The following is a 72,089-nucleotide window of genomic DNA, read 5'->3' as shown; positions in this document are numbered from 1 at the left end:
CATGCACCTGCAAATGCAAGTGTATTGAGGAGAACCCTTGCTGGTTAAAGCCAGGTCAGCTACACATTGATATTTTAGGCTGTCTCAGTTGAAAGGAAAAAAGGTTTACACCTATGAATACAAAAATTATTCTGCCCATGAATATAAGAAAGCCCAATTTTCTACATTTAAAAACATTTAAAATGCACACTCCTTGCACACAAAGAGTGGGATGATTGTATGGTTTATGTTTCTGCAGGTAATGCACAATGTGAAGGACCAGTAAATCTCACATCATACACACACACACACCTACTCAAAATGCCAGAGAATGATGGAGAGTTATCTGTTCACCTGTGTTTCCTGGTCAGAGCGAGAGGATCAAACATACCCTGGAGGGTGGTAGACACTATGTGAGTTTAATGTTTCACATCACACAAATGAATCGCGAGTTGCCAGATGTCCAACAGACACAAGGGACTGAGGGGCAATGGATCAGAGACATTACTCCACGCTCGGCTAGGGAAGGAAAGACACAATCAACCACAAAACCCTCTCTAAGATCCTTCATTAGTGGGTAACTGCTTCCCCACTCAACCCTAAAAGTATTACTAAAGAGTACTTGGGTCTGTGTTGCAGCTGAAAAACTCCATCAACCCTGGGTTTCACTTCTGTCTAGGGCTAGGCCTACTGTACTAGAAAAACTGTCATCATTCTTTGTCTACATGGGTCAACTTGCTGCTAAATGATAAAAGGCTAGTCAGATAGGCCCCAGTAGTTTTTGAGCATCTTTTGATTTAGCCGTGAAAACAAATACGCGAGTGCATGTACAAAATGTACTTGGGGATTTGATTTTGTTATTTTTTTCTTAATTGTGAAAACATACTGCAGTGAGATAACTGAGATAGCATTGCTTAATTTCTGGATAGTGGGCGTTTATATGAAATAGAAATTGTTAAAAAGCAATATAAATACTACAGACCTTATGCATTGAGGAGCAATACTTGGAGCCGGTCAACATTTGACTGCTCCTCTGCTCTTTTATAATCACCCACACGTAGACCAGATTCTTATAATAATGATTTCATATAATAACCTGCTGAATTCATATTTGTATGTGCTCATGTAGAAACGGGGCATTGCTTCCTCTGCAACGTTGACTTTTTGCTGAGTCATCTTACATTGTTGGCGATTGATAGGTCTCAGCGGGCGATGCTGATGTGATTAGGATGGCCCAAGGCGGTTGATGAGTTTCATTATTGTATCAATTACTTCGGCAAAGTCTTGTAACAGAATGACACACAGAACAGTCTGATGGATAATACAGTGTTGGGATAGGATATGAGGGATATCCTCGTTCATCTGTGGTACAGCCCTCCTCTCTTCCTTCCGTGGTATCTGTGGTGACTCAGAGCAGCTGTTTCAGATCTGTCTTCCTCTTTCTCAGCTTCTCCTTCATTGCCTCATGTATGTCCTCTCCTATTGTATGTGTCTCAAGTGGTGTTACACTCCACAGGTCCTCACTATGCTCTTTCTTCTCTTTTATAATGCTCAGCTTTGCTAATGCTCAGCTGCTGTATAGCGATTTTGTCCCGGTTACATCTGTAGATTCATTAATGGCTAAGGATATGCATGCTGCACTCTAAATGACTGCATCAAGCTGTGCCAGTCAGATTTTCTGGTGGCTGATGAAGCTCACTTTGGGATTTGCTTGATTTTTTTCACACAATAGTTTTGGCAACGGCGTCAAGCACTTCTCAAAAACTGTGCCAACATTTTGTTTTTTTATGTTGCCCCAAAATCCATGCTATCTTTAGAGAAAATTCGTTTGCAAGTTGCTCGGCTGTGAGTGAATGTGTGATGAGTAGGTAGAACTGAGATACTGGGTTCTCAGTTTGGTTATTTTGCATGCCCTCACTTCCACGGATATGTTTGCTCAAAAGAACTGTGCTTTGTCTCTTTGTGGCGCATCGCATTGCTGCTTTCGATGATGACAGTGCTAATCTCCACCTTGGAAATAGCTGTTTTACTCTCTACCATATAACTCTAATCAATGAGGCGATTCGATTTGGTTGAGAAGGACAAAAGTTTTTTAAGTGGATGCTGAGTTATATGTTTCCCCTGCGTTTTACAGTCGTAAATGTTTAAAAAGAAAACAAATTAAGAGAATTTGACATTGAAATGATATATGGGTATCATGGAACAGCAGTTTTGAAAACATTGTGTGAGTAACATCCCAATCTGGATATTTTAAGCAGATTGTTGTTTAAAGGTGCTAATCCATCAACCAACAGGTGTTTGGCGGCACCCTGGGGCTGCTGCTGCGGTGCCGGTTCCTTGGAAAACAAAGGCAGCTACTCTTCGGGCCCTTCTGGAGTCTGTTTACACCATGTTGACTACAAAAATAACCCATTTGAGATTTGGTAATAGCTGCAATCAATAACTGATGTGCTTCTGTCAGTGTGAAGAAGTTTACAACATGACTCATTGTTTACTACCTGCAACATAGAAAAGTAGAAAATGCCTGTCCAGCATGTTGTTTGTGTTTGCTATGATGTGTTGCTGTAGCTGCATCAATTAGTCAATCAAATTTGATTTGTTCAGCCCATATTCACAAATCACAATTTGTCTCATAGGCCTTTACAAGGTGTGACATCCTCTGCCCTTAACCCTCAACAAGAGTAAGGACACATGTTAACAGGGTAAAAACCTGCTTGTCCTATGTCTCCTCGGAAGCTGTTCACTCTGGATTTTGGGTCCGATTCGTCTGCAAAGTCACATCAGCGGTAAAATCGTCTGTATTTATATAGCACTCTTGATAACTACCCAAAGTACTACAGTTTTACTTTCACCCACACACACATTCATACAGTGCATCTATGGGCACTTTCTGAGAAGGAACAGGTAAGTATCTGTAAGATCCCAAGTAGAATTGCCACTGTAAACGCTTCCTACAAAGAGCCAATTTGTGGTCTCACGTTCTGGCCAAACCGTCAAAGTCCTAGTATGATTCACAGATCATCTCAAGTTTAGGATAAGCATCTGCCTTATCAGATGCATTCTTGTAGTTTCCTTTCTTTGTTTATGTGGATTCATCTTATTTATTGCTTTTTATTATTTGGTGATGCCCACAAAGATCTTATAGAAGTCACAGAAAATTTACAACAGGCTGAAGCGTATTAGATTGAACATCAGAGGTCTCCATAATATCATATGGAGCACAGCAGCTTTGCATTGACTGGGTGGGCTTCATGGGGGCATCCTGTGGAAGTAGCAATATCAGTTGGGTGGCCACACGGATTAACATCCAGTTTATTGTTTCAATTGGTGAAATACAGTGCAGATGAGGCTGGAGAATCATGATTGACTGATTTGTGAGCTCCAGAGCAACGGTATTATTCTTGCAAATATAGATGATCCTTCCTTTTTCAGACTTCTCTGTCATGGGTTGGAGATTGTAATGATGTAATAGACCCAGTAGTAGATTGTGGATCTCCATCAGCTTGCACATCTAAAGCCCATGCCGTACTCCTCGGCATGTCCAAATCACTTGGTTTGGTTGATGTCTGGCGGCTACAAAATCCATGATCAAGGGATTACACATTCTTCACCTCACCCCACAGCTCAGTCTCTAGGATAGAACTCTTTCTGGTTTCCCATCCATTATTATCCTCTGTAGTGTCCAATGACATTGGTAATATAATTCTGTCAGATCACAGTCCAGACAGATAGACCAGATGGAGATTGAACTCTAGCTTCTTATTTGATAAGACTTTTGAAGAATCCCTTAGATCACAAATGACCTTTTACAAAGAAACCAATCTACCGACAGCACCATCAGTAGGTGTAGCCTGTGAGGCTTTAAAAGCTTTCTGGAAAGGTTACATTATCCAATACTGTTATTTTAAGAAGAAGCAAAAACAATGCTAAACTACAGCAGCTTGTAAAGTCAACCTTAAAAAAACACATCCTCTATAAATCTCACCAGACTGACTAGACCGAAGTACAAATTTAATTCAATCTCGAACCAGAGACCAAAATTTGCCGTCTTTCGTGCAAGACAGAGACATTTTGAGGAGGGAGATGAAGCTGCCATACTTCTCGCCAGATACATTCAACATTAAGAAGCAACAAAGCAATATCCCAGCAATTATAGGGGCAACATGTGCCAAGTGGTGGACCCAAAGGAGATTAATTACATTACATTATATTTCATTTAGCTGACGCTTTTATCCAACAATAAGTGCATTCAACCATGATGGTACAAACCCAGAACAACAAGAATCAACTAAGTGCAATTTGCTTAAAAAAAGCCAAACTGCAACGTGCCAATCAATTATTATTATTATTTATTCACCTCACCTCAACCTCCCTTTCCAAGCATGAAAGATAACCTGTGGTACCCTTCAGTTTTCATAAAAACTCAAAGGGGGTTTAATTTGTCCAGTCTGGGTTACTACAAGAAATATGGCAGCCTCCATGGAGAGGACACGCTCTGATATAAATATAAAGTACTTCAATATAAAGGGCCCATTCTAGGGTAAATAAAATTTGTATAATTTAGAAGAAACACACTCGTGAAAACATCACAAGGATTATTTTGAATAAAATTTCTGTCAATGGATCCCTTTCACAAAAAACCTACACACTGGACCTTTTATATCTCTCAATCTCCCTCAGTTTTATGAGGAATAGCGTCAATTGGAAGATTACTGATGTAATAAAAAATCTACCTTTTAAGATAAGCACCAGGGCTGAGTTTTACAAGGCCTATTCTGTAGAATTAGCACCCAATTACTTGAAACCTACAATGAAGCTCTACAGAATAAAGAATACATTCATTTTGTGTGCAGATGAAATTATCTTGCTGGTTTCAGATCCTGATTACACTCTACCCACCCTGCTTTAAACGATTGGTTAGTTTTCATCCATCTCAGGTTATAAAATTTTACTACTTTTTGCAGGTTCACCCGATCCGAATCCCAATACACTATTTTAAACAGTTTGACCAACTGTGTTAAAAGTTTTATGGAACAAGAAACATCCAAGAATAAAACTACAAAAACTGCAGAGACCAGCAGATTGAGGATGTCTGGGTATGCCTTATCTGCTTTCATGCCCCCCCATATTAAGAGAGCCTGGAGAAAAATGGCCCAGATCTTTAAATCTGATCCCTTTCTCCATCGGCCTGCTGAGATCTGGCTCAATCCAAGACTTTGTATAGGCAAATCATACTTCCTGAGGCGGTCATGGTTACAAAGAGGTATTCCAGTTCTATCCGACTTATATATGGATGGCATTCTGAAATCATTTGATGCCCTTAGACAGAATTGAATTGAACTGACCTCAGAACCAATTTTGGAAGTATTTGAAATTAAGGAACCTATAGGTTCAAACTTTTGGCTCCCCCTTAAATGCCCCACATAAGAGATTAACCTTAACATATTTGACCATGAAGCCTCTATCTACCATTCTATGAATTTCACAGCCTCAGACTCCAACATGTTATCACTTAAAACCCCTTGGGAAAAAGATTGAAGCGTATCATACACAGAGGAAGAATGAGGCAGCATTTTCAGAAGTGGAAAAAAAATGTCAAGGGAAGTACGGACCAGACTGATCCAATTTAAAAATCATAAATAGAGTCTACTGGACGCCATCAAAGTAGGTTTGATGGATGACTGGGAATGCTGGAGGTGTCTGGGTGAAGATTGTACTCTTACAAACATGCTCTGGAGCAGTCTGACATACATACATATTGCAGTGTAAAAAAGGATTAGCTCAAATATCCCTTTCATCCCCAGTCCATTTATTTTGGATGATCTCTCCAAGCTAACTCAAATAAGTTCACCACTTGCTAATTTGACCCAGACTGCCCTCCTGTTATGGAGGAAACTTATGGTCAAAGATTGGAAATCCTCTTTCATACTGTCACTCTCACTGGTTTATCTCACTGGGTAACCTGGCTGCCATAGAATGATAATCGTATTTTGATGTTATGATTATTATTTTTGTGTACATTGAGGCATATTAATATACATAAATGTTCTCCTTCATTGTAAGTAATATTAAAGTACTAATCCTAAAGAAAGAAACAAAAGCTCAAACCCTCTGAGGGGATCTTTGAGATGTACAGCATCGGAACACCAAAGCATTGGGCTCTTAACACCACAAATGGAGACACACTTAAAAGAAAACCAGCGATCTAAAGGACAAGCACTTCAATGTTGTGAATTTGTGATGTAGGCTCCAACACTCAAAACACTCAAAACTAAAACATCTCAAGGTAATGGTAAAGCTCCTGCCTCATCAGCATTTTATCCATAACCAAATCAGAAAGAGCCGCTGCTGTCATGTCTTCTCTCCTCAAAGCAACATTGTCACTACATGAAACATGCTTCTGTGCAATATTAATAAGCCTTTCTGACACAACAGGCAACACAAACCATCAAAAGCCGTACGACTATAAAGATGTAGAGTATATTGTTGACTGTGTGAATGCATACCTGCATTTTGTGGATACAGTGTAGACATAATGTTTTGCCGCAGGGTGTGCAGACAGGTAATAAACACCCTGCACAGATTTGAAACAAGACTATTTTTAAACTCTCCTGCCAATTTACAGTCTTTCTGGGTGATTACCACCAGAATAACTATGCTAATTGTTTAATAAGCGCACTTTGCTCTTCATCAAAGAGGAGATTTTTGCATAATATTGCCTGCAAGTTCAAAGCTGTCGTTATGCTGAACAAATGGCCCTGACTCTGGAGGATGCTTTTAAATGCACCAAAGAGAACAGGGTTAGAAGACAGCAATGTAATTGCATAATTAAAACAAGGTTATCAAAGTCGAAAGCTTCGCACTTTTGTCATATATTTGCCATTAAAGAGCTATAGGCTCCTTCAGTGCTCTGTGCTGCAGGCATTAACAGATATTAATTGAGTTACAGTGTCAAGCACTTAGGCTCTATCTAATGTGATTTAATTTATTCACTTTGTTCTCGACATAAAAACCCTCTGGCTACACAATAACAGAATCACTTTGTGTCTGTGTCTTTGAATAAGTCCCACAATTGTCCCTTGAAAATTGCTTAATTGAGAGAGGTTGAAGTTCACAGAAAACTGCAGCCTTACAGTCTGGGGGGGGGGGGGGGGGGGCTGTGACAGACACAGCCTTGTCCCCAAGTAAGGAAGCCCTGTGAGGTCTGAGTTGACTGGCAGCCAGTCAGGATCACGATAGTGAAACTGGTCGCATGGCTCATGGCCACAGCATTAATCCCTTCACTCTGCACCTTTGACATTTTAACCACTTGCTTGCATCACATCTGGTCCTCAAACGGTAAAGAAAGGTGCCAAAATACCCATCCGTTACTAAAACAAATATTTTCTGAATAATGATTTTATATGCAAGGGTCTAATGTCAATTTTTGCAAAGAAAGAAGGAAAGAAAGAAAGAAATTCAATGAATAGAATCGTTTTTTCTCCATCCCTCTTTCTCTTCATTTTTGTCATCTTCCCATTCCACTCCTCTCCTTTTCCTCAGTGTTTAATGTTTAATTTAAACTTCAAGTGGAGAGCAGAATCAACAAGAGGATCCTGCACCTGCAGCAGGCAAAGTTCCACAGCGCCCCCACATGGATGTGAAAGGGGATGACCCTCCCCTGTGTAGTGAGGCGCAGTGGGAGCAGTTCAGTCTTAGCCAGAGGGGCTTTGCTATGTTTAGTCAGGAAGCTATTATGTAAGTTGTCTTTACGTACTCTACTTCTGTAATAGACAGCTTGCATGAATGTGGGTGCAAGGAAAAGGAGAGAGGGGAGGGGCATGAGAAGTATGATTTGAATCATCCCTGTTGTAAAGACATACCAAGGCCTGTGTCGTAATTCTCAGGTTGACAGGAACCCAATATACACCATACAGTCAGGTCCTTGATGGATGTAAAGCTCCCTATTTTGACAAAATTTGGTTGAACTACTATTTGAGAGGGTATCTCCAGATGATTAATTTTAGCAACTGATCGGCCAAAGGTCAATATGAAGGTCAACTGAAACATAATTAGATATACACATTGTTCCACAATATCTTGATACAAAATAGGGCTTGAAAGACTGTCTGAAATGTATATCAATAACATTTTCTTCATTATATGATATATGATAAGTGATGACATGGAGAAGTTATGAAGGCATACTGAAAAATAGATGTTGGACTAAAAGACAGCCAAAAGCTAGATACAAACATAACTTGATCAAATGGTTTAAATTATATCATAGTCAAAGTGACAAACTTGTTTATGGGTTTCTTTAACACTCCAGTACACCTCAATCATCAGTGCTTCTCTCTTGTTGTCATTTTTGTTTCAGTAACTTGCAAATGATCATTAAAAAAATAGAGCATTCATGTGTTTGGAGTGTACTACTGACCTAATACTCAATTGAACTGGCCTGGTCCTCGCTAAATAAATGCCAAAGTATCAAAAGATAAAACACAATTATTCAATCAATGCAAATGAAAGAGTTTACATGGGCTAGCCAAAACATCTAATGTAAGTTAGTCCTATCAAAGCAACTGATCTGTGAAACTGTCCAAAGTTATTTTTACATACTGTACATGGTCTTCACATTAGACAGGTGACTTCTTCCAAATCTTACCACACAGTTATATAGAGCCTATTTTGGACACACACGTAGCAAGTTTCCCCTGTTGAGACCTGGTATTACCAGTCTTGAGTGAGCCTTGGGTGATCGATCAAATGTGGAGCTCAGGTCACACCTGTCATTAGAGTGCATCTCCTGTTAGCACTTCCATACTCTCTGTGGGGTTAGGTGATCTGAGAAATGTGATCTCAAATGTGTCCTCACTGACACACATTAAAATGAATATGATTATTATGGAATATGTAACTGAGTGGAGAGATTGATTCGATATGATGGAGAACTCTGCGCATCTTCCTCCCCCCCCCCCCCCCTCTGTTTTTCACAATATTTATTTTGACTTCAGATTGAGATATTGAGAGATGAGAGAAATTAAGTAATGTGTCTTTTGTTCACCTTAGACTCAAATTTATAAAGTTGTGCACAAAAGTCCCCTTTGACAACCCCCCCCACACACACACACACACACCCAGACTGCTAGGAACCTGGGTGTGACACTTGACAGTCAACTCTACATTACTGCCAAGATTAATGTCAGTAAATTAGATTTTCATTCAATAACTCATTCATCCTGTATTAGCTTCACAACCCTGACTTCCGGTTAAAGCTAGAATATAATTTAAAATTCTCCTCCTCACCTTCAAGGCCCTTAATAATTTGGCACCATTATACCTCAAAGAGCTGATAGTACCATATCAACCCACTAGAGCACTGCGCTCCGAGAATCCAGGCTTACTTGTCGTCCCTAAAGTCTCTAAAAGTAGAGTAGGAGCCAGAGCTTTCAGATTTCAAGCTCCTCTCCTGTGGAATCTTCTCCCACTTTCAGTTCGGGAGGCGGACACCATCTGTATGTTTAAGAGTCGGCTTAAAACCTTCATGCTAACCTATTAAGCTGTTAACGTATGATCCTATCTGCTGTGATTTGGTCCTCATTGTACAAATTTAATTAGAAAGGCAGCCTCCCACCTTGAATACGAGCAAGACATGCAAAGACTTTCAAAGAGCCTATTTTACACAGATGTTACCACTGATAATGGTCTAGTCCTGAGAGGATTAGTAGACAGTGGATCCATGACATGCACAATAAACAGTCTGTCCCCAACATGGAAAAGAAATCGGCTGAAGACTTTGTAATTGTTGGTTTTGGGGGTCACCTTGTCTTGCCCTCCGCCACATATGACCTCATGACATCAGTTAATGGCTAGGGAGTGATAATACCTGTTCTGGTTGTGCCCGGCGAAACTGATAACATGATCCTTGGCAGTAACTTGATCAAGTGGCTCATTTCACAGATGAAAGAGACTGTTAGTTGTCTGCACTTAACATCACCGGTGGATGGCACCCAGGCTGATAATCTACCCCACTTAATGTCTCCTTTGTCAGATTTGGATAAATGTCGTGCCGGAGCTACTCTGAAAAGGATCGTCAAGGCTAAACTCAAACAATGAGTCACTCTACAACCGATGTCTGAACATTTAGAGTGGGCTGAGTTCCATGCTTCTGCTGTATCTGCAGTGGGAAAAGCAGTCATCATTGAACCCTACCCAGTCCAAGACCAGACCTGCACAAATTCTTGTGGGGAGTCAACTCATTAAAGAGCTCCTAGAAGTGGCCGGTGTCCAGAAATCTCACACCACCCTGTACCATCCTATGGGGAATGGGGTTGTGGAATGCTACCACAGGACTCTTGGAACCATGATCAGATATTGTCCTTATGTTGCAATTGTACCCAGCACGAGACAACAAATTATGCTCCCTTCCTTCTTATGTTTGGCAGGATTCCCGGGTTACCAGTTGATGTTATGTTCCAGCATGCCCTTCCCAATGATGCTGTTGTTGGTCACAGTGATTTTGTCCTTAGTTTGAAACGTGACCTGTCGGAAGCTGCACGCGTTGCCCTGCCGAACAATCAGACGGAACAGGCTCGTCAGGCGAGAAACTATAACGGCAAAGCAAAGGGATCACCCCCCACCATTGGTGACAGGGTCTTGATGGAAATTATGGTGGGAAAGGGAATAGGATCCACAGTCTACGAAGTGGCATATGTAAAAGCTCGAATCAATGTTTACTGCATCAGGGCCCCTATGGCATCAAGAGAATAAGTTGTTCACAGAAACCTTCTACTCCCTGTAAGTGTTCATCCCGCTGGAGATGATCATGATTCAAGCTGCTCTTCTGTTGATGGAAGGGAGCAATGTGAACCAGTCGTGGATGGACAAGACAGTGAGACAAAGACACGTACCTGGCTTCTGCAGATGGATGATGCCAGTGATGTGGATGCTATGGACAGCCAGTCTGATCGTTCGTGTGGTAAGCAGCCCACCGTTGGAGACCGAACTGACTGTAGCCCCACATGCCGTGTTTTTAAGGTACCATAAATGAGTAATATGTTTGATTCTATATCCTTGGTCTCCTGGAACTTTCGTGGTTTAGGTCACCCAGTTAAGCGTGGTAAAGAATTGTCACACTTGAAGACAATGAAATCGTATATAATTTTCTTCCAAGCTAGGCATTACGTTCAGGACGAGTGTCAAGACTTTAAATCCTCCACCACCCCTCACCCTCTCCTTGAAAATCTCTTTCACTCCTGACTCCAAGCACCTTAAATCAAACTTTGTAGAATGTCTGGCTGGTTAGGTTTCCTCTGACCTCACTAGAGAGGCCTGGGCTAGGGACTTGAACTTGGATATATCAGCGGAGCTCTAGTAAGTCGGAACGCCTTGGATTCATTGTTGGACTATAAATTCCTGCTACAGATTAATCCAATATAGGTGTTACATAGACTGCACTACTCAAAAACAAAGCTGAACCGCATTTTCCCATCAGTCTCTTCTCAATGTGATAAATGTGGCTCTGCTGAGGGTTCACTGGCACAACAATTCCGTTTTTTCTCTACTCTGTATAAATCTAGGACAACAATTTTTCAGTAGCTTTTAAAAGCCTCTTCTAAAGACATTCAACAAAACCACAAGCTGGCCATCCTTGGATGCTCTGCAGAGACTCTTAAGCTTCCAATTGATAAGCAAATGGCTCTCCACCTAGGAATGGTGGTTGCTAAGAAACATATTCTTCTGACTTGGAAGTCTACTACTCCACCCTGCTTTACACATGGGTTCCAGGAGATCTGCATCTACGCAAAGGCAACACACAGAAAAGGTTTGAGAAAACACGGGGACCAGCTTTGGCACATTGGAATATATCTTTAGGTCCACAGCGACTCTGACCTACCTTCATCAGTTGATGTAGTATATTACTCTGTTCACTTCCTCATGTTACTTGGCCATACCTCCGAGATAACTCTATTGCTAGATGTCCAAAACACTGTATATGTAATTGAGTAATCTGTCTGACAGCATTTTTTGTTTTGCTAGTTGTTAGGTTTTGTTCACGTCAAATTTTCTTTGTATTGTCCTGTCAACACTTTGTTATATACCTGAAAATTGACACTGAGTGAGGCAGATCAAGTCTAGGCCGACAGAATTCTGACCAAAAAGCCTTGACTGTTACATCTCTCGACTTGTCAAGCAGCGGCAGAGAGCTGATTTTAAAACAGCTCTTTATAAAGTAAAAACAACCCCGCACAGCTGAGGGCATCAGACTAGAGATTCAGGTCAGGCAGCCAGACAGCTCCTCTCCTGCGTTGAAATGGTAAATGTGTAAATTTTCTTCAGCCCTTGCACCAATCACTGTGCTGCTGCTCTGCCTTATGTCAACATCCACATCAGTCAGAGTGTCACACCCTGACAGGAGCTGACTCTACTTCAAGTGCCCGTAGCTACTTTTCAGGTGACTGAACTTGTGTACACAATGATGCACTGGTGGCTTGGCTTTACGGTTTGCTCAGTTGCTTCTTCGTGCTGATCCCAAGCCCTTAACCTTCAAGGCTATATCATTTCCTTCACAGGATGATATTGATTTGGAGCACCATGTTGCTTTTTCAAATGCAGCCAAGGACACCGCATCACACAATCTCCAACTGCCACTGTGAGCCAGTTGGAAAAAAATACATAGAATGATCACTGGATTGAGATTAGATTTTATTGAGATAAATGAGTGAATATTAAAAACAATAAAATAGTATAATAGAAACAAGATGACAATAACAGTAAAGTGAAACTCGATATCAGTCCTGTTAAATAAACTAATATCGTATTAAAGTACTCTCAACATTGCTTCACTGTGTGAATCTGTTTCCACAGAACACAGGGAATTTTGCTGATAACACTTGAGAATTAAACATAATCCTTGGATGTTGAATAGAGCAGCCTTAACAGAAGCAGGACTCATTCAGTGTGTTCTCGGATGCCTTTGACCTTTGTGGTTCCCTCTCATTTTATCTCTGCAACCTGCAGGCCTGCACAATGTGTCTTTCACACCACTCTGGGCTCTCCACACCTTATCAGTCAGAGCACAGAATATGGTGCAAAACCGCTCTCTGTTTGAGATTGATAAAGGAAGGGAGACAAACACTTGGGGCTTATCTGAGACGCTCCTCTCGAGAGGTGGTTGGATAGGAGCACGTCTGGACTTCGAGCCATCAGCAGTCTGACTGTTCCGAAGAGAGGAGATACTTTCAGCGTGGCTCTGTCCCTGCTGGGGAATCAGTTTTTAATTCATTAAACGTCGTCAGTGTCACCTCAGATGCTGGCCTTGTAGCACCAGATGGTCAGGCAATCCCAGTGTAACTGAAACAATAGCCACTTTGCAGCAAAGCGATCAAGCGGTTCTTGTCAGAAATGGGCCAACTCAAATTGCCCTCAAAATGACATAGAAGGCTCTGAGTATGAGATGGAAGAGTAATGTGGATAAAATGTAGCAGTGTGTTGATGCACAACATTGCAACAAAAATAGCTGTTGTGCTGAACAGAGGTAAATAGACTCAGTGACGGTATTGCAGCTTTTATGTTTTTATTTCTGTCACAGCCATATTTAGGAGAACTATTTCATCCACCTCTGTCAGTGAGGTGGTAAGTAAGCTGGGACCCATGATCTAAAACGTTGTATTCCTAGTAAATCCTCTTGCCATCATCGCCCTCTTTGTCTCGTGATCGCCCCAAGGGGTCTCAACCCCCATAATGTGAATGGGTGAATGGCAAACTGTAATGTAAAGCCCTCTGAGTGGTCATCAACACTAGTAAAGTGCTATATAAATGCAAACCATTTATATAAATACAAACGTTGACATACTACGTGCTGACGTACTACTGTAAGCGAATGAATCACTTTCTGTTTTCCTGCCGCTGGTGGTGGTCACCCTCTCTGAACAAGCTCCTCGGACATTGTAGTTTTCTAAAGTTAGAGAAAGTGGCAATTCCCCTTTGTTAGATAACATGTCATGTGTCTGCTTGTAAAATGAGGGAGATGCAGACATGTTTTATTTTTTTTTCAGCCTAATTGAGACAGATGGAAAGGAGAATGGCTAGCCGGCCTCGGGCTCCGTCAGTCTGGATCTCTCAATTGTCGGAGCAGCTCTATTTCCAGAGCCCTCACAACTTGTCCTGCTTTGTTTACTTACTGTGGAAATGTATGAGTAAGAAATAAAATAAAATCAGTTTTTCGGAGATGAAGCATAATCCAATTCAAGTCAATTCGGAGCATCAGTCAGTATATTGCATGGAGTTTTATGGTGCTGATCTGTCTTATTTTCATGTAAAACACTGCATATATTTTCTCCTCATTTTTTTATTAATTTATGGTAGAGTAGGCGCACCATATCTGCAGTCTAGAGCCCATGACACTTCAAATGCTCTTGATTGAAAGTTATTAGTGATGCTGCCATCACAAATCTACATTTTGTGCATATTTGAATGACACAAAGAAACACCAAGTTGTTCAAGACAATTTCCTCCTGAAGTAATTCGCAGTGGGCACAATGCACACTGTACAAGAGTGAAAGAAAGTGTTGACAAGTTAATATCCTGATCTCATAAAAACTTGATATTCATCCCTCTTTAATTAACCTCACTAAAAGACCTTTATAGTCTAAGGTGAATATTTGCCTTACTGCTTTAATTCAATGTGAAGTTATAACTGTGGGTGTTTTTTTCATAGTAATGGCAGCTGCATGGGAGCGCTAAACTAATCCTGCCAGATGACTAATTTTAGAGACTTTTTTTTCTTATGTATTCAAAATGACGCCGTTTTGATTCGAGTATGAATATCAGGGCTTGCAGACACCACAGGAGCATTATGGAGGCTTTCTATGTGTTTTTTTTCTGTGTTTTTTTTTTACTTCTGAAAATAAGTCCCTTATATCTTCAGTTGTACTGGATTCAGATGCTATTCTGCAGTGTCAATGCTTTCCGATGCCGACAGAGACAGATTTGAATGTGCACACTGAAATGCCTGAAGTATGAGCAACAGTTCACAAACAACATTTCACTGTCAATATTGAGAGCATTGAAGTCACAGTATGTTCAGGTTCAAAATGTATTTCTCAACCATAAATCATGTAAGGCATGAGTGCAACTCCTCGCTGTAGGTGCTTTAGTGTTCTGCCACCATCTGTCCCATATTTCGGAAGTCAGTAATACAAAAACAATGCATCCAAATGTGTAATTTGCTTCCCAAACCGTGTTGCCCCCAGACCCATGCGACAGATTGCACGCCAAATGTAACTTTTTATGAAGTTTTCCTCCTCCGCTTAATTTTGGTACCTGGTTAGCTGAAGTTATATCAGAAAGATGATGGGATGGGGGAGTTGACCTTTTTCATATCAAAATGGTCTGAATTCTCCCAAGTCTGCCCAGTGGTAATAATTCATGTATGCTCTTTTTTTCATATGGATTCTCCTACCCCTGTCCTCAAATTTCATTAGGGGTTAGTAAACCAGGGTTAAAATTTCTATTGCTTTTAAATTCACCATATCAGACTGAGACACAGACAATCAAATTCACAGCCGCTGATCTCCCTGGCAACATTCATAGCCTCACTTCGGCCCAATGCCATTTCACCGCATGAAACGTCCGGCCGTCACTTTAAACGTAGGGTTACACAATACCTTACGAATCACCAACAAATGTAGTATTTTCTCCATTAATAAGGATTTAAAAATTACGATAATGAATGTTATATCTTCGTTTGATATCATTTCAATGTATTATGGTCACTTTTTTCACAACAATTTTAAAACAAAAGATTGCTACCGTACTACCATTACCATGCCATCATTTCCATGCTAGCCTTTATTTTTAACAAACTCAGTCTATAAAAGCAGGCTTTTAGCGGACATCAATGAACACTTCTTTGTTAATATGCTTACATCAAGTTGACCTCATCAATTCATTAAGTCACATCAAGTGACATCACTTCTCATATTGTAGACTGAAATCCTCCCATAACCATCTCTCCTTTTCACTGTGTTTGACTGAAAGCTTCAGAGCAACTCTGCCAAGATGAAAGTGGAGTTATAAATATGTTCTCAGCTTGTCAGGACACTTCTGTCTCGATCAAACCCATCTTTATTCCATTAACGCCACACACGGTTGGAAATAAGAATATTAATAATAAAACAGACAGCAGCAAGAATACTAACAGCAGTCATTCTGTTTGCATTGTTGATGTTGCCAGAAATCAGTGATTAGTGTTACTTACTGTACACTTTGACTGACAGACAACCAGGATATCAATTCACTTTTGGATCAGAGGACATTTGACTTCAATTTGATTTCCCTATTAGCCTTCTTTAAGCTTAAATGGTTAAATATCTGAAGCCTCAGAGCTTCCTGTTACATTTCCATAACCTGCATCTCACTTGGACCAATCCCTCTTGACTCTTACTGCTCTGCAGTACAGCCTGAATGAATTGAAACAGCATTGCTCATGAGGACATGGATGCCTTGATTGTGTACAAGCAATGTGTTATAATGCATATAACTTTAGACAGCAATATGATCATAAATACTTTAAATCTATGTTTGGCATAACCCCAAAAAAAAACAAAAAAACAGACAAATTAAATGTAGAAAAATGCACTTTTTAAATTGCAGTGATATAGATAATTACCCTGATTTATTAAGTATGGAAGAGGCAAATGCCGTGCTGAAGTAGAGTTGTTAATGTGAAATACACATTTGTAGGTCAAGCAGAACTTGGGGGGTGACCTGAGCCCTGAGAGCAGCTGACTCTGCATGAACTATCTTAAGTCTGTGTTAGTGGCGCACGTCTTGTGTTTCCTCTTTTAACCCCTCACAACTTTTACCACCTGTCCAAGTAGGCAACAAGACTACAGGCTACTTAAGAGACTTACAATCTTTGGGTTATGTGTAAACTAACACAGAATTTAAATCGACAAAAATGAAAGCCAGCGTTTAATCAATATTTTGAATAATCCACAGTGGATCATATTACTGCGTGTGATGAGAGATATTAAACTCACCGAGAGTTATCACCAGCTCAAAGCTTTACCATTCTTTGTTGCAGCAGTAGCTGTTTTCAGAGAAAAAGCTGTAAAAGCTCCATAATTTATTTTTCGGGTTTTGGGAATGAGAATGAACTGAGCAAATCTATCTGCAACCTGAGATTATGCTGATTATAAAATATCCTTTCTTCTGTGCAATGTTGTGAATTTGGAGGGGGCACCAGAAGAAAGCTCATAAAGTATTCACATTTTATATGATTTATGTGCTGCGAAGCTTTAATGTGATCCCACTTGCCTTTATTCTCCTTGAAATACTTTGTCTATGCTTATTGATATTCTGACTTTGATTAAAAGTTTACGCGACAACTATGTAGACTTCGCAAGTACTTACCTCAGTACTGCTCTGTTAGTATTGTCTTAATTATCTATTCCACTAAATTTCTGAAATATTTTGCCTACATTTATTTGAACACTGTGTGTACTTGCTCCTACTATATGTGTGTGTGGGTGTGCATTTATATAGATAGATAGATAGATGATAAATGAACAGGCAGCAATCAGATTAATCTTTATTTATGTATATAGTTCTCGATACATTTTCACCTACAACTTAGTAACTAATTGAGAAAATATAACTGTATGAATCTATGATAAAATGTATTATTAACTATACCAAATAGAGGCCAACTTTTATAGTAATAATAATAATGGCTTGAATTTATGTAGCGCCTTTCAAGAGACCCAAGGATGCTTTACATGTGTCCGTGGGGACATACGAGAAGAGTAAAATGCTCTTTACCAATAAATGCTTAAATAATATTTTAATCAGTAGTATAGTATTATATAGTTTATATTATATTGTATATATTTAGTAGTTTTTTTTTTCTTTCGATAGTTTAAACACATTGGAAATATTATACTTAGATAACCAGGTTCATACCACGTTAAATCAATGTCACAGTTTTAAAGTGTGAATTTTAAATGTGTTAGGGCGGTTAAGGTCCTCTCTTTGTTGCCACGCCCTTCAGCACACATGATTGGTTGACGTCCCGGCACAGCGTGGCTCTCATTGGCCACGTGTTGTCAACATGCAGCGCCTGTCTTCCAGCTGGGTCAAGACACAAATAGTCAAGTAAGGAAATACAGGAAGTTTCCAATTGCAGCATAACACACAAATCTATATCGCGAGTCCAGTTACTGTTTTCATTATAAAATCATTAACATATCCTGGTGTGGAAAACGGTCATCCCTAATAGAAACAGCGACACTCTCGTTGGGACTTTGTTTTTGTCTCAGTCACGCTGGCCGATGTTTTATTTTGAAAAACCGTGTGAAACCGGGTGTCTCTTCCTGGTCGGTGTGGACAGAAGGAGCCGCTGGGTGAGGTCTGTTGTTGGAACTGAGGAAATAATGGAGAAACCCCCGAAAAGTTGAGAGCGAGAAGCCGCGGGACTCGTGTCTTCAGGTCTCCGAAAACCTCTTCCCACCGGGACAGAGCTTTACGTGTCCCCCGCTCCCATAACCCCGACTTCCCCACTAGCATGTCCTGCTAGCTGCTAACGCTACACGCCGGGGCACCTGTCTCCAGCCTCTTTGTCTCAGCCACGTCGGCGGCTTCACGTCCTCTTGTTGTCAGTCCTCTCAACTCGGTGGGACAGATATCACCTGTCCTGTTCCTGTCCCTCTGTCCCCGCCGTCCTCCCGGATCCGGACAAAGAAGATGGACTGATTCCTGCCTTCGTCCGGAAATGCCTGACACGAACCCTGTATGCGCCCCTTTGGATCTTATTAATAACCCCGGATACCCCCGACAGTAAGGCATGGCGTCCTCTAAAGCAAAGGTAGGAGTCCACAGTGAGACCCCACCCCTGAAAGACATCGGTCCACCCGGAGAGACGGGTCCCAACCACCGGATATACAGCCTGGATGACCTGGACACCGTCGCCACCGTCGGTGAGTTCCAACTCACACACGTGCCAATGTTAGCAGGTTGGAGTGAACCTGGACATCAGGCAATGACAAGACTAATAAAGCATCTAAAAAGATATTCAAAAATATATGTATGTATTTTTCAAACTGTCTACATACGACAAATACCAGCTGTAAAGATATATCTGTCTGTCTTTCTTTCTGTCTCTCTCTTTCACTCTTAATCTAATGTATATATACATGTATAACAGGGTATGAACCCAAGGGACAGGATATGACAACACTATATTAATATAAGGCCAGCATAGTAAATTGTTTTAGAATATTGCAGTGAAAGATACACAAACACACCTAAATCTGAGATGTAGATTGACTCAAATAATCAGAACCCACCCCCATAAAGTTTTTACCGTCCTCAGGAAGAACTAACTGTAATTCTCATCCCAAATTCAGTGGAAGACAATGACTATTCAGTACAGCTTAAAGTCGTATTCCACAAGTCAGAGGCGTGGACCCCGGCCTGTTCAAGCACCGACTTGCCCTTCAGGGAGTTAGTCATTACGTTGTGATTTATCCACATAATAAAAGTTTTAGTCACACCTACATCATCAGGTTACTCAGGCATACAATATGGTGAGGAAGAAAAACGGACGCCTTAGTTTTCCTTCACGAAAACATTGAATGTTCTAGCTTTCATGGTTTTTGTTTTACTTTTATTTAAACAGAATTATGCCAACTGCCATCTCCAATAGCCCGTTTGGAGTTGTCTGTTTTTATGAGGTTAATCAAGCTAGGATAGTTTGGATAGTGTACTGAAATATGTATGTCTACTAACTAAAATAAGTCCATAATATTAGCATACTCTGTATGGTTGAGTTGGCTCTCAGACAAACAAATTAATGATTCATGATAATGGTTGCACTGTTATTGAGTGTGAAACACTAACATCTGGAATCTCAAATCTAGTGACAACAATAAACACCAACAATTTATAACTATGACTTCTTATCTTTTTTCATTCATCAATTGTCAAAAACAGAACTGTTAACCCTAAGCATTTCTGTTATACATCATAATAGAAGATGGAGAGATCCTTGGAGTTATTTTTTAAAAACAACAGAAAAATAAAATGCTCTCAACAAGGTTTCAAGCTGTGCTATTAAAACCAAAAGAATATCGCCTTAAAGGTTCAGTTTGTAAGATTTAGGTGAAAGGGATATGTTGGCAGAAATAGACAGTGTATAATGTCCAAAACAACAGACCAAATTTTTATAATCATGTCAATGCTGAACCAAATGCTTTCAGTAATCAAATGCTGTGTTTTAGTTGATTCATTACTGGGATTATTTAATGTATTGCCACAACCAATAGCCCATCACATAAGAAAATGTAATCCTGTGTTCTATATTAAGCCTTAACATCACGAAACAGGACCACAATACTGTTAATGCTGATTCAGTAAGAATGTCTCGCTGACTCCCAACTTTTTATTAAACATATTTTTGTAAAAAGCAAAAACAAAATCTCTGCATGAACAGTACAGATATAACGTTATCTAAGGATAAATTATCCATCCTTTCAGTCTTTTACATTAGTAGAGTAGTGCTGTGTTGTTGACAGTGTAATGGTGGCACACGCTGATCTTAAAGGCCAAATGGTGATCGCTGAAATGATAGCAAGCACTAGAATGATGACAGTGCATCCCTCTGACCTTTTTCATTAATAGTAGTAGTTGTATTTTGCAGCCAGATTTAACATTCTGATTTATCATCTTATGCTGTCTACTTATGGATGAAATCTCAATAGTATGCAGTAGGTTACATGCAGAGCAACAAAGCCTTAACTTAATGTCTGGCAGGGAGGTGTGCAGCATGGAACCACATTTATCCTGTGCTGTTGGGGGGAAGCTCCAGTCTTATGAGCCCCATTTATAAATCCAATTTTCTCAGCCATTTTGACTGATGAGAGGGATTTGCTGCCTAAAACAAATCAGCTGAAGCTCTTTATCTGTCTGCTGTTGTTTCATTGTCATTGAAATCATGAGGCACATCTGCACTACATGATTCATTTGCTGCTGTCACATGCCTGTATGGCCCGCAGAATATCACTCAAAGTCAACTCGAACTAGAGTCCTCTCAGGGCAAATACATTTTTCCTCCACATCACAATCTGAAAACCTAACATTGGGATTTGGTGGTGTGTTTCGTGTGAATCTGTAACTCAGAGTTGCATCTTGTAAGTTCATCGGGGACTTTCGGAGTTGTGTGAGGCTTGGTTGTTTTGAGAGGAGTGTAAATCACTTGCAGTATATTACTTTCTGAAATCAATGGTCTTTTTTTGGTTCTATTATTATAAACCAATTTTGCACCAGTTTGGTATCAGTCGTGTTTTTTTTCTTCAAAGATGATCTTTTATTCATTATGTGGCAGTATTTGAGGTCTTTACCACGAATAAAAGTATTTATAATTTATTTATAAAACAAGGTGTGGTAGGATTCTGCTCAAGGACATCAGTAAATTAAGTTCTCAGCAACTCTGACGAAAAGGCTCTGGCTTAAGTGGTGTACTGCTCTTTGTGTTACCATGGAAACGCCAGTCGGCCCAAAACAAAGGTTCACTGTAGCTAAAGAGGAGGAACCAGACAGTCAGCATTTCTTTAGGAAGTTGCAACAGCTCCATGTCTGACTCAGAGTGGCTGTTGTCATGAGCCATTTATTGTTACATCTTTAACATAGGAATGAAATGCCTAAACTCTCTCCTCATCTCGATAAGATTGGCATAAAACCTGGCTCTTGGCTGTTCAGCAAGGCATTACTATTATCAGCCCACTACTTTCTCTGGAGTCACAGCGCTGTCTCTTGTTATAAGCCTATAACTATGATCTTTAATTGGATGAAAGATTTTTTTATCATATCTGGACCTTAAGAGGAATAGTTCACCAAAAAATGTAAATAAATGTATCCACTCACCACTAGGCTGAGTCTCAGGGGTAAGCAGTGTTGCAACCGATTCCAATACAATTTAACTAACAGTTGACTCCCTCAGACATAATAAACAACAGAAAAAAAACACAACATGCCTCCATACTGCTTGTGAGGTGTCATCAACGTGTCTATAAGCCCTGACATTCAAATTTGACACAAAACAGCGTAAGAATTGGAAGAATTTTTCAGTCATGTATGTTTTGCTTGCAGGGTTAGGGGGCTGTGGGTTCCTGTCACGGTGGCTAATGACCCTCCCTCCTTCCCTTTCTCAGGCACAGGAACTTTTGGCCGAGTCTTCCTGGTCAAGGACAAGAAGAGCAGGGCCTTCTATGCCCTGAAGCAGATGAAGATCCCTGACGTGATCCGACTGAAGCAGGAGCAGCACGTCCACAATGAGAAGGAGGTGCTGACAGAGGTCAACCACCCTTTCCTCATCCGACTGTGAGTCGAAAGGCAGTCTTACTCACCAAATCCTTGGGGCCTGGGTTATGATCCATTGGGTGAACCTTTCTAAGGAAAAAGGTCAAAGTTCATTGTCTGCTGGGAATCCCAACACATAAATGATAAAGGCAGATCCATACTTCTGAATAATTCGAATGGATTGAGCTTAATTACATTGAGATATACTATATCAATTAGATATTAATTAAAATGAACACAATGTCTGAACAGATTATTTCAGTAAAATACAAATTATGCCACCAGTCATGATCCAAACAAGTTGAATCCCTCCGGCTCTCTAATGTTGTAGTATTCATCCAGTTCAGCTCAGTAGCTGCTGGCATCACAGTCACCTTATAGTCATCCCATAACTCAAAACACTGTTTAAAATAATCACAAGGGAATTTTGTTTTACACTGTATACATGCAAAAAATGGGGAATGCATCAAGAGAGCTGTTCATCTTACCAGCTTCACACTTTCTTTGGACCACTTTCTGTGGACGAAGTTAAACATGTTTACATCCTCACATAACCTTTACTACAGGAACAGGTTTTTTTCCTGTAGTGATTAAGGAGCATGATGCGAGAGACAGCACCACACTGCAATTGAAAATCAAAAATCCGTCTTTCTGCCTATCTGCCGAACGCATATCTAGAGAACCGTTCATACTACTGCTTTGCCCTTAACGTGTATTGCTAACAGTAGCGGTGGTGCGGCTTCAGGGTTCTGAGGACTGAGTCCCGCCGATGGTCTTAAATTGCTTCGGCTCAATTACTGCAGGTTACTACTGCAGATTGGCTGGTGGGCAATCCAATCATTTTGGCAAATAATACCAAGGAAAGTGACTTCTACAAATAATTAATTGTCAAAATATAAATTAATACCACGAATAATTGAGCTCTTCAATAAAAAATAAATAACAAACCATATTTTCACATCAACATCATAAAAGAGACTAAACTATGATGATTTTTCTGTTGTTTGATCTTAGTAGCATAATTCATCAATACTGTATATCTGTATGTGCCATATGTTAAGAGATACAACGGATTGTAGCAAAACTGCTTTAGAAAATGCAAAAGGAAGTATGGAGACAAATAGCAGTGTAGCAGTAATTGTCTTTGTGGCCAGCAGCCAGCACTAATGGAAAACACTGGAGCCTCCTCCGTCTTCATCAGTGACAGAGCTCTCTTGTTTTTATTTCTCTGAAGTGCCCTTACAGCTGAAGTAGTTGTTACATACTGCTCCAAACCACACTGGGGGATAAAAGATACAGCCTCTGATTTTATCCGATTTCCTCAACTCAACAGACAGTACTTTAGCACTTGTAACCACCAATGGACATGTAGGACAACTGTGGATTGAAGAAGACTTTTCCTTATGTTTAGCCTAAGACCAACTAATGTTATTCCACCTGTATATCTTGTGTATTGTTTCTTAGGTTCTGGACCCACCATGATGAGCGTTTCCTCTACATGCTGATGGACTATGTGCCAGGAGGTGAACTGTTCAGCTACTTACGCAGCCGCGGGCGCTTCAGCAACAACACAGGCCTCTTCTATACTTCTGAGATAGTTTGCGCCATTGAGTACCTCCACTCCAAAGAAATCGTCTACCGTGACCTGAAGCCTGAGAACATCCTGCTGGACAGCGAAGGGCACATGCGCCTTACTGACTTCGGGTTTGCAAAGAAGCTCTCTGACAGGTAATAGAAATAATATCAGTATCCGTTTTGACAACCACTATAACAGAATAAACTAAATGAACCTAAAACAGAACAAATTGACAATGAATTGAGCTTAAGTGTTGAGGTATAAAAAAGCATATAAACCAGTCAATTAATCAAGTAAAAGAGTTAAATTCATGACATAAAAATTAGGCTTATTCTTTTTTTAGCTCAGGCACATCAGTCCTGAGGCAAATCCTTTCACACCAAATGCAATGTTATTGTAAGAGTTGCGTTACTCGCACAATTCAGGCTGCAGGATCACTAGTGTGTACTCACTCCAGCAACACAAGTAAACAAGGGTTAACACATCCTGCGAATAGGGATGTCAGGATACGAAATTTTGGTTCCAAGATTAATGTCAGAGGACAGTTTCACTGAATTTAAGGTAAAAATGCCAAAAGACAGAAAGAAAACCTTTAAATTTGTAAAAAGAATTTTCACAAAAGAGAAAATTGGATCCTTGAAAGTGTCAGAGAAAGAGGTTGAAGAACATTTCATAGACATTCCCACTGACAGGCTACAATAAAAGGCAACAATAACATAGCAGGTAAAACACTACTTCCAGGAGCTGCAATTTTGTCTCGCATCAGACTTCACCACAGCTTGGCAGCCACTGGCTGTAGGCATTATGGTGGGGTGCATCATCTCCTCATTGGCCTTAACCATGGCAATGGAGCTTATTATTATTATCAGAGCCTCAAAATGGGTCGTGAGGAAAACAACTGTAGTTTGGTCAGCGGATCCATCAATTCGAGCCTATATGGAAGACATAATACTGACAACAACTGTCCCCTGAACCAAGAGACTTTTGAAAAAGCTTTATCAAAACATCACATGGGCAATAATAAAGATCAAGCCCAGCAAGTATAGAAGCATTACTGTAACTGTATAAAATTCCCATCAACAAAGTGGAAAAGCTGGAAAAAAAGGATCAGCGCACATGTAAAAACATTGGCTTGGACTTCTGATGGGGAAGAGGGGGCGCTCCCTTTATCATAAATTTGTTCGGGCCTCATTGAATCAATTGAGACTTGACCGGACTTCAGATGGATACGTTCTCTATACAAAAAATAAATTCTGTCTGAGAACAAGCACAGAAGGATATTTTATTGGCAGTCTTTAAGAGCCCATGCTGAATGTAAAATTTTAATTATACTTTTCTTTGCTTTTTATCCTGCACTGTGAGGGAAAAATCATAGAATGAAATGAGGTATTTTTTCATTAATTCAAAGAAAAATATGACAGAAAAAGATGCATTTCCAGCTTCGGTGCGGCATTTGTTTCTGTTAATGTGTCAGCCTTCAGTTCATACCTGGAACAGATTGTATTGCTGTTATCAGCTTCACACTTGCCATGTGTATTGTATGAAAGAAAGTATTTGGTGGGATTTAGATATGCGATCCATTCAATATTAACACAAATTAAAAAAGGCCACCGGCGCGCTCTAGCAGTTAATGGGGATTGGGGCAGTGTTCCTTCAGTCTGCGGACGGAGTTGAACATGTCTTCTTGTACGTCCTCAGATAAACTACAGCAGCGGTTGGCAATAGGCAGCCTGCAGTCATATCTGTCCTGCCAGAATTTTATAATTTTTACTTCATCTTGTCCAATTGACACACACATTCAAGGGAGTAGCTGGTGCTGATCTGTCATGACAACAGTATTCATAGAATCATTTCTTCAACAAGTTGTCTTCAAAGTATAAAAGCAACGTTCAATTTGCTCCAGCAATTTTAATTACCAAGCTTTTATTTTTTTAAAGGTGGGAATTTGGGTCAGAATATTATGTAGGTTGATTAACAGACGCCTGAAATAGCTGAAATGTAATGCATGTAAAAAATTACAGTAGTTCAGTAAATCATTCAAATTCATAAGCCATGTATAATCCACACTAGTGAACAGTAATGAAGAAAATTCAGTTTCATTTTCTGAAAAACAATGACTATAAAATCTTCATTGCAGATAAAGCAAGTAAAATCAACACAAAGTTTTCTTACTATATAACTATAACAAACAGCATAGTAGAGGAGGACTCACTAATGAAAGGGAATACTTTGAAGAAGCTCCAAAGCATTAACACAGGCATAGCAAGCAGCCCAGTTCAAACAGGCAGGTTTAGAACCGGCAATGCACTAGGTCTGTGAGGGTTCATTCAAACATGAGACCCACCTGAACGCCTGAAGCGTTTCAATATGAGGCATGAGTTTAAAGGGATTTATTTGGGACATGGTATATGATTTCGACAGTCCAGTACTTTGTAAATGTTTAGTGGCATCTTTTTTGGATAACTGCACATAAGATCCATGTAGTATCCGGTTTATTATTTATTTCCACTGTCAGCATTTTGTGTGGCTGCTGCTGAATGACAGATGGGAATACACTGCTCTCAACACATAGTGTTTGATGCATGATTGATTGTCAGTAGAAAGTGAATGACAAAGCAGCTGTCAGTGCACACTGATCTGATCTCATACTGTACATCTCCTCACAGGCTGTGGGTAGCAAGCAACATTGAATTCAGCCTCAGTCGGTAAAGAAAGTCTTAAAGGTTGAAATTGAGATGGGAAGAGAAATATCTGTGTTTTTGTGTGTTGTGGATCCTATCTCACAAGATTCATTCTCACGCTGGGTTCACACGTGTTTCTGGCACAATGCGGTCGCGGCGAGAGGAAAAAAACTAGACCAGACGCCAAAACCATTGCTGCCTAATTGATGACCATGTAAAGGAGGTGGACAGCTTTTCATGGCGCTTCCGCGTCCTGTGTGAACCTGGCGTCAGGCCACAGATGCAGTTTGTATTGGATTTGGGGTTCTGGTGTTGATTTCATTATCAAAGCCTTTGTCTATTTCACTCCAAAGGGCTTCTTTTTAGACCTCACAAGTCCACAATGTCATATACGACATCAAAATATATAGCACACGTCACACGAAAGACTAAATATCTCTGTAATTATTGCACAGAAGGGTAGCTTTAATGCTGTTCTAATAAGGGCTCCTTGGTGATCGTGTCCCTTTCAGAACATTTTAATTTGAGGGAATCCTCTCAACTCCAAGCAACAGTGGCACTCGGGGACAAACTTTCCCTGACTGATGAAATTATCTGAATTAGATACACAGCGAGTGAGGACTCTTGGTGACCATTGCAAAATTGAAAAGATACCCTGTAGAGTATAAGAGACACCTTTCCATCTATCCTACATTCTCATCACTGCATCATCTCTCCCCAGTGTTTCACCCAGCACTGAGTTGACCTACGCTGACATGTAAACATAATGGAGTAAGATTACATTGTCAACCAGGCTGAGAGAGCAAAACAGATGGGGAGTAGATACATGTCTAATGTACAAGTGACCCACTTATATAAATGGAGGGTAGCAGAATTGCCTGGGATAGGAATACAGTTACCTCATTGCTGCCAGTTCTCTTGTACTTTCTATGCTCAGGGTGTGATGGAGTGTCGTCAAAACTCGGCCCTCCCAATGCTACCACAGTGTCCCCTGCTGGCAAACACACTCATCAACACATGTCAACAAGAAGCCTTGTATGATATCACACAACAACAACACATTATTTCCTCCATGGCCTTGCCTCTGCCTATCTAGTACACCGGCTTTATTCCCCCGACAGCAACAGTCCCCTAATTCCACACCAGGACCAACATCATTACCATACAAATCACTGTTGCCATAGCAACTTGCCGAAAGAGGTCATTACCCAGGTGATATCAGTGACAGGCAATGAAAGGCTGGCACCGGGCCAAGTGCTCTTCATCAGAGGACGAGTGTCTTTGAGAGAGAACAGTGTGCACATTTGTTACACATGCAAAGTGTCAATCAGCTCCTCTGTCAGCCACACGCCAGAGACAGAATCTGCTTAGGACTTCACCGGTCATTCTTCACTTGTCTTCCAACACTTGTATCTGGGCTCAAGCCATAATTAAATGTTAATCCTCTCCAGCAAGTAGTGACCGACTCTTCTAAATCCATTCCTGCTGCATCCATAGCCCGCTCCTGTATCCTCATCGTACTATAAAAGATAAGAAAACCAGGTCGGATGTCCCAGGCAGCTCACTTTACCTAAGTGTGTTGTATTACCCATGCAATAAGAGCCTCTCTTCTTACACACAGTATAGAATATGCAGATGTATGCAGAGCGAACAGAGATCCCCTATCACCTGTGAACAGTAGTGGCTACATCACACTCACAAGAAGTGACAGTGTGGAGGATGCACATGTTTTTAAATAGGCACAGTGACAGGTCTAAATGTATTCATGTTGGCAGCCTACCTTTAAGAATCATTTAAGGAAGATCGCCACATTGTTCCTGGCAGTTGTTCCTAATTGTATGTAATTGCTAGAATCTTGAACACAACAAAAGTATATATAAGATACAATGAAGCACCAAACATTTACTTACTGTATATACTATTTGAGCTTAAGCTGATGAGAAATAAATCACCCACATTTTTGATAATATCTGAAATCTATTGTCTTTGTATCAAACTATAGAACTTGTGAATTTTGTTATTAAGAAAAAAAATTGCAGCTTAATAAGCAAGGAAAATAATCGGTAGTATAGATCCTTGATATAGTCTGTCAATTTGTATACACCTGCTGGTTCATGAATCAAAAATCATTCAAAATACTCAGTAATGTATAATATAATACTCTCAACTAATTGCTGATGCATAATCGTAGGCATGGGGCTTCTGAAAATCTGACAAAGACTCCTGGAAATCAAATGTAATGATGCTCACAGAATAAACCGTTGCTTTATTTCAACAAAGACACTTTGAGACACACATTTCAAAGTCATCTGCTTCTGTCTGATCAGGACCTGGACTCTGTGTGGAACTCCTGAGTACCTGGCCCCTGAAGTCATCCAAAGCAAAGGTCATGGCCGAGCAGTGGACTGGTGGGCTCTGGGCATCCTCGTCTTTGAAATGCTGGCTGGGTAAGTGCTTGGGTATGTTGCAGCAGACACCAGACTCCACCGATTTGAAACATCGGGGGGCGCTCTCCTCCACCACAGCAGCAGAGCCAGCAAAAAACACTGTGCGTCCAGATTTTTTTAACCACACACAAGTGACACACAAATTGTAACATGTACATCTGAAAAGAGTGAATAACATTAAAAAATCCAATCATATCTAACTCAGAGCCCTGAACAACTTCCCTGGAGTAAATGATCAGTTGTGTAAGAGGGCAGAACTCTGTTCATTTTAGACCGTTATTGTGTGGACTTTACTTATTGTGTTACTATATTGTTACATTTTTTAATTCTATATTTGTATAGTAATATCAACAACCTTTTATTTGTGAAAAAGAAGGTGACTTTTGAAGTGTAAAAACACAATGCCACAAAATGGAATTAGCAAGGTAGGTAGATTAAATGTATTTTATATATTGATTATTTCATCGTTGTTTTGCATCATTGTTGCATGTAACACTGGGAATTCATGTGGCAGTAACACAACAGTAGACTGATCTCACCATGATAAATTTGTTTTGTCTGACGAAGAGGGTTTCTCCCCATTGTGGAACTAATAAATGGCGTTTTATCCTATCTTATCTTATAAAGAGTAGAGCAGCGGAGGAGTCTGTAGTGGAATGGAGGAATTATCTATTAATAGAGTCACTGCTATTGTATCAGTGTGGTAAATCTATTCATTGCGAGCTTATAGGATACTGCAGAGCTGCGACAAATTAATCCGGGAATGGGATTCATTGTTATAGATGGAGAACAATGACGTTGATCCCCTTGAGAAAGCACTCGAGTTTATTCTAATGTTCTCCATCATCCGCAGTGAATAATGTCTCTGCCTCGTTGGTGTCTAAGAGAAAAAGATTGAAGGTTGAGAATGACTTTGATTGAGACTTTGTTATAAGGACACAACAAGTGATATTCTAAAGTCCAGCTCTCAATTAATCGTGCCAGTACAATAGCATTGCCCTGGCTGCAGATTGTATTCCACCCTTAGCCAAATTCACCAGTTTTGTTTTTATATTGACTTTTTTCATACATAAGAATAAAAGAATACATCATGTCCACCCTAAAAATGGTGTTTTGCCTATGGCATAGTATGTCAAGAACATATGGCTTTTCAGTAAACCCACTTCCTACAGAAGACATTCACAATGCTGATATTGTGATCTGTGATCATATGTTTAATATTTGTTGACTTTTAGAAACTAAGTAGGACCAAAACTAGATACATTACTTTTCTTTTTTTATCTGCGTCACAAACATACATTTTTTTCATGTTCAGACAAAAAAGACAAATAGTCAGTAATAAACTAAACAAAAGTAATATCGAAAATGTAAATAAAAAATAAACTCTACAGTTTGATTTCAATAAGGTATGTGATCGTCATTTACATTTGTCTTTGTGAAAGGTCATCTGATGGACTTAATATGGTTCGATGGTTTGTGTAATTAATGACAACAGTTGATAACCAGCTTCGTAGAACAGAATATCTTGGGTGACTCCTGGAACCATTCAGTAATAGCTCAGCTATTAATTCACATTTTTAATTAAAATGTTATGGTTTTCTTGGAGACATCCAGTGTTGAGAAATTCCGCTATAAAATGTAATCAAACAAATGTCTGCCATCCATCATGTAGCCTTTGGTCAAACATTATTGCTTTAACTTTTGAATATGGAGCAGCTTTCTCCAGTACTGCTTAAAGGTCACCTGTGTGCGAGCCCAGCCTACCATCAACCCGACATCCATCTTCTTTATACTATCGGAGGGAAAACTGTGGCTCTGAATTATTTGTGGTGCTGTGACCTTTAAGGGCAGGTTTGAAGTGTTGCAGTACTAGCAGAGAGGGGACCCTTGTCCTGCCTTCAGCAAATTACCAGACATGTCCATGGAGGGGCACCAAAGTAAGAGTTTTGCATTCTTTTAGGTGACAGTCTACATACCATCATAATTGAATACATAAATAAATAGACAAATATAGACCCCAGGACACTGTTTGTGAGTCTACTTAAATGACTCTCTGGTCAGTTTTCCACACTGTGCTTAATGGAAACTAATCATCTGTGTATATGGAGTTGTACATGACTTGAAGTCAGACTTCTCTCATGATGAAAATCTTCCCCTTGTGTTAATCTTAATCCCACCACACCCTGCCGGTCCATCTCAGCTCAGCGGAGCGTCAGGAGAGTGTAAACCTTAAATTCAGTGTTGGTAAAATTCACAGAAATGTCTATGACCTTCCACTCTCCTGTTCATCAATCTGAAGTACATACATTATCTCAAGGCACTTTACATAGTAGGGTCTAAACCTTAAAATGTTTAGAGAACCCAAATAGTTCCTACATTGAAAGAGCACTCATTAACTGGAAGAAACATCGAGCACAGTGGTGTCAAACTCGATCACAGAGAGGATCAAAATTCAAAACTGAGACAACGTCGAGGGCCAAATAGGGTCAACATTTATTAAACATGATAGACAGCATATTGGAGAAAGTGCAAATAGAAAACATATTTAGGTAGGCTTCATCCTTTTTTTAATGTGCATGTGCCAGAGCCAGATGTTTGGCATCCTTTCTTGGCTGCCAGGCACGGGGATCTCTAGAGCGCTGGAAAAACATTTTAATAACACCAAGTACTGGACAGGTGAGGATGGCTGCTCGCTCCATAGGCACGGCCTATGGAGGGTTTTTTTTCGCCCAAAAAACTGTGTATTCTATATGCCGGCCGGCCGGTTAAGATAGACGTATGATATTTTATCACGGATATAATTGTACCACAGGCCTTGAGTGTGACACGTATGTCTGGCAGAACAAGACTAAATGTGTCCTGACCGTTTTTTTTTTGTTCGATGGACGCAGCTTGTACTGAAGGCAGAGACAGTTTTAATATCCCATTAAATTCCTTTTCCTATCCATGTGATAACAAATTACGATGAGTCATGAACACATTCCACCATAAAGTACTCCTACGATTGTTTAGTATCAGTATTTGTCACGTGATACTTTCTATTCCTTCACGGACCGTCAGTTAAAGTCAACAAATGGTCATGTGTTTTTGTCTTCCCCCCCCATTTTGCACGAATGACCCAGATTCTTCAGCTATGACAGCATCCGTTTTGAAAAAAGAAAAAAAAAAACATCCCCGAGGGCAGTCTGTGGTGAAAAGCCAGCTCCCAGACACCCCCATCCACAGTCTACTGACTGGAGCTTTTTTACTAGGGAGGCAAGCAGCGTATGACAAACTGGCGCGATTATGGGCCTGTCTGTTCTGTGCGTAATGTGTTTAGTGGCTGGTCCCATTATGTAATTTGTGGGTAATGACTTGTCCAGGCCAACGCAGAGGGAAGAACAGGAGAGCTGGGAGAGCACTCAGTGGAGTGGAGCAGCAGAGGGTCTGTGGGTGGCAGAAGCACACACACACACACACACACACACACACACACACACACACACACACACACACACACACACACACACACACACACACACACACACACACACACACACACACACACACACACACACACACACACACACACACACACACACACACACACACACACTTTGACAAAATAGCTGTAAACAAAGGCTGCTCTGTCCACAGCTGAAAGTTTTTATAACACCCCAATTCAAATGTTGACCTCACCACATGTTCACCTTCCATTTTGGTCAGACTTACACAGTGTATTGTGTGTAAGCTCTTACCTGCCTTTCCTGTTTTCTTGCATCATGCTGAGTAAAAATTAAGTTTGCACACTGTGGGTGTGCAGCTTCATTGGGACTGGCTTGAGACGACATTTACTTCTCTCCACAGGTACCCGCCCTTCTTTGATGACAACCCATTTGGAATCTACCAGAAAATTCTGGCCGGAAAACTGGAATTTCCTCGCCATCTGGATTTCTATGTCAAGTAAGTGCTGGATATCAATATATCTATTTTATTTATTTATATTAACTTTTAAGCATAATTCTTGAATTACTGGGAGCCATATGTGCAGTCTGTTTTGTACACCGTCAATGAGCTTTTTGGAGCTAAAGAGGGCTATTGATACACTCGACTGATTTGGACTGGTTCCCCCATATGGTGTTTATTTGATCTCAAAGTTTGCTCTCATAACTTGTACGCACAGGTACAGTCCTGTGCGTATGCAGAGCAGAAATGCTCCCTTGCAAGTATGGTTTTGTGCTCACTGATACTGTTCTGTGCATTCTTATCATGTGCATGGGCCAGGTTTTTATGTGCACAAATTTTGAGACAATAAATGCTATACTCCCACTATTCTCACCAACCATTAGAACAGCTGGATGGTGCTGGAATTTTCCGACTAAAGGCCAGTTAGTTGGGCACAGCTTGTCCTATTGTAGACGAAAGGTGTGTCCTTAACTAGGAAAAAGTGGGCATTTAATGTCAAACGGTGTCCCTGGAGAGGCCAGACACACCGCTTCCCCTGACAAGTCAGTGAAACCAGAGCTTCACTGTTAAGCCATCCATTTTGTGTCCAGCAAGCTGAAGGATTTTGTATTTATTTCACCATTTGTATTAATGTTACGCAGCTCCACGTCATACACTTCCATCCATCAAGAAGTGAAATGCTCCAGCAGCAGCGGCTGCCGAGCACTGGAGAAGTGTCCCAGGGTGACCCCACCATAAAAGTCTTGTAATGCATTAGTCATAAAATTAGCAGCTAGTTAAGTAGGCAGAGCTGTGGTCACCAATCATCAGTCACATAAAAGATTTAAACGCTACATTTATATATTACATTCATCGAAGTAACATTTTGCATGTGCATTTTCCAATCGGCCAGTTGTGTGGCGGCAGTGTCTTCCAGGTAATGTCTGTCATGGCTGTATTAGGTTCCATTGCTCTTTGCTGTATTGTGTTGAGGTCTGTTTGAGAATGTTTGTTGTGATGTTTTATTAGTTGATAAGGTGCGATGTCGTCTTTTTTACTAATGTTCTGTCTTTTGTTTTCCTGTTTTTAACTTTGGATTGCTGTACCCTGTCTGCATAACAAATTTAGCTTCGGGTCATAATAAAGAAACCTTGAACCTAATCATGTCATGACTTAATGCTACTGTAATTGAACATTTATTTTTATGTAAAAAAGACCCCCCTCCCTTCTCCTATTTGTCTTTCTTAATGAAAACCATTAAGAGACATACATACAAATATTTTCCCGTGGGCGCAACCCTCTGGCAGATTTCCTTTTGACAAAGAGGGAGGGAGAACACTTTTCAAAGATCTATTGTACAGCTGTGGATTCACTGACTGCTTCTCTCCCCCCCCCCCCCAGAGACCTCATCAAGAAATTTCTGGTCATCGATAGAGCCAGACGGCTAGGCAACATGAAGGTGAGTGGGTTAGACTTTCTGTCTCCTCGAGCCACGTGGCAGCTCGCCCTATTTCGTAGGAAGTCTGACGTCAGCAGTCAGAGACCAGATCAGGACATAACAGGGTCAACCCTGGACTGAAGCTCCAAGTGTTTCAGTTAGTCATAAATGAAGAGAAATGCTATTGTCAGACTGTGGATGCTGATATTTGTAATATGTTTGACTTGTTATCTAAATATTATTATTCCCTACTGAGAGTAGCATCCTTACTCTCTTACAAAGCTCGGCAACACAAAGTTACACAAGCCCACCGAGATGTACTGCATCTGCGAACCTTAGTGTTCCTGGCACCATTCATTTTGACTCAGGCTTTTTCCTGCCAACATGGCGGTGTAAACAAAACGAGTCACGTGACGCCTGCAATCTTGCTGTCAGGCTGTACAGAGCTGCAATTATCAGGTAGGACAACCAGTGAGGAGACTGAGAGGCAAAAGCCAGGGACACTGAGGTCTTTGTACTCACATTTTAATCCCTTCCTCTTTTCTTTTGTGGAAATTGTGAGAGTTAAGGGGCACACTTAAGGGAGATTTAATTAGGAAATCAAACATAGCCTCACTGTTTGAGTCTAATAGGTATCCCGTCTTTGAGGTAAATAAAAAATCAGTTGTACCACACAAGGAAGTAAACTTAAAGAAGGCACAGCCAAACAGGATAACGCTGGACATTCAAGCTTCACAAGTTTTTCTCTGCTCTTAGTGTGAGGTGTATATAGTCTTGCGACTATTAAAACAAGAGTACTCAGAGTAGTGTCGGAAAGTCTTTTTTCTTTTGCCAAGGAGCATAGTCTAAATAGAAGTCCCTACATAGTGATTAGAGGTTCATGAATGAGTCATGACGCCATGTTTTCTCTTTCAGAATGGAGCAGATGATGTGAAGAAGCACCGCTGGTTCAAAGCAATTGACTGGGAGGCAGTTCCTCTAAGGAAACTGAAGGTGAGAATTAATAATAAGTGTTAATATCGTATCTAATAATATCTATCACGAGAATTCAGTAGTTCCGTCTGTTAGTGTCATGGATTTAAGTATTTCTTGCTTTTCATTCCAAAAAATCTCTTAATAGTAGGGTTAGGGTTACAGGATTCACAGGATAGAACCATTACAAGATGGTCACATTTTCTAAAAATGCCATTTTTCAGTTGTCAGATTAGTGCCATCATCTTTTGGTAAATGAATGGTAAATGGTGTGCGATGACCACTCAAAACACTTTGACAGTACAGTTTCGCCATACACCAAAACACACACAAACAGGGCATCTATGTACAGCACTTTCTCTATTGTACATCACTCATACACTGTGGGCACAGCTGTCAGGGGCAATTTGGGGTTCACTATCATGCACAGGGGATTGTTATAATTGTTAGGTTCACATATAGGCCTCATTTTTAACATCGTCCAGTATCTTTTGTATTTGCTTTAGAATTAGTTCCCTCAGGTTTGCATCTTAACGCTGGTCTTCATCATTTCTCAGTACAGAACAGTATATAATACACAATCCTCTAATATGGCTCCTTTAACGCTAATTAGTACAAGACGAGTCAGAAATTAGTCCACGCGTTTTTATACAAGATAGTTACACAGCATTATCCACAATGCTAGTTTTCTTTTTCATATTGGGACTCCAAAGAGAAATAGACCTAATGAAAGTCACAGGCTGCATTTGAAAAGGGAATCCCACGTCGTTCGATAATTCGAAGTTTGATATCTGATCACGAAGTTGTGTGTTTTACAGGCCTGATATATAATTAATGCAGTGACCTGGGTAATGCAACATTGTACTATGTATAAATACTCAACAACTCATCTCAATGTGGCATCTATCCATTGCACATCTGGCTCTCTCTGAGTATTTTTTACCTTCCAAGAGTGTTTTTTGGGTTAGTTTTCCCCCAAAAATAGAAATATAAGATGTCGTACCTTGTTATGAAACCAAATGTGATTTGTCTATACTATACAATTAAAAAATTGTTTGATTGGCTTAACAACTGTCATTACAGCAATTATTCCAGGCCAGCACTTGAACTTGTACTGTTGTTCTGTGTCCTCAGCCTCCTATAGTGCCTAAAGTTTCCCACGAGGGGGACACCTCCAACTTTGACGTTTACCCAGAGGACGACTGGAAGAAAGACCCTCCTGTGCCTCCGAAGGACTTAGAGATCTTCAAGAACTTTTGATCAGTCTGCCTGGTTTATTTATTTGTGGAATATCCTGAGAATTGACCCAACATATTCTTAACGTACTGTTGCAGGGAGTCACATTTTATCTGTAATAATGACCTCCCAACCTACCAACTCCAAATGATTGATGCTGTGACCTGTATCATACCACAGAGATAATTTGCTTTTTATATGTTTATTTATGTGACCTGAGTCGAACTTTTGCTGTTTTAAAATTTTTTATCATTTTTTTTCTGAGCCTGCTCATATGCAAAAAGTGTGGTTCATTTGAAACCAAAAGACTGTTACTTCCGAGGTTGAAAAAAGAGAATAATCAGGTCTTTTTTTATATTGTTTTTATATTTTCTCTCTTTCTCAAATGTCAGCTGGCAAGTGGTTACTAATGTGCAGTTTGGGACTTACTATACTGTGTGTAGTCACGAGTAGGACACTTTATTTGAAAATGTGTGACCAGTAGCACTTGTAAAAAGGTGCCTTACATCACAGTTTATTGGGCATGATGTCTTGCAATTCCCTTAAGTTCACAAGAAATCTTCTGGCAGTACTAATGGAAATTGAATCATGGGACTGTCAGCACACGCGTGGTGTTGCTGAATGTGCCGTCTCGTCTTCCACTTTAAAAGTCTTATATCTCCCACCTCTGTTATTTCCTGTTGCACCTCGAAAAACAGCTTTATTCACAGTCGGGACTTTCTTATTACAATAGCCATGTGAAGTGAAAGGTGCTGGGACGTGGGGCCCTTGACATCTAGTTAGTCCACCAAGTCAGTTTTCATCCACATATCAGTGTATCATGTAGTCGAGGCTTAAAGCATATTTATATAGTTATATTTCAGGACATTATTGACCTTTGAAATCAACTGCATTCTGATCTCTCTGTTTGATAGGCTGCCATTGAACTTGTTGGTGAGGGAGTGATGTTTCAGGTGAAGGTGACACCAGTCCTATACTGAGGGCATTTTGGAACAGTACTGATCTGTGATTACTCAGCCCTCCACCCATTACATGCGTTTAACTGGGGGAAATGGTTGAAGCACAACAGATACTACAAGGTCGGGGGTTAAGCACAAAGAAGCAGCCTTGATTTGGCAGGAGTCAACACTTGAAACAGTTCTGTGTGTATTGCATGTTTACTCTTAACAATGCTTGTTAAACTGTTCAGCAGACACCCGAACACCGTATCACTCTTTATTTTGCCTCATCTGTTATTGTAATCCCCCCCCCACACTACATCTGTGTTATTTGTTTGCTTTCACATTGCAAACATGTATTATCTGTACCAAAGGACTGAAATGACCCTCAGTACTATTTGGGGTAATGTCAACGTTTGCCATATGGACCTATAGTGCTTTTTTTATTGTTTTTTTGCTTACATTACCCACAATGCTACTTGACCATAGTTGGGTAGGGACATTTCAGAGGTGTGTTATGCTAATTATGACTCATAAATTGTTGCCTTCAGGGCTCTCTGCTGACATGAACACCTAACTAGGTAGTTTTGTTGCCTAAATCTAAACAAAGTCCTGTTTGACTCATTACATGTGGACATTCTAGCCCTTGATACTACCTCACCTGATTTCTTAAAGCCTCCTCTGGCAGAAGCCTTGGAGGCCCACTGCTCCCACGGCTGCTTGGAGAAGCTAATGTATCCCACAGCGGAGATGATAGAGGTTAAAGAGGTCGGGTAAGTCCACATCCCCTGATATCTTTACTTTCAGACTTGTATTATTCAGATCCAACCATCACTGTCTCAAGTGACATTACTTGAGGTTATTTCTCAGACTCCAGATGGCTCCCTCTGGACACATGAAAGGCATGTACAAGTGTTTTCACACATGCATTCATACTGCCCAACATCTGGAGGAGGACTCGTAAAATTAGATACTCACAAGTACAACCCCAGAACTGTATACTCAACTAATATATATGTCAAATAGCATGAGGTGTCTTTCCAAATCATGTCCACACAGAGGGACTTAAAGGGTGCAAAAACACAGTTTTAATAAATTTGCAGAATAAATCTTTGCTTGGCATTTAAGGGATTCGAATGTCGCAGGATTTCTTCTTGAAAGTTTAAAAATGTGAATACTTTATTTGGCATTTCTATACTAACATTTCTGTTCACATATGTCATACTGCCTTTACAGAATCAAAGTATGTTCTAACCTATTAAATCAATATCAACACGGCCAATTTGAGTCCACTTGTGTAAAATTGTCAGATTCAAAGTATCGATTCCTGACAACTTCCGTACAAAAATAGGAATGCTTTTGGAACATGTCTTGATTTAATATTAATAAGAGAAACATCTTATCTAATTAAGCCTCTAACTCCTGCTGCTGCATCACGGTACAAATGGGAAATGCCACTGGTTTGTCTGCGCTATATGTAGATGTATAATAATATAAATGGCTCATTCTACTGTACTTAACACACTAGGTTTTTGATTTAAGGGTTTTTACACAGTTACTATAATATTGATGTTAGAATTCATATCACATACACATCAGCCCCTCCCTTCTGTAATGAACATTTTATATTCACTTCTGTGTCTCCTGTTGTGATGTAAATTAAGAATCGTTGCTCTTCACCCTGCCTATAAATTACACTCCACTCTGTTTTTAAAGCTTTTGAGTTCTCATCCATTCAGAAAAATTTTCCACCTCGAATCCAAGCCCATGTTTTTCAGGGCAATATGTTTTATAATTGTCAGCATTTTCCTTGACAATCTTTGTTTTATTGACGCAACTATCCATAGTTTTCTGCCCAGTAGCTAGAGCTACATGGTGATGCCTTTACAGGAAATATACAGTAACCTCTATTCTACTTTTAATAATGGAACTGTAAGCTACGGCACGTTACTGCGAAAACAGTGTTACAAAAAATTCAATGTGACAAAACAAAATCTGTAGCCACTTTTTTTTGGAGGTTGTGCAAGTTATTGTGAATTCATGTTGCAAAATGTCATATTTGTTGTAAATATTAAGTAAGGATCTAAGACTTATAACGAATATCTCTCAAAACTCCTCTTTTACCATTGATACTGTTTTAAGATCAAATTTTGTATTATTATATTTTGCTGTATTCGATTTTAATTCATTCGATTTGCTCTCTTGGTGAAGTAGTTTGTAACAACAGTTTCAAAAAGTGTTACTATTACATTATTATAATAATAATTATTATTACTATTGCTGTTAATAGTATTGGTTAACAGCTTGATCAGTATGTCTCTCCCTTTTCCTGCTCTCAATTGGTCCGCTGTAGCTATTAACTATCCTTTAAGACCGATAGAAGACAAGTTTATATTATATCGATTCTGCGATTCATTATAAATATTAATTAATGTTTATACAAAGCATCTCATCCATTCCCTGCCATGATCTTCTTCACCTTGAGTCCCACATTTCACAGTTTCTGGATAGCAGTGGCCTCTTCGGCTGGCGTCTCTGTCTCACTGCACATCATGGGTTACATCTGTGGCAGCTGGTTGACTCTCAGGGGAATGACGGCATGCCAAAAGCTGCCGGTCACAGCTGTTACCCTCCTCGGCTGAAGACAGAGGGCTTGTACCCCTGGTGGAATTATGAGCGGGCATTTATTTCGAGGAGCTACCAGGCGCAGGCGATTTCCTGGCTTCTCAAACATAGTGGCCCCCCAATTTTCTCTGTCTCTCACCAGTGGGTCTTAAATGATATTAATGCCTGTGATCTGCATTCATTCTAATGAACACAACATACTTTAAACCACTGAGTATAGAACAAGTGTGTGGTCGGACCATCTTTGTTTCCATGTGCATTTCTGTTTGCAGGACTTTTACATCCACACACAGCGGTTGAGGGAGTACTGTCGACTTGAAAGGCGTGTCTAGCACAGGTGGTTACTTCTTCTCTTCTCTTGTATGACTAAGAATACATTTCTTTGGTTTTGGCCACAGAATGACTCTGCATGTCACGGTGGAAATTATGAGAAGTTAGAAATTGCTCATATATTCCTCATGACTCCTCAGAGACTGCATGTCTGTGCGGTTGCGACATTGTAACGTTACTTGAGAGTACTGCAGTTCCTCTTACTGCCATGTGGGGCTGCCAGTGTCTGACCTGTTTTCAGTGCTTTTCTGCTGTGCACATTGATAATAGTAAGAAGGTTTGGGGATAATGAGGCTTTTAGCTATGTTAGGTCACTTTAATCTTTAAGGTGTAGGAGTTGTGTTGATTTGCATGACACCTTGTTTCAAGAATGGTTATTATGTTTACAATGGAAAAGTGAGTCATGATTTGTCTGGAGTCCATGCCAGTCTACTCGAAGTGATGACTGTCAGAGCTAGAACTGCACAGAGGTAATAGCCAGCTAATGAATGCCTTGTGCTTTCCAGGTGAATTAGGTAGTGGGAGAGTTTTTATTCCCAGAAAGCCACTGTGACAGGAAAAATTTGATACCAGGAGGTAATAAAAAATGCATTCAAAGGTTTACCAAACAAAGGTTTTACAGAAATGGCACAATTCAAAGTTACCAATGACCTTTTCATGGTCAATGGACATGTCTTTATACTTGTCTTTATACTTTATACTATACTTGATCTTAGTGCTACATTTGACAGCATCTGTTACAGAGGCTGCAACAACATGCTGGGATTAAAGGTTTAAATTGTACTGATCAGATAGAATCCAAGTTGTTTACATTTGTACAAGTTGGCCCCAGGAAGCAGACAGACTGGATAGGATTAACAGAGTCTTAAATTATAACAATTAAGTGTACTGATTGTGAGAGTGGGGGTGATTTTGGCAGGAGATCCCAGAGTGGTTCGGGTGTAGTGAGCTGCTGGTGGGCTCGAGACTTGGCAGGGCAGGTAGGCTGGCAGACAGCAGAGACAGAGCCTTAAATCAGATTCAGGCAAGGTTCCTAATTAGATGGCAGAATGACTTGAAGTCTATTTCAATGTGACAACAAACCACTGTACTGAGAGTTGGTCCAGCAGGAACTGAAGATCAGGACAGAGGATCAGGAAAGATACTTTTCAGTTTATATATGCTTCCTTTAGGTAACATTTTTGGAAAGTACCACATTCATTTTCATTGTTACACAAATGACACTGAGCTGTATTTGCGAGGAACCTTGGAGTATAACAAGTCTCTAGGACAGCCTTTTTCCAACTGCAAAACATCATGGAAAAATAGATAAACATCCTGTCTCAAAAGGATGCTGACTGCTAGTTCAAGCATTTGTTGCCTCTTGACTGGATATTGTAAATAAATCTGTGAAAAGCCTCCGGTTAATGCAACATGCTGCAGCACTGGTTCTGACAGGAACTAGAGGAAGAGATACTATTACTCCTGTCTTAGCTTCTCTGCATTCTAAAATTCAGAATAGAATAAAAAATCCTGCTCCTCGCATACTTAATAATCCCCATCATGTGTTGAGGAAGATAATGAAGAAGACACCGACTGGCTGACATTCTGACATTTAAGGCAATACTGTAAACACACAGTGATCTGACACTGTTCCCGGCAAGTCTTTTAAGTGTCATTGGCTCAGTGAAGCCCCACCCGGCCTAACAACAGGGTGTGCTTGTTTACGTGCCCTGTGATATTGTTCTAATAACACGTCGGCTCCGAGGGTCGTGTCGGCAGCGGTCAGCAGGCATTCCTCTCATCAGTACAGGTTGTGAACGCACCACACCTCTCGCTGGGAAAAAGACGACACCTAAAACACACTGTCCCATCCCCAAACCAGGGTGTGTCCCATCCACCTGCACTTGGGCTTATACCCGTGTAAATGTCCTGCTGATGCACAGTTCAACTGTCCATGAAAGGTTGCAGCCCGGAAAATGTATCAACGTCAATTTATAGATCAGAATTTATATTTGTCTCAAACACCGCGAATTGGCTTTTCCAGAGCTTTCAACATCATCTCGTCGGCAGATAGATTTGTTCTCCGACTGTATTCTTGGATTCTAGAATAATTTTCAACCTTTACATTAATATTTGCCCTCACTCTGATTATATATAACAAATATCTGATTATACCTACAATTCTGCTTCCTTCAACTGTCTTATGTAGACCTGCTGCCATGTTACTTATCCTCTTTTCTTGCGGGATTGTTTTCCATAACAGTTACATTTTTTTATCGCTTTATTTTCCTCATGATACTTTTCTGACATCTTTGAACTACACTTAGTTTTACAGCATCAAGGAAAACCTACAGCATAGCACATGGCTGATTTATACAGCTTCAGTTCCCATTAGGTTAGTATTTGCAGAGTGCATTGAATATGTGTTTACTGTCTGCTAAGAGGAGGTTGCTAGTGTTGGGGCAATATTGTAGAGTGTGTCCCGATGGATCTACCTTAATCTGTTTCAATTAGAAGGTACAAGCCGTTGGAACAAAGCGTGGTTCACTTTTAATTAGAGAGGCAGTTCCTGGTCCTAATCACTGATGCCACGCCGAGGTCATCACAGGCTGCACGTCCCTACCTGCTAGGACGCCGAGACATGAGGCCAACTGTCAGCAAGGCAAGTATTTGAGTCTATAATATATAAAATACTTTAAACCGTACAATAATTAATTATTTATCCAAGCAATAAATGTATAGTGATTTTACTTGGACTCTACAGTATAATGTAAACTAAATAGACAAAAGGACCTTTATATTGGTAGAAATATACTTGCTTGAAACAGAAAATAAGATTTTTTACTGCAAATATGCATAAATATATACAGTAAAAATATTTAGTTTGTTTTTTAATAGTAATACTAAGTTGCATTCATTTCCATTCTATATCTCCATTTGAAAATGTGTTATTTGGACAAATTAACCCTTTGATAACAAAAATAGGACTTGATGAAGTTACTATGTTTTTAACATCCTGGTTAGCGACACTAAACTCGCTATAGATACTTTTGCCATAACTTCTGAACTGACAACAATTTTGTACACTTTCTTATTTTTCCATGTCTATTTCGTATTCTTTATACGTCAGGTTGGACTTTGCCAACAATTAAAAAGACTGCAGCGCCAGCTCGTGTTGTAATGTGCTGCTTCTCACATCGAATACACACCCGTCAGCACAACAGCTCAACAGCTGGATGTGATTGGGCTTCTCTGCCCCATCTCTAAGCCCTTCGGAGACACCCACCCACACACAGTCGCGTCTGGCGGTCTCTATCTTCCCAGCGTTCTCTCTCACATCAAACCCAGCCTCTGGAGAAAGCCCATTTCAAGGCACCAGTAGGAGCTTAACTAACCCAGGTTTCTTTCAATAACCTCCCATGTGGTTTGAATGTATTCCTGACATTTTTCTAAAGCTTCCTTATCACTAGAAATGATCCATTTCATTCATGGATTTTCATATTCGCCCACCCCCCCCACCAACCCATGATCACTACTTAGCTGTCTGTCCAATGCTTGTTTGGCACATTAAGCCCACTTAGCCTTTTGACCCGCTGAGGTAGAGAGTAAAGGTTTTGCTTGGGCCCTGGTGCTCAGCAGAGTCTCTCCTGTCGAGCAAGATGTGGGATTCAGCGCAATTGAAAACATCTTCTTGGCACTAGAGTAAGGAAACATGATACACGGACTGATGGCTGTAAGACAAGACAGATGGAGAGATACAGCGATTCATCATTGTGCTGGCCAGGAACACATCCAAACACCACTGCCTAGTTCACTTGGCTCACCACGAGTCAATGAATCATCTTAATTCCTGACGGTTAATGTGTCTTCTTTACAAAACTGCACATTTTAGTCATGCTGAGCTGTATGCAGACAATCACTTGATCTCAATCACGTAGAAGGTCACAAAGACTGGCTACCAGACTGCCCCCCCATCCCCATCTATCCCTTTATACCTAATGAAAGGAGTGATTCAAGGTGTCGAGACATCGCCTGTTCTCATGGGAATCTGGATGACTGACTGCCATTTTACAGTGGGTTATGTGCTAGCCTGTTTCGTGGGCAGGTGGAGGAACTTGCCTTGGCCTCCTCTGGTTGCTGACAGTGCTGACAAATAGTCTGACACATACAGTGAGCTACTGGCTGGCTGGCTGGAGTTTGGCCCAGTGCTTCCACAATCTCTCCCCAACTCTGTGTTGACTGATGTAGATGTGTTTCTTCAGGCACTGGTGAGAACAGATATAATCCAGGAAGGCCAACATTTAGTTTCCAGACATATCGGACACAGAGGTATTCTAATAAAATAGGATTATACAAAATATTTGGATTGTCATGGGTACTATGACTGTGTCCACTGGGAGATTACTGTGTATGTGACATGGAAATGTACAGAATGTAAATTCAATTTTGTAATTCAATTTCTTTGATTGTCATAGGGCGGCAATGCTGATGAGGTTTAGTGGGTGAGTGTACATCAACGACGAAATTTAAAAGGTAAAAAACGATGACAGCTCATGTTTGTTGCCGGAACATCTCGTGAATTGTATGCTGATGATTCTTACGTATAAAAATAGGGATTGTGATTGTGAAATGTCAGATGTGTGGAGTTTGCTACCGAGTGCAGGTGTTGATGACCTGTTGAAGCACGTTTTTCCTTGTCCATGTGTCTGTTTGGCATTGGCGCCTGTGTTCCTCTCTCCATATGCTCATCCAGACTTCTCTGCTGTACTCACTCACCAGGAGTTTCTGTCTCAAAATGCCTATGTTTAACTCCCAGTACTGAGACACCTGCTTTCCCATCTGCCTCCTTGGAAGCTTCCCATTTTGTTATATCTCATTTCCGATACTAATCATACTACATGTTAATAATCATGTGACTTTTCATTTAAGATATTTCTCAGATGTGAAGAGTAAACAACACAGTTGGCCAAAAAGCCCAAGGTTTGCTTTATGTTATTTCTGTGACCATTATTTGATTGATAGAGGGGAGTGTTCTTAATTTGCTTCATTTTATCTGTTAAACTAGTTAAAAACTTCAAAATGTTGATTTTAGAACATAAACACGGACAAATAATACAAATAATTCGTTCAAATCAATGACGAGTCATCGGTGCGCACCAAAGTTAACCATGGTGTCCCACAGGGGTCTGTGCTCGGCCCAATTTTATTCTCATTATATATGCTTCCACTAGGAAACATTATCAGGACACACTCGGTAAATTTCCACTGCTATGCGGATGACACCCAGTTATATTTGTCAATAAAACCTGATCAAAGTAATCAATTAACTAAACTTCGAGCATGTCTCAAGGACATAAAAACCTGGATGACCCGCAATTTTCTCTTATTAAACTCAGATAAAACAGAGGTTATAATACTCGGCCCTAAACACCTTAGAGATACATTATCTAATGATATAGCTGCGCTAGATGACATTACCCTTGCTTCCAATGACACAGTCAGGAACTTGGGAGTGATCTTCGATCCTGATTTGTCCTTTAATAGTCACTTAAAAGTAATTTCTAGGACCGCGTTTTTCCACTTGCGTAATATCTCAAAAATCAGACATGTCCTTTCGCAAAAAGATGCAGAAAAACTAGTCCACGCCTTTGTTACATCGAGACTGGACTACTGTAATTCACTATTATCAGGCTCCAGCAGCAAGATGTTAAAGACTCTGCAGCTGGTCCAAAATGCCGCAGCACGTGTCCTGACGAGAACTAAGAAAAGAGAGTAAATTTCTCCAGTATTAGCATCACTACACTGGCTTCCTGTTAAATCTAGAATAGAATTTAAAATTCTCCTCCTCACCTTCAAGGCCCTTAATGATATGGCAACTCTTTACCTTAAAGAGATGTTAGTTCCATATCAACCTACTAGAGCACTCCGATCCCAGAACTCAGGTTTACTTGTTGTCCCTAAAGTCTCTAAAAGTAGAGTAGGAGCCAGAGCTTTTAGCCATCAAGCCCCACTCCTGTGGAATAATCTCTCACTTTCAGTTAGGGAAGCAGACACGCTCTGTTCGTTTAAAAGTAGACTCAAAACCTTCCTTTTTGATAAAGCTTATAGTTAGAGCTAATTAGTGCGATGTTCCAAAATTGATTAAATGGCAAAAACCCCTGATGATGCTAAGACGCACAGGGAATTTATGACACAAGACACACGGAGCTTCTCTTTCCTGCTTCTCCTTCCTTTTCTCCATATTTATCACATCAAGATAATTCTTATCTCATCAGTACATGTTACTAACTTGACCCCTTTCCTGGAGTTTCTGTGCCTTAGCGCCCGCGGATGCAGGGCCACAGCTGTGGCCGCACCATGGATATGATTGTGGATCGCGCGTCAGAGGTCGCAATGGTGGATCCAGTTCGGTGGATTCTGTATCGTGCCAGCTGATCGTCGTTGTAATGGAGGATCCTTTGTCGCGTTGGCATCGGATGATGAGGGACCACGACCGAGGCGGCAGCTGATAAATGGATTCTAACTGGCGGCGGTGGACAATGACTGTAGATTATAGTGGATCCCATCCTGATGCTGGATCGTGGTCTTGCTGGCTGCTGGCCAGAGACTGTGATTGCAGCGGGACTGCCTGACACATAGTATTGAAAAATGTTTACCCTCATCGATGCTGCTAAAAATCCTGATGATGTTTTCTTACACCTGACATCTATTGCACTTCTGTCCGTCCTAAGAGAGGGATCCCTCACATGTGGCTCTCTCTGAGGTTTCTACATATTTTTACCTGTGAAAAAGGTTTTTAGTAGTTTTTCCTCTCTCTTGCTGAGGGTTAAGGACAGAGGATGTCACACAATGTTAAAGCCCTATGAGACGAATTGTTATTTGTGAATGTGGGCTATACAAATAAAACTTGATTGATTGAAATATGAATTACTGTCACTTGCAATTTAGATTTTGATCATTCCATCTTTTCAAATTGAGAGAACTGGTTGGTATCTTGGATACCTGGCTCTGGTGTGTCATGATTCTACTGGGAGCTTTTTGAGCGATGGTTTTCGATCTTTTTGAAAGACTTTCTGTTGTGCGGACTTTTTATGTGATGGAAGTTTACCTTATTTGGCTTGTGATTGGATTTCTGGATCTATGTTTGGTTATCAGTTTGCAATCGGAGTTCTTCATTTTGTTATCTATTTTGAAACCCTGCTCCTTGTGTCACTCTTGCTTTCCCTCCGCCCGTGTGATCTCCAGCACCTTTCATAATAGGGAGCAAATCCGAAAATACACATGCATGCACCTATCCTTGCTTAAACTCATCCATTCTAATCTACAAGACCAGCCCTGTAAGACATTCTACAGCATGAAGAAAATGTATTACACATAGTTATTTGTTTTGATGTTTATATTGATAAGTTAAGCTTTACAATAAACGAGCAAGGGATCTCCATTAGTGCCAGAGCTCTTCAGAGAGATTCTCGGAAATCCTTTTCAATGAACATTATCTTTTTCTGTCACTGATGATGATAGTGATCGGATGCTTAACTTGATTAGGGAGATGGTTGAACTGAGGATTGTATTGATGTTGGTCATAAAGAATAAGTCTGTATCATATTGTTGGGTACCTTATTAGGAGACTCTTCTCTGTTGTCAGTCCCATGTGTAAGGGGATATTTAGTTTCCCCCTTGAGGGATTAATTCATCTTGTTGAATATATCATATTTTAGCACCATATGCTACAATTTCCCTTAGTTGCAACTGAGCTTGTCAATCTTTGCCCAACATGAATATAACTCTGTTTCCATCATCATTGATTGGAGCATGATAACACAAACAGGCTGCTATAAGCACATGAATTGTGATTAAGCCTGAGCTCAGCACGTCTGTCTGGCCTGAGCAATCCTGCGGTGTCTGGAGTTTTAAAGGGGTGGATTCCCATCTCTGAGGTCACTGTCTCTCACAGTGACCTCATATGAGAAGCATTATGTTCACTTTCAGGTTATGGCCGTGGGACAATCTAATAAAAAGACATAGTCATCCACATCCAAAAAGCGCTATATAAATACAAAACCAAACCATCCATTGTGTGTGTCTATACTGTACATCCAATCTTCTACAGTGCTACTATGCTGCTCTTTTTCTATCCCAATGCCATTAACACGCTGCACGCTTAGCCGTCAGGACCAATTTGGGATTTAGTATCTTGCCTAAGGAGACTTCAGCCATTGTACTGAGGAGCCTGGGATCGAACACAGACTTTCTGGTTCTTGGACAACCCGCTCTACCTCTTCAGCCATAGTGGCCCATTTTAAAAATAGAATCTTCATTACCCATCTGTCTACAAATTTGGGAATTATTTTCTGTCCATACTAATGTGTAAAAACAGTAGACATACAGAGGCAGAGCTCTCCTTCAGTAGTGTCTCCCCAGTTGGAGGCTTCCCCAGTTGGCATTTCTGGTTGGTCGATATACTGAGCCTCTAAATATACTAGGCACACCTGTCTTCAAGAACCAGTGTGGCACATAGGATCACAGCAGTTAATTTGAGTTAATTTTATTTTATAAATGTGAGTGCTTTAAGTATTTCACTTTATAACTGTGGCAAGCAACATTGCCTTTGGGGTTTCCCAGCAACATCCAGTGATGAACCATTCAGGTTTCAGTGAACCCGGAGCAAACATAAATCCAAACAACTAAACACAAATTGTCCAGCAGTTTCTGCTGGCCTCTTGGCAGCTCAGCTCTGGCCTGTGTCAGTCTCTCCCATGTCTCTTTGTGGCAGCTCTCCGCCAATTACACTCAACTGTGCCAATTAAATTTCCCTGGTTCAGCAGGAGGTGCTCTCTTAACCACGTCATTGCCCAAATACCCCCATCACCGAACTCAGGACTTGGCGTCCACATGGCAGCTGACTTGGATGTAGGGACAGGGCCAGGTGTCGGCTTCAACGCTGACGGGGAACCAGGACAAGTTGTCAACACCTTTATTATAACCGGAGGAAACATAAATTCAAACAACTAAACCTAAATTGTCCAGCGGTTTCTGCTGGCCTCTTGGCAGCTCAGCAAACCCTCATTCATTCAATGCAGGTGTAATATGTCTAAATACTGGCTTTCAGTTTGCTCCTCGGCAGTGTGACAGCTAGGAGCTCTGTGTGTTTCTTTGCAAACTCTAGCCCTAACCCTAACCCTCCATTTGAACCACTTCTGGATGCCTGAGCATTATTCTCTGGAGATGGATCCATCTGTTGATGGAGACAAATGGGCCTGGCGGAATTTTCTATCCCCAGCTGAGGCAACATTGGGGCTGGCTCAGGCCCAGGGGATTGGATGCTCCCGAGAGCGAGACGCTTCCGGGAGAGGAGATTTGGAAATGAGTAGACGTGCTTTAGAATTGAAGTTTTACTACTTTATATTGATGCTCAAAGGTGAACGTCAGGAGCAGGGATATCATTTTAGGACTAGTTTTTCTCTGTGATCTGGCTAAATGTGATGCATTCAGGTCACAAGGACAACGTTCATGACATGAAAGTAAAAACATGCTGTGAATTCTTACTGCAAAGTCATCAAGAGCAACTAGAATAGGACCTCCTGACAAAGAAAAATAAAAAAAGAGATGGTAACAAAACCGCCCTGCTCTCCCATGCTACTTGCACATCACAATTCCCATGCATAGTTTCCTCATGATCCAACTTCCTTACTCATCTTTGTGTTATTTACGACTTATCTGTTCCTCCCTTGAGTGTGCAAACACTCATCTGTATGGAACCATCCACAGTTCCTGTTTTGGACTTCATCTGATAACAGCTTATCTGGAAGGAAGATGGTTGATGGCCGGTAGCTTGGTTGACAAGTATCGCAGCTAAAATTGGGAGGGAATTCTTATTAGTGTCCTCGGAAAGAGCATTTTGACAATATGAGACCACTTTTGAACAAGGTTTCTGAGTCAACATGTTAATATGTATATAATATATTAGGAGTGAGAGATCAGGGATGTGATTCGGGGAACGGTGCCAGGGAGGGAGTCCGATTTTGCATTGGTGTTCTGAGTTGGCGAATCACCCTCTTTCCCTCTTTTATTTATGGAATATGTGTGACATTTTATTCAGCTCTACAATAAATATATATTCATAGTACAACTGCATACATTCTTAAAGTCTTAATGACTGCTCTAAGCGCTTTACAGTACAGGTTTTACCATGTACTGATAACCTCCCACTTACTACCTAACTGTATGTGTGTGCGTGTGTTCCACGGGGGTTGTGACAACATGCCTGTTGGCATAAGTGTGTGCGTTTGATGTGACCCCTTTCCCAATCCTGTAATTAGTGTGTATGTTTAATGACAGCCAGGCTCCCGGCACCTGGCAGCCAGTCGCAGTCTGACCTGCTGCTCCTCTGTCTCAGGTGGTTCTGTGTGTTAGCGAGTGCTTTATGGAGGCGGGCATTCCCTTTTTTTTTTTTCGGCCCACCAGCCAGAGCCGTCTGCAGGGTGTGAGCACAGCTGCAGCACAGCAGGCGGGGGGGACTGTTTATTCTCTCAAGTGAGGCTGCAAGCCAGCAGAATACAAAAGACAGAAAAAGGCTTCACATGAATGGAGGTACTGGCCTAGAAACCTGTGACTGAGACACTGACACATTATTGTATCATCTACTAATGGAAGTGTGTGGCCATATCAGAGGATAATTCCACTTACACAAAAACTGACAGTAATGCCAGTATAAGTAGAAATTATTCAAAGATTGCTCATGGTTGCAATGTCTACATCATAGACAATAATAAACCCTTAACAGAACAAACTAGGGGCTTACAGAAATGTCTTTCTAGTTCTTTAACTTATCAGGACGTCCCTGTAATGCCCCACCTCTGATAACCAGAGAGAATCTTAACAATTTATAATCATGTATAATTAAAGTTGTAATGGCTTATTAGGCCATAGGATCCCTCAGGCATTTATTAATGGATTGATAACATTCATAATTCCATTAATATAATTACAATCAGTCATTCCAATTTTATTTGTATAGCCCATATTCACGAATCACAATTTGTCTCATAGGGCTTTAAGAAGGAGTGACTCTGCCCTGACTATTATTATAAAATATAAATTATTAACACCCTAAAGGATTTATTGCAACCTAGAAATCTAATGTTTAACAAACTCCAAAACTCTAATTACTCAACTTCCCCTACTTCATATCACTTTTCACTGTCATGTAGCAACACTGGACACAACAGCCGTGAGTCAAGCGATAGGCAAAATAATCAGTGAGTTACGGGAAAACATCTGGATAGAGGTTTTTTAGTGGAGGATGTGGTAAGTTGCAGGGGATTTTTCATAAAACCGTATCAAATTACATATGAATGGTTGCATACATTTACTCTGACACATAGTGTGTGATTGTGTGTGTCTGTTCTTTGTTTAACTGAACATTCAACACCGAGCATACAACAGGTTCACAAAGCTAAAAGCGGTTTCAATATGTCTGGTAGTTTCTTAACATCAACCTGACTTTAACATCAATATTTTAAATAACTTTAAATGAATGCTGTCTTTAAATATTATTATTATAACAGTTTTTGGTATTATTTTGACTATGTTTTCCACATGTAACTATGATGAGAGTATTTCTTACATTTCGAAATCTATAGTTCGAAGTTTTTGAATTTAGTTAAATTTCAACTTACTTCCCTTCCACTCATCAATAATATAGATCATTTAAATCATCTCAAGAATAACATAATTGTTTATAACACACTACTAGTCTGGCGAGACGTGAGGAAATACCAGAATATTCCTCCTGTCCTCTCTCTCCGATCTCCCCTGGCTCTGAATCCAGATTTACCAGCACAGATTAGGAGTATTGGTCTGATGGAGTGGGCATCTAAGGGCCTATCTAACTTTATGGACCTGTTGGACTCCGACTCTGTTAAACCATTTGAGCAAATCAGGGCTGATTTTAATATTCCTCACAAAGACTTTTATAAGTATCTCCAAATTCGTCACTTCATAGGGTCCCTTCTGAGGACAGGCAAGATTCGCATGGGAGTGTCAGAGTTGGAAAACACAATAATTCTGGCTAAGTCTCCCAAAAAACTGATATCAAAGATCTATGTTTCACTTTTTTATTTTGAATCTTCAGGTTATGACTCTTTGAAGCCGGTATGGGAGCGCGACCTGGAGGTGACGTTTAACCCTATAGACTGGGACAAGATCTGTAGTGGGGTTTTCCCTAAATGTACCTCAATCTCCATACATGAACAGAACTTTAAATTTTTTTTTAGAACCTATTACACACCTGTTCGCCTCCAGAGAATGTTCCCTGACACCTCTAACCTTTGTTATAAATGTAAAGTACATAAAGGTACATTTATTCACTTGTTTTGGTCATGCGACCGTATACAGACTTTCTGGAAGGGGGTACACTCTGTAATTCAGGAGGTCACGGGTAAAATATTCTTGCTGACTTCCTCTTTCTGTCTCCTCAGTCATACCCTAGACAATCTCTTTGATGCGGACACTAATTCTTTGTTGATAATTCTTTTATTTTTGGCTTTAAAATGTATTTTGCTGAGGTGGTCAACCCCTCAGGTCCCTACAGTCGACATGTGGATATCGCAGATTTCTGCTCTTTTCCCCATTGAGAAGTTGACCCACGACCTCAATCACAAATCAGTCAAGTTTTGGAAGATCTGGGAACCGGTGCATTCATTCTTACAGAAACCATAACTCATATTCTTTTTCTGGAAGGGGAGGCCTAACTGCTCTTTTATTTTATTTGTTTCATTCTTTTTATTTTATATACGCTATTCCCTTGTCTATCTCCTGTCATCCTGCTGATTGTGTATGTATGTATGTTTGTGTATACACGGATGTATGTGTGTGTATATATATATATGTATATATGTGTGTAAGGATATATACTGCAGTGCTCATTGTTAGTTTGGGGTGGGATTTTTGTTGTTGTTCTGTTTGTTTTGTTGTCTGTTCTGTTTTTCTAATGTTTGTTCTATAAAATGGTTAAAAACCAATAAAAAGAATATAAAAAAATATATATATATTATTATTATAACAGTTTTTGGTATTATTTTGACTATGTTTTCCACATGTAACTATGATGAGAGTATTTCTTACATTTCGAAATCTATAGTTCGAAGTTTTTGAATTTAGTTCAATTTTAAGCACCAAATCCTAACATAATAAGGTCAAGACCTTAACATTTATAGAGAAACACAACCGTTCCCACAATGACCAGCACGTTGGCGACTGTGGAAAGAAAAAACTCCCTCATTACCTCGAAGAATCCTCCAGCAGAACAAGATTCAGTGTGGGCGGTGGTGGTGGAGACCAGTAACAGTTGTGTTCCATCAACAGGGCAATTGTAAATAGTCAGAGCATCCTGAGGCCCAGGGAACGACTCCTGTAGCAGGGGCCTGTCCATACCTGATTCTAGGCTTCATTATTTTTTTAATTGCCATATTTCTGTCACCCTTGCAATTTTGGAGCCCTAGGCAAGATTTCAGATTGGCGCGTTTAGACACAACCGGCTATCGGCTTGTATGGCAGTGCTATGAAAGCCATGTGTGCCGCTCAGTAGATCCGACATCATTACCTCTATGCCTTTTTTTTTACTCAACTAAACCTAATCTCAAAGCCTTGCAAAATGTGGATGCAAAAAAGGAAAATAAAAGGAATAAAGGAGTTAAAACAACCAGGCAGTGTTAGAAATTGCATGTTAAAAAGGCTGTCCTGTACAAATTGGTTTTGAGCAGTGATTTAAAGACAGGCAGCGGGTTGGCGAGCCTAATCTCGTCAGGCAGGGAGTTCCAGGGCCTCAGAGCCCTGGGGGAGAAAGGACGTGCTGGCCGATCTCAGGTTGGGACTGGGATTGTAGGGAGTCAAGAGCTGCGAAATGTAAATAGGGGTCCAGCCCATGTTGAGCTTTAAAGAATCTTTCTGAAGTAGACTCCGGAGCTTTTAGCACAGGCCAAGCACACGCTTCTACTTTCAAAAGTCACCATCGTGGCTGTAGAGTCGAAGGGGAATGACCATCAATAGGGGTTACACACAGCAAATATATAAAATTTAATTTCAATGGCAAGTGACCAAAGCAGCCTGGTATTTTTGTGGGAATCGATTGCATTCAAGTGTTGTGATCGCCATGCACAACAGACGTGATTGATCTGAGACAACACTTCCCTGTTAAGATGCATGCACTACACCAGAAAGTGATATATATATACAGTGTACATCTGAGTGTAAAACATCCAAATTGAAACACAGTGAATCATGTGAAATGGTGTGTGTGTGTGTCTTTTTCAGCTTTGTTTTTGGTGTCTACCCAACCCTTGAAGGAAATATCTGGCTCCTAAGTTGCTAACTTCTCCTCCATGGCTACCAGTTAGTTTGTTGTTGCTGTGTCTGCTCTTTGCTGCTGAGTGGATTCTGCAGCTTTCCATCTGAAAACATCTGCTCCTGCTCAAAACAAGTGATGAGAACGCCAGGACATTAAACTTGTGATCAAGATACATACAGCTGAGGGGAACTCAGACTCGGATGATAATTGATCTTCATTCTAATGTCTGCTTCATATTGCCTCAAGAGGTAGAGTGGAAAAGATCAAGGAAACATTTAAAATGACCTCAATGAGTTATGAAATTGAGCTGCTGGAACAATATGCTGTCATCCACTGTGGGTTGCACATGACGCCATGCTGTGTGGGGACATGTAAATAGTTTCCTTTTTTTCCATTCCTTGGACTTTCAAGCCGTTACTCTCCTAGGACTTTAAATTCAGTCAAGCAGTGTTACATACTGTATTTCTTGACCTACTTCCCAATATCTGCCTTGGCTGCTACAGGAGAAAATGGCGTAGGCGTGTGAATAGATCTTGTGGGATCAAGCTCCACCTTGTGCTGCCTCTCTCCCTGAAAACAGTTTGGAGCCATGGAGAATGAAGTGCTAATCCTTTTACCTTCTGCTGCCTCGTCACCCTTGAACCCAACATCCTGGGATGCATTTGCAGATGTTGAGGATTTCACCCTCTAATTTTCCAGGCATTATGCTTCCCTTGGTGTTTACGTAATGTCAGAACTGGATCCAGATACTCTCTGGCCTAGGCTCGGCCTTTTTCCAACCAAATCATCATTAGATCACAGAAAGTCATCCTGAGCACATATGAAAGCCATATGTCTGACTGAGATTTACAGTGTGTGTAAAAGCAGGAATACTCACACCGATTCTTTTATTGAATTTTCACTCTCATAAAGAAACCGTTCAGAAGTTTTTTATTTTTTTCCGAGAATGTCATGGTAGCTGGCTGGATAAAGGGGGTCTACTCATCCAGCCATTCCTCAACTGGAACAGACACGACACTTGACTGGAAGACTTATTTATAGAACTATATCTGATAAACCGTATGATTTTAAAATCCGAATTTCCAATATATCAGGTACATTTTCATCCATGTCTACTCACAAAATACAGTCATTTTCTAGGTAGTCAATAATGGCCCACAGAAATTTTTGTAGGATTGCTTCTTGTGGTGTTCTACTGCTGATGTCTAAGCGCCAAAGTCTATTCCTGCTGATCACGGTACATATTTATGTTTAGGTGGCTCAGCAGAGGACAATCATATATTGCAATGATATGATTTGATTCCCTGTAGGTCTCTCTAAATGGAGACTTAAAGCACAGTATTAATCAATGATCTTGCATGCTGATGCTGTCATGTTTTACATGTAGTTTTTGCAAAACAGTCTACCTTATTTATTGAGATCCCTTTGTGTGCCGATATTGATAATTGTTAAACAAATTGTAAATGCAAAACCTAGTGATCAAATGTCATTATCCAGGTATTGTACAAGCTGTAGGTGTCACTGTGGTTACCAGGTGGTGTTTCTGTTTCAATAAGAGAAGACTGGCCTAAGGGAAATGTGAAACTGGAGTTTATCCAAGAAGTGAATCTCACCTGTATTTTGAAAGCACTGTCAGCTTAACATGTATTTTTTCAGGAGCTCCATGAAATATTCATTCTTAACAGAAAGCGATCCATGATCCTGTGGTGTTTCACAGAGGCTGGCCTCAAATCTGCCACAGGGCACAGAGCTTCGCTGACCTCACTCCCCTTGTGGCTTTGGTACAATTAGGCTATATGCTTTCTGTGAAACCCTGACAGATGGAGGATCTCAGTGCAGCAGCGGGAACAGGAGGCCCTCCGCTGCCTTACCTCTGTTACCTCTGACCTCCACGTTGTTCCAACTTAAACACTGTCACAAAGCTGGAATTCAGCAGCCACTGGCCTCTGGACTGGGAGTGGGTGATGGAGACCTCCAGCTGAGAGGAGAGACCCATTTAACACAGCCGGTAGTGTTTCATGAACTGCTATGAACACAAAGCCAACATCAACATAAAGAAGCCAGAACATACTCTTGTTACAACTCTAGGGCCAACCAGATGTCAGATACCCAGGTTCCACTTTCACAAAATGTTGCAGCAACAACTAACCTCAACTTTCCTTCCGTGTGTGTGTGTGTGTGTGTGCGTGCGTGCGTGTTACACTATTGTGAGGGCTTTTTTCTCTCTTCGATTTGTTGAGATACTGGATTTATCACTGCTCTGTGTGTCCTGCACCAGATGGGCTAAAAGCAGAGGTTCAATTTGCCTACAATTGCATGAGTGTGCATGTGTTTGGGACAAATAAATGTATCTTAATAAATGAATCTTAATCTTTTTTTTCACTGTAAGATCAACACTTACACACCCAAGAACCAGCCTGTGGCCATGAGGGAATCACTAAATGTGCGTTCTTTAATATAATTAGGAACAAAATTTATGCTTGAGTGTTTTAACAGGCAACAACCATTACTCTCAATTACTTTTCGTTCAGTGTTTCCAATACAATTTACTAAACTTTAGATTTCGAGTTAATCTATTTCCCCTGGTTTCAATATGGCTCACCCCTAATGTATCCCAGCCCCATGAACTCAGCCTTACACTCACCAGCGTGTGTGTTTGTCTGTATCAGAGTATCATATTCTCGGTCAAGTGCAACTAAAAAAAAACTCCCACTGAAACTCTCTCTTCGTGTGGCTCCTCCTGTTGTGTCTCCACGGTGCGCGTGAGAGTCTCCTTCTCTCATTTCTTACCGGAGGTCCGCAGCGATCAAGCGCGTACCTATATTTATCAAATCTGTGCTTATTTACACCTGTATGCGATTTTTTTTTCCTTTTCTGTCTTGCAACGTCAACTTTCCGAAGTTTCAGTTTTTCTCCAATTTGCATTTCGACTCTGCGCCGTTTGTGCGTGTTCGTTTTTTTTCTCTTTATCCATGCTGCAGAGGAATATGAGGATTTTCTTAAAGATAATCGATCAAGGGTTTGAGGTGAGAGCATTTATATTCCATTACAATGAATAAACTGTTAGTTTAAAAAAAAAAGAAGAAAGGGAACACTTTGGCTGAAATCCCGCTGTAGCGCAATGTGCGTAATTTACCGGATTTCATCCATTTATGAGATGATGGAGGTGGAGATCCACATGGAGCTTGAGCAAAATTTAACTCCACCTCTCTCGGATGGATGATACCCGAGGTTGTGCTGTTGCTACAATACTACAACAACAACAACAACAACAATAATAATAACACCGCCATTGTGCTGTTATAGGGACAGTTGCTGTGAGTTTCCCTCCTGCCGATGAAGATGGACTCTGCGGCGGTACGCGTTCTCCGGACCCTGCTGGTGCTGATGGTTTTACCCCCTGTTACCTCTGTGTCCTGCCCCCGGCCCTGCTCCTGCCCCCAGCCCACTGAGCTCCACTGCACCTTCCGCTCTCTCCTCACCATCCCAGATGCTGTACCGAAATACGTGAAGCGCATGAACCTGGGGTCAGTCTCTGGCATTGATTCTGCATGCCTGTTAATTTGCTACAGTTGTAATATAGTTCTATACTGTATTGCACTATAAACTCAGGTATAACTTATATAACTGTGGATAACCATTCTCTCTGTGTATCACTGTGATATATTCTATACATTGTATACATTATTTCTATTCTAGTTATATTTTATATTTCCTTATGTTTAAAGTGTGTTTACTGTTTGAAATGTAGGATTATCTTATCTAAAGAAAAAAGTACAGCACCAGATGGGCTAAAAGCAGAGAAGAATTGATTTTTATTCATTTGTTTTGTTGTTTCAGGTTCAACAGTATTCAAAAGATCACCGATAAATCACTGCTTGGTCTTCGGAAGTTGGAACTTCTGATGGTTCATGGAAACGATATCCAAACTCTGCATGATGGAGTGTTCAGGGACCTCGTGTCACTACAGGTACTGGCCATGGACAAAACTGTAACATTGGAATATATTAATAAATTAATGCTCAGGATAAAATATCCCTGTACAGGACTCCTCACGTCCCATGAGGAACTGTTTGTGCCGGCCTCTTTTAAAGCTCTTTAATATTTTGTACGAAATCATTTGCATGCTTTGTTTATTGTATTTAATAGTTTTGATCACATCTTTTTCAGGTACAGTGTTATGCAAGCGTCATCCGTATGTAGCGCTTTGATGTGAACTCAAATTGTTGCTCTTATTCGGCTGTTGATTAAGTGCGTGTTGGTCTTCCAAAGATATTAAAGATACTGTTGGTATCTGTGAAATCTGGGGTTGTTTTCATGAAGTAGCTTTATCACTGATATCTTTGTGGAAATGTTTAGTTTCTTTGTTTTGTCCAAATTCAGTTGCTTGGTCTTTGAATTGTGTTATTATAGGTTATTATGAGCTTCTTCCTGTTCTGACGAGGTAAAGCATGTCCATATTGACAAAACCTTATTTCCTGTGTTACCTCATCAGTGTCTGTAATGTTTCAAGAGGTGATATGAGCATGAACAAGCTCATTTGAACCTTTATCAACTGGACTTTGAGCTTGCTCTTTTTAATTTTGAACTTGCACAACATGGTCTAGGTTCCCTTACAAAGTTCACCAAGTTAACCAAGATAAAGACAACGTGCTAGAATCAAAACACCTGGAACTGGTTGTGTCCAGCTTTACTTACTATGGTTCCATTCCATTGTGTTCTCGCATTAACAGGTGCTCAAAAAATGACCTTTCAGAGGAGTTCAAGATAGTGTTACACAGCTGTCTTACATCTATTTCTTTTATTTCTGTTATTTTTAAAAGCCAAAGATAAACTTGATACCTTGCCCTTGACTGCACAGAATTGTAAAAACAAATTCTAAATATTCTCAAGCTGGAATGCAAACCAAAACTTACACTCAAAAGCAGCATTTAACTCACAAACACACACACCTTATAAACCCAGCTTACTAAACAATTCAAAATATCTTCCATGTGTTTTTGATTTCACCTCCGTTCAGAATGATATGCATCACATATCTGATGTGATGAATGTCTGTGAATGGGTGTGGCAGGGTTGAAGAGATTCATACTGCCATGATTACTAATGATGCTTTTCTTTCTCCTTTTCTCATTGGTTTAGATGTTAAAGATCAGCTACAACAAGCTGAAGGAGATCAACAGACATACCCTTCAGGGCCTGTGGTCTGTGTCCAGGTTGCATCTAGACCACAATCGACTGGAGTTCATCCACCCTGATGCCTTCCAGGGTCTTACCTCCTTGCGGCTGCTGCAGCTGGAAGGCAACCAGCTTCAGCAGCTGCATCCAGCAACGTTCACCGCCTTCACTCTCATGGGCCAGTTCCACGTGTCCACTCTGAGGCACCTCTACCTGTCGGACAACCTACTCACATCGCTGCCGTCCGGGCTGGTGGCGACCATGCCTCAGCTCGAGAACCTGTTCCTCCATGGGAACCCGTGGACCTGTGACTGCAACATGAACTGGCTCCATGACTGGGATAAAACCTCACCAGGTTAGTCTTTTGATGTCTCAATGCAATCTCATTCAGGCCTTTCATTATTCTTGAAGAGAAAAAAGATTGTCCATGTTACATTTGAGCATTTTATCAAATATGAATATTCAAGACTACTTCATGTACATATTTTGTAATATTATTTTTTACTTTCTTTTGATTTAGGTGTATTGAAATGTAAAAAGGACAAGGCCCTTCCTGGTGGTCAGCTGTGTCCTATGTGTTTGTCTCCCATGCACCTTGAGAAGAAAGAGCTCCTGGCTCTGGAGAACCTGGTCTGCAGCAGCCCAGTCATCCGTGTTCCTCACAGGACTTCCCCACCCGAGGACACTGAAACCGAGGTCTTGACTACAGAGAACTTCAGGGAACCATTTGGAAACGTCTCCCTGGGCCTTTCTGATCAACATGGAAATGAGGTGGATCTGGAGTGTTCCGTTGGCATGCCAAGACAGATTACCAGGATCAACTGGGAGCATGTCAACCAGCTCCAGCTGGCCTCCAATATCACTTTCTCAGTGGATCTTGAATGTCCTGTTGATAGAGACAAGTATGAGCGACTGTGGAGGCTGATTGCTTACTACAGCAGTGTGCCAGCCCACTTAAAAAGGGGAATCATGCTCAGCAAAGAACCTCATCCAACCTATGTCTATAGCCAGGACTCTGAGAAGGATGCTCTCTACTATACAGGCATTAGAGTCAACGTCATGGCCCAGCCGGGATGGCTGATGCAAGCATCTGCTGAGCTTCAGCTGAACAGACTTCAATCATCAGCCAAGAAAGTCAAGCTGATCTTCAGCACAGATCTCTCAGAGAAAGTGGGAGTAGAGCAGTTGCAGAGACAAAAAATGAAATGGGTCTTAATAGAGTCAACAAATTCGACTCGTAAAGTGTTAAGTGCTATCCTGGGAAGTCAAAATCAAATGTACTGTAATGTGCACAGTTCTGGGCAAGCAGTAGTTCACTGGATGCTACCAGATGGCTCCAAAGTGAAGGCCCCATACAGCAGCCCAGACAACAGGGTGTCTGTGTCCAATAATGGAAGGCTGGTCATTCAATCTGTCAGCCACACAGACACAGGAATTTACTACTGCATTGCTAATGTTCATGGAGACCTGGCTGTTCTGTCATTTCATCTGACAGTGCAGGAATCTTCCAACCCTCCCCCCGGAGAGGATTCCTCGCATACACCCACGGAGGTAATTGCAGGAAAGCCCTTATCCCTACCTTGCAGGACATCTGCCTCCCCTGATGCTGAAATTAACTGGATTCTCCCAAGCAACACCATCGTTCATGGCCAAGACAAATCCTCCAGAGCTTTGGTCTATTCCAATGGCACTCTACATATCCCACAGACTCAGTTATTAGACAGTGGCTATTATAAATGCATTGCCATTAATCAACATGGTGTGGATACAGTGGCTGCAAAAGTTACCATCATCAGGCGCACTGGGCTCATGAGGCCTTTGAGGAGGTTTCCAGCAAGACCTCAGTCCGCCTCCGGGGTCAACACATACATCCACCCAGAGGAGGCATCAGGGGAGATTGAGATAAGTCAAGAAATGTCCCCAGTTATCCGACAAGATATTGTGAGAAGAAGAATTCCAGCAGGTGTGGCCCCAGGGAGGAGGGGAATCCATCCATCAAAGAATATTGGGCAAAGGCCACCAGTGTATAGGAAACCAACAGAAGACAGGAAACATGTAGTTGAGAGCAAGAGGAGAATTAATGTGTCAAAGAGTAAAATAGACCCAGAGAAATGGGCTGATATTTTGGCAAAGATTAGAGACAGAAATACTCTGAATACTGTAACGTCTCCACCAGCTCAGTACACAACAGAGAGGAGTCAGATAGAGCAAACAACACAGAGACAAGACATGATTGAAGGCTCATCAGATGGCATGACTGTGCGGGAGAAAGAGAAGCAAGATTACCTAACAACCCCAAATAGTCCAGAACATACACAAATGGAAACTAATGAACAAAACAGACAAAGTCAGGGAACCCATGTCACTTCTAACAGTGAGCACGCACCCATTATACATGCTACAACACAGCCACAGACAATGCAGACCACACACAATGAATGGCGCACAACCCATGACACAAACTTGGATCAATACATAACTTCAGACACTGTATTTTCAGTTTCACAGACTCCACCTGTTCCACTACACGACGCTGTCTGGCAGGTGAACACAAACAGTGCAAGCAGCAGCACAATTTCTCCAAGAGATAACGATAGCACGGATACAAATGTTAATGCGGTCGAAATAGCTGATTGGACCGACACATCTGAGAGGAGTGAGAATACGAATAGACTGAATGTTGTCGCCAGCTCTAATGATGGCAGAGAGCATTCTTCCAGTGGAACTGAAATCATCTCTTCAGTCGAACGAAATGAATCAGAGACAAGCCAAGAAGAAAGTGGAAAATATCTTCGAGAGGCTACAACAATATCAGAAAAGTATACACAGGCAGAGAACACAACACTTGATGATTTTCACTCTCAAGCAATGCTTACAACATCATTTGTGACAACCACCCTTGTGCCCACCACTGCAAGTAGTTCAACTGCAGCACAGGTCCTGCGCCTCGACCAGCCTAACCAGCGGAGGAGGAATGGGAATCGGAGGAAAAGACCAAACAGAAGAAAACTAAAGCTGAATGAACCCACCCAGTTTACTGCGACCACACCTGTGAATGCTCCACATGCAACAGTCAGGACGACTGCCTCCACACTGCTAAGTATAGAACCATTAGAAGTCACAAAAGCCAAATTCAATACCAGTGTTCCATTCACCAGAGGCCAAGCAGCATCATCAGGAAAACTGAGTCATAAAGAAAACCCAGTCTCCAGGCATGACATTGAGCCAGCCACCAAACCCTCCTCCCTGCCAACTTCTCTCCCCAAAACTAAGGACCCCCTTCAACCCCTGGCCAAACCACTATTCAAAAGCACATCAGCAGCACCATCATTTCCAGCAGCGTCTCCAGCAGTGGGTCATGGAAAGACAAGTTCTCAGACAGCCTTGAGAGTCTCAGAGAATGCATCTCGAGAGCACTTTGATATGCTCACATTAACCACTTTGCAGACATTAACAGGCAGACCTTTTCCAACTTCTAGACTTTTAGAGACAGTTGGAGCAAGTATAACAGGAGACCTTAGAAATGTGCCATTTTCTAACAATTCCACTGTGGATTTTCAGAATGTAAGTGTGCAAACAGATGCCAAACAATACCCACCCATTGAAATTGATAGTGGAAAGATGCTTCTGACAGAATCTGGGATGCATTTTTCATTGCTGCCATCTCTAACTGCCTCATCCTCTCCCTTGATTGAGCAAACAGTCAAGACAACATCTGAATACACTTCTAGTGACATGACTACAACTCAGAGTTTGCTTTTTTATGGTCATTTTGAGACTGAAGGGGTTACCGAGCAGAAACCTAAACAGTCTGAGGGATATTATAATAGAGTCGGTCAACATAACACCCCAAGCGGTGAATCAGAGGTAGACACTGCAAATATTGATGTTGTGAATCCTTCTATCGCAAGTACCACCATAACAACAGCTCCCTCCACCACCACATCAAGTCCTGATCCTTTGATCCCATCCCAGGAGATGTTACATGCCACAACACCCAAAACATATTCCGAAGGAGTTAACGTAGGACCAAAGACCACTGCCCAGGATGGCCCTAGGATCACAGTCCAGCAAATCAAACCTATAATTACCACAGAGCCTTGGGGAATATCAGACTACCAATCTGCAACCCAGTCACCTGACCACAAAATTACTTCCTTTGCCTCAAAAATCACCAGTGGGCAAATACATAAACAGGCCACTCCTACCCCAGCAATTCCTGCAATCCAAACTAATCAATTTCGAGAGGAACTGTTGACAAATACCCAGGATGTGTCCAGTGCGCACCAGCTACCTGGAAGAGGATCTATTTCAAGAGGGAAGCCACAGATATCAGTGGGCAATGTCCAAACGTTCACAGTGAAAGCTGAAACAGATGCTCAACTTCCTTGTGAGGCTGATGGAGAGCCAAAGCCGTTCCTGTCATGGACTAAAGTTGCCAATGGTATGTATGATTCAAAATCAAAACTTCTGTATACACACATTTTAGAACAGTGTTGGCTATTCCTTTTTTACAAACACTGTAATGGAAAATGGAAATTATTATTGTGATTTTTAATGATTCATAACATGAATGCTTGGGATTGGTTGTTTGCTTGCTCTGTCGTGCTGTCTGCAGCTTTCTTTCTGAAATTTCACTTGTGAATAATATGTATTATAATTTTAAGAACAGCTTCTATGACACAATCAGGGGCCTACTTCAGAATTATTCGTTTTTATCAGCGAGCCCTCCTCAAACAGGCCTGTACTGCTAAAATATTTTGTAGACAAATTGCTTAAGAGGAAGTGATTCTATGAAATTATCAAAATGATACGGCTAAATGTTATTGCTGACTACTTTTGGTTTGCAAGCAGTAACCACAACTGTAGAACAAATGTATTTTAGGTACGTAGAAGAATACATGCTCTATTGGGTCAACAGACTGACTGTTAAACCCCAGCCCCACTCGAAGCAATGTCCTGGTCGACTGTTTATTCGATTTCTTTTATTAATATTAAATGCAATCCGTCTCCTAACCATGACAAATTTAACACTGCACTTCCTTGGTCCCTTAACAACACACATGCAGAGTGAGTTTGGAGCTGATAAATTGAATGGAGAAATGAGTCACGCGTTTCAGGGACAGAAAGAAAGACAGGCTGACAGACATTTCTGTAATTTAACGACATTGATATTATTATCATTGTATTTTATCATATTATATTATATTGTGTTTCAACTTTATATAATTCAATCAACCAACCATGTGTTAGCTGCATGTCATTGGGTCATACAGTAAGTAACTATCTTATATCAGATAAAATAAAAGATGTTTGAATGGAAATGTTAACACATGCACTTTGTGTAAAACGCATTTATATTCTTGTTGTTAGGTTTATATCATGGTTGGACACTCAGCATAAGTAAAAAATAAGTTTAATTGTAGTGTAAAGTATATACAACCTTGAGAAAACAAACATGACATACAAACGTATTATCAGTTTGTATATGATACAAAATAAATAAGCAACACCAACTTTAACAAACCAGTGTTTGTCTCATTATTAGGATGATTAGTAGATCAAGTCATTTTCCTTGAACATTCTGAGATACACAGAACCACACAAAATGATTTTTCATGCCATAAAAATACTGTTTTTTCTTATCTTTTCTTTACAGTAATTCTTCACCTATACTGTATGTAAGTCAACAGTGTTATATCTAAAATATCTGTCTTTCCACTCATGCAGGGGCAAGTATTGCACAGAGCACCAGGGTTCACAGGTTTGAGGTCCAACCAAATGGTACATTAATCATCAAGAACACACAGCCCATGGACGGGGGTCAGTACCTGTGCAAGGTCCAGAACCAGTATGGTACAGACCAAATGGTGGTCAACCTTGTGGTCCTGTCTCAGCATCCTCGGATGCTCCAGCCTCGGAACAGAGACATGACAGTGCCTCTCGGTGGCAAAGTGGATTTGGAGTGTGAAGTAGAGGGGCACCCTTTGCCTAAAGTCACATGGTTGCTCCCTAACCATGTTCGCCTAGCTGCTGCCTCAATTGGTACGCCCCTCCCGCAGCGTGTGGCTGTTTTCGGTAATGGAACCCTCCGGATCAGCCAGGCCAGTTACACAGACGGAGGTATTTACAAGTGCATTGGCAGCAGTGCAGTTGGAACTGACAGTGTCTCTGTCCACCTTTATGTGTCAGCATTGCCACCAGTGATTCAACAGACACCAAATGAAAACCTCACCCTTCTAGAGGGCAGCAATGCCTACATCCACTGTACCGCCACAGGTGTCCCTCAACCTGTCATTCACTGGATCACGTCTGATGGCGTACAATTCACCGCTTCCCAGTCTCTCACTGGACACAACCCCTCGGTCTTTCCTAATGGAACCCTCTACATAAAGGGATTGGGCCCGGGAGATGCTGGGAGATATGAGTGCTCAGCCAGTAACGCAGTGGCATCCAGCAAGAGAACTGTGATCTTGATGACCAAGAAGAATCCATCCTCTTCCAAGGCAAGTATCAATTCATCATCCCCCAAGAGAACAGATGTGATTTATGGAAGAAATTTGTTGCTCAACTGTGTGGCAACAGGAGAGCCGAATCCCTGGATCATCTGGAGGACACCCTCTAAGAAGCTGGTGGATTCACAGTACAGGTAGTAAATTCACAAATGATTATTTAATAATTTTTCTACATCCTTAATTAAATGTTCAAATAACTGTATTTATGTAACATCTTCTGAATGGTACTTCTTCTATCACTTTTGCAGTTTTGACCCCAGGATTAAGGTCTTCCCAAATGGCACTATAACCATCCATTCTGTGACCGACAAGGACAGTGGGGACTACCTGTGTATGGCACGCAACAAGATAGGTGATGACTACATTCTGCTGCGGGTCACTGTACTGACAAGGCCAGCCAAAATTGAACAGAAGCAGCAGCGATCCAGTCAGGAAGTGGTCTATGGGGGAGCCTTGAAAGTGGACTGCGTGGCGTCTGGGCTCCCAAGCCCTGAGATCAGCTGGGCACTGCCGGATGGCACCATGGTCAACCCGGTGAAACAGAGAGACCATGTCAGGGGAGGACGCAGTCGCAGGTATGAGTTGCTGATGGCCTCTATTTAGAAGTCTTTCCTGTGTTATGTAGCGTGTATTCAACAGTAGAATTGTTGAGCTCCTCCTCTCTACTGAAACCTAAAAAATCAAGAGTAAATAAAATATTGTTGTAAAGACCCTAGTTTGTGGTGACAATAAATAAATGGAGGACATATGCAAATTTTTGAAATTCTTAAAAATGTGGTTATGACATCTAATTGGAGGGAAAAAATGTAAAAAATGGAACACTACTTTGGTCACAAGGACATCTCTTCAATATGGTTTAACTCTAACATGGAACTGGTTTGACCTGCAAGTATTTTAACCTGTTCTCTTAAGATATCATTGAAATTACTAATTGATTTTTGAAATATCCCATGACTGTTGGTGGTATTCATAAAAACTCAAATCCTTTGTCTTATTTAACAAAAGAGCTGTAATTTATCAAATAGGATGCAATCAAATTAGAAGTATTATTATAAATCGAAAATAGATGAAGAAATGTATTCTTAAAACCCACTTTGCCAAAATGTTTACGAAGGTACTTACATCCACCAATTTTTACTTTTTGAGAGTTGTTCTAAGATTAGAACCATTTTAAAGATTGTGTTTTTTCCAAATGCTCCAGCTGTATAAAAGGATAAAACGTAAAAAAAATTATTTCCTTATCAACTTTGCAATATTTTCCTGATGCAACTTTCACTGAACATGTAGTTGAATCCCATGTATAATTTTTATGTTCTCTTATTACCATTGCTGATACAACTAAATACAACAACTTTTCTACATTTTTATTCAAGTCCAATGGGCCACACTCTTATGGATTTTGTTCAAGCATTCAAATTTTTTTAGCTTTTGGGATTTATGTGTGTTCACATGGCCCTACAGTCTCATGCCATCTTATGTGCATTGGTGGGCTGTTGTCTGGTGCTTATCAGGAATAACTGGCACACAATCTAAAAATTGCAAAAACACTGATTTTCGTCAGTATTAAAACACAGGTTTAAACAATTCTGCAGTTCAACAACATGCATGAATTTGAAAAAATGAAAGACGATATTGGTGACAGCGGCCGATTAATGATGATGTAACTGCATATAATTTAAAAATAATTTATTTAATTTATTGATGGACATAACTTTTATCTGAAACTCAAGTCATTAAAGTCTTTAAACAATTTGTATCCCTCTCCTTCCTCAACTGCATGTATTGTAGGTATCTGGTGTTTGACAATGGGACGCTGTATTTCAATGATGTCGGCACGCCAGAGGAAGGGGACTACACCTGTTATGCTGAGAACCAAGTTGGCAAAGATGAGATGAAGGTCAGAGTTAAGCTTAAGGTTGCAACTCCTCCACCACAAATCCTGGATAAAGATCAAAAGTTTGTGCGGGTTTTCTATGGTGAGTCCATTTCACTGAGATGTAAGGCCAAAGGTGAACCAATGCCTGTCATCACGTGGATTTCCCCTACAAATAGAGTGATTGCCCCTGTATTGGACAAATATCAGGTCCTGGATGATGGGACATTGGTGGTTCAAAAGGTCCAACGTTTTGATGGAGGTAACTACACCTGCATGGCCAGGAACAATGTAGGACAAGACCATAAAGTCATCAGGCTGGAAGTCCTAGTAACCCCTCCAACGATCAATGGTTTAAGAGAAACTGCCAGTGCTGTCAAGATAACTGCTGTCCAGGATCAGCGGAAACTGGTGGACTGTGTCGCAAAGGGAACACCTACCCCTCGCATCATGTGGGTTTTAACCGGGAACGTGATCCTTCCTGCACCGTACTACAGCAACAGAATGACAGTTCACCAGAATGGCACGTTGGAAATCCGGTCAATCAAGAGGACCGACTCAGGGCAACTGGCTTGTATCGCTCGGAACGAAGGAGGGGAGGTCAGACTGTTGGTGGATTTGGATGTGAGAGAGGTTGTTGAGAGGCCACAAATTAGAGGTCCCAAAACACATAGTCTCTCACTGACTGTGGGGAATGCCATGACTTTGAATTGCTCCTTTGAGGGCTCAACACTCCCTCGTGTCACTTGGATCTTACCCAATGGCATACCATTGCTGAGTGGTGCTCGATTCTCCAAGTTTTTCCATCAGCCTGGTGGATCTCTGATCATCAGTAATCCATCTGTTGGTGAAGCTGGTATGTACCGCTGTCTGGGGCATAATACTGGAGGGCTTGTGGAACGAACTATCACATTGTCCCCGGGAATAAAACCAGAGATCCACAACAGATACAACTCTCCTATCAGCATCATGAACGGGGAAATACTATTGCTAGATTGTCAAACCAGTGTCGAACCCATCAGACTAACATGGACACTACCCAGTGGGGTTGTCCTCAATAGACCACAGAGAGCTGGACGATACTCTGTACTGCCCAATGGGACGCTTGCAATCCTACAAGTATCAGTCTATGATCGGGGGTCCTATACATGTCGGGCTGCAAATGAGTATGGAAGTTCTCAGCTTTCTGCAGCAGTAAGTGTGATTACATACCCACCTAAAATTACAAATGGCCCTCCGCCTGTGACCTATGCTAAACGTGGAGTTGCTGTGCAGCTGAACTGTGTCGCAAATGGGATTCCGAAAGTGGAGCTTGCATGGGAAACACCTGATAAAACCCGCTTGGCCGTCAGTGCACAGCCACGCCTTTTTGGAAACAAGTACCTCCATCCACAAGGTTCCCTCATTATTCAGAACCCCACACAAAAAGACACTGGTATCTACCGCTGCACAGCCAGGAATGCCATTGGTATAGACTCTAAATCCACATTTCTCAATGTGTACTGATGAATTTCACTTTTCATCATGGTCATTCTCCATTTGTTTGCCCAAGCAACTGCCTAGTTAAAAGCAGCTAATGTTTTTAATGATCCAAATGTAAAAACTGCTGTCACCATGATGAAACGATGAGATGGTTAAAGCCTGTAGTGCTGTTCTGAATGTGTATAGACGTCAAAGGTTTATGGTATTTGGTGCTCACTATATTCATATTCCTCATCCCTAGGGAATGTCAATGGGCCTTACTCCTTCATTGTGCAATATAGCTTGAGTCTAATGACTTCATCCCCTCAGACAGTATATCTCCATCTTCACCTAATGTGTCCACTTTACTAGAAATAACACCTGTAAAATAATTGTTTTCTCCTACAATGTAATTGCATGAAGGAATAGTAGTTTTCATATTATGCAAATTAGCAAAACTTAATTGACCTTTGCCTTGCCTTTGCTAGTTTATGGAAGAAATTGAGGTGTATTTCAGGGCATCATTTCAAGCCATACAGGCTCTCTGCTAAACTGCTGCCTTTTAAAGTTCTTACTTTCTTTGCTGTTATTTATATTGCCATCATCAGACCAAGTACATTTTCTTAGGAAGCCTCAACCCATAATTATCAAACAATATGTGAAGTTTCAGGAGACAGCGATCAATATGGCACTTTGGATCTCACTAAACAAGGCAGAAAAACATATTTGAGCAAAATGGATATTGTCCATGTGGGAAGGAGCTGTTGACTGTAAACACTGTGATTCAGTGATTCACATTAAACCATTGATTCCTTGGCTCTGCAGCCTCCTGAGCAGTAAATTAACCTTTGTTGACATTGTACAGTTGCTTCTGAAAATGACAAATAATGTCAAGCTGGGTCAATGGTCTGTTTTTCTAACTTGGAAATATTGTTTAACTTAATTAAAGATTTTATTGAAAATGTGTAAAATGTAGCTGGGATTGTCTGTTTTAGGGCCTTATTTGAGATAATGATTAATATCCTGTGCCTTTCCTTTATCTGAGTCAGATATTTCAATAATTTTTTTATCCTGTTCCCAGCAAGTTCTATGTCATCATTTGTAAATAATGTATTTGATAGACTGTAATGAACTGCAATTTTCCCATAGTTTAATATAAGATGTCCAATCCTTTCTACTACTCGTAGTCAAAAACAAAAACCTTTATTGCAAAGGCAGGGAAAGCAAAAGATTGGAGAAATATGTTATAAGAATGTTTTCAATTTATAATGTATATTGTTTTGAAAAGAAAAGAAAAGGCTCAAAATAAATATCTCCAGCAAACATAAAGATGTTTGTGTCTTTTCTGTTGTGAGGACTTTTTAAAAAAAGTTTATTGGGTTTTTTTCAGCCAGCTTTTGAGAACTGAACAGATGAAAACCTGAGAAAGTGCTCAACTTAGCATTTTGGATGAAGGAAGTAGGTCACCATTACTCACAGAGAGGAGAAACATGCAGTCATTGCACTGGGAATGTAGCCCCAGTCCTGTCTTCCAGAAAGAAGGAACATCTGGAGCCCTGAGGAAATCTCCCATTAGTTCAGCACATTCAGGCTAAAAGAGTCACTCTTTGGGAAGTTTCAGTATCAGTAACCCCCCCTTTTTTTAAACCTATAACAGTCAGGGCACTGAGGTCAACCATTGCTACACTGTTCCGCCTCTTCCAATATTCACAGAAAAGATCTTTCCAAATTCTGATTTCGTATGCCGTTTATATGAAGAGTTACTTTCCTGTGCTTATCTGCTCTGATAGGTACATAAGTTATAATCATATTTTATATATATATATATAGTGAACCCACTGTGATCTATGACTTTTATAGAGATCTGCAGCTGATTGACGAATCAAAGACAGAACAAGGGAGCTCTAGCTGTGGAGAGTTTGTGTTTTACAGCAACATGTTCAATACATGTGAACATCAGAGCACTTCCTGTCTAAGCAACAGAGAAGCTACATTTGAAGACAAATTTTAAGGACGCCATCAACACTGTGTTTATGTGGAGATGCCTTGGAAATGAAGTGTAACTTAAACCCTCTCTTCCTCTGTGGCTTCTGTGATGTTGACAGCATTTTTCATCAGGCTCAGTTATAGCACTCAATTGAGCATGTATGATATACTGCTTGTTTTCCACATCAGTGCTGAGCTGACTGCATGAATACTTCAAAAACCAATCATACGACCATCAGTCCCAGTAAATAAGCTGCTAA

At 40.7% G+C, this 72,089-nt stretch overlaps 2 protein-coding genes across 2 annotated transcripts; both read left to right on the top strand.

Annotated features, from left to right (window-relative positions):
• Positions 1 to 18,358: 18,358 nt before the first annotated feature.
• prkx (protein kinase X-linked) lies at positions 18,359 to 38,814 on the top strand. Its single transcript, XM_061067296.1, has 8 exons — positions 18,359 to 18,941; positions 22,173 to 22,341; positions 23,785 to 24,048; positions 28,905 to 29,024; positions 32,871 to 32,966; positions 34,350 to 34,407; positions 35,302 to 35,379; positions 36,493 to 38,814. Exons 1-8 carry the CDS (start codon positions 18,809 to 18,811, stop codon positions 36,616 to 36,618), a joined length of 1,044 nt encoding a protein of 347 aa, XP_060923279.1. The 5' UTR covers positions 18,359 to 18,808; the 3' UTR covers positions 36,619 to 38,814.
• Positions 38,815 to 58,152: 19,338 nt separating this feature from the next.
• Positions 58,153 to 69,888, top strand: mxra5a (matrix-remodelling associated 5a). Its single transcript, XM_061066936.1, has 7 exons — positions 58,153 to 58,343; positions 58,657 to 58,786; positions 59,959 to 60,349; positions 60,515 to 64,438; positions 65,725 to 66,643; positions 66,758 to 67,084; positions 68,298 to 69,888. The coding sequence occupies exons 1-7, from the start codon at positions 58,153 to 58,155 to the stop codon at positions 69,886 to 69,888; spliced, it is 7,473 nt and encodes a 2,490-aa protein (XP_060922919.1).
• The last annotated feature ends 2,201 nt before the right edge of the window (positions 69,889 to 72,089 follow it).

The sequence above is a fragment of the Limanda limanda genome, chromosome 23 (genome assembly GCF_963576545.1).
Source record: "Limanda limanda chromosome 23, fLimLim1.1, whole genome shotgun sequence".
Taxonomy (NCBI): domain Eukaryota; kingdom Metazoa; phylum Chordata; class Actinopteri; order Pleuronectiformes; family Pleuronectidae; genus Limanda; species Limanda limanda.
Note: the sequence above shows the minus strand (reverse complement) of the source record. Positions and strands in the feature narration are given on the sequence as shown.

Bases quoted from the DNA above. Each gene is read 5' to 3' on its own strand.
- mxra5a (XM_061066936.1), top strand. From the start codon at position 58,153: ATGAAGATGGACTCTGCGGCGGTACGCGTTCTCCGGACCCTGCTGGTG. The intron at 64,439-65,724 runs GTATGTATGATT...CCACTCATGCAG, and splicing joins ATGGACTAAAGTTGCCAATG to GGGCAAGTATTGCACAGAGC. The intron at 66,644-66,757 runs GTAGTAAATTCA...TCACTTTTGCAG, and splicing joins CTGGTGGATTCACAGTACAG to TTTTGACCCCAGGATTAAGG.
- prkx (XM_061067296.1), top strand. From the start codon at position 18,809: ATGGCGTCCTCTAAAGCAAAGGTAGGAGTCCACAGTGAGACCCCACCC. The intron at 34,408-35,301 runs GTGAGTGGGTTA...TTTCTCTTTCAG, and splicing joins GACGGCTAGGCAACATGAAG to AATGGAGCAGATGATGTGAA. The intron at 35,380-36,492 runs GTGAGAATTAAT...CTGTGTCCTCAG, and splicing joins TTCCTCTAAGGAAACTGAAG to CCTCCTATAGTGCCTAAAGT.